This window comes from Chiloscyllium punctatum, chromosome 2 (genome assembly GCF_047496795.1).
Source record: "Chiloscyllium punctatum isolate Juve2018m chromosome 2, sChiPun1.3, whole genome shotgun sequence".
NCBI classification, from domain to species: Eukaryota; Metazoa; Chordata; class Chondrichthyes; order Orectolobiformes; family Hemiscylliidae; genus Chiloscyllium; species Chiloscyllium punctatum.
In genome coordinates, this window is record NC_092740.1 from 107,528,691 (window position 1) to 107,600,779 (window position 72,089).

A 72,089-nucleotide genomic window follows, 5' to 3' on the forward strand; every position below is an offset into this window, starting at 1 on the left:
AAGTACATAAAAATGGAGGAAAGGACTGAAACGACAAATTAGGATGGCTAAAATGGGCCATGAAATGTATTTGGTAAACAGGATCAAGCACGTTAAAAATCACACACCAAGTATAGTCCAACTGGTTTAATTGAAAGCACTAGCTTTTGGAGTGCTCCTCCTTTATCAGGGACAACCACCTGATGAAGGAGCAGCGCCTCTGAAAGCTAGTGCTTCCAATTAAACCTTTTGGACTAGAACGTGTTTTTATGTGATTTTAAACTTGGTACACCCCAGTCCAACACCTGCACCTCCAAATCAGGATTAAGGAAATTCCCAATTGTTATTTACATGCATGGAGCAAGCGGGGACCGAGGGAAAGAATAGGTCCACTCAAGGACAAAGGAGGGGATTTATTCATGGAGAAGTTAAGAACAAGGAGGCATGTGACTTCTATAGGCAGCTGGGATCAAGTGAATTCCTTGAGGAGTACAAAGGGTGTCAGAGTACACTTAAGAGGCAAATCAGGAGGGCTAAAAAAGGACATGGGATTTCTTTGGATTGTCCTTTACCTTATCTGTCAAAGAAATTCTGTAAATACGTGAATGGCAAAAGAGTAGCTCAGCAGACAGTAGGGCTTCTTAAAAGTTAACAAGGACGTCTGCGTGGAGCCACAAGAGATAGATGAGAGTCTAAATGAATATTTCTCATCAGTATTTACTGTTGAGAAAGGTATGAATGCTTGTGAACTTGGGGAAATAAATGGTGATGTCTTGAAGAGAGTCCAGATTACAGAAGAGGAGATGCTGAAAGTCATTAGGTAGATGAAGTTTTGCCACCTGAAGCATATCCCAGGACTTTTTGGGAGATTAGGGAGGAAATTGCAAGGGTTCCTAATTGAGATATTTTTATCATTGACAGTCATGGGTGAAGTGCTGGAAGATTGGAGGTAGCTAATGTTGTGCCATTATTTAAGAATGGCTGAATGGAAATGCCTGGGAACTGCAGATTTGTGAACCTAACATCTATGTTGGTAAGTTGTGAGAGGAGATTCTGAGAGACAGGATGTGCAGGCATTTGGAGAGGCAAGGACTCATTTAGGATAGTCAGCATGGTTTTGTGCATGGGAAATCAAGTGTCATTAATTTGACTGAGTTTTTTGAAGAGGTGACCAAGAAAGTAGATAAGATAGACATTGTCCACATGGACTTCAGCAAAGCCTTTGACAAGGCATTGCTTGGTAGGTTGTTGAATAAGATTAAATCTCATGGTATCCAGGGAGAGCTAGCCAATTGGATACAATATTGGCTTGACGGAAGAAGACACAGGTTGCTGGTTCGAGGGTTGTTTGTCATACTGGAGGCCTGTGACCAGCACTGTGCCACAGAGATCAGTGCTGGATCCATTGTTACTCATCACTTATATAAATAATTTGAATGAGAATGTAGTAGGTATGGTTAGTATATTTGTGGATGACACCAAGATTGGTGATATAGTAGACAGTGAAGAAGGTTAGCTGGGAATATAGCAAGATTTTGATCAACTGGGCCAATGGACTGAGGAAAGGCAGATGGAATTTATTTTTTTTAAATGTGAGGTATTGCATTTTGATAGGTCAAATCAGGGCAGGACTTACAGAGTCAATGGTCGGTTCCCTGAGGAATGTTATAAAACAAAGAGATCTAGGGGCACAGGTTCATTACTCCTTGAAAGTGAAGTTATAGGTAGACAGGGTGGTGAAGAAGGCTTTTGTCATGCTTGCTTTCATCAGTCTGGCATTGAGTGTAGGAGTTGGGACGTCTTCTTGCAGCTGTAGAAGACATTGGTCAGGCCAGGCCACATCTGGAGTACTGCATGCAGCTCTGCTTGCCCTACAATACAAAAGGATATTCTTAAAGCAGAAAGAGTGCAGAAGAAAAATACTAGGATGCTATCTAGACTAGAAGATTTGAGCTATAAGGAGAGATCAGTTAGGCTGGAACTTTTCTCCCTAGACCATAGGAGACTGAGGGGTGATGTTATAGAGATCTATAAATCATTAGAGGCACAGATAAGGTAGATAGTGAACAGCTTTTCCCCATGGTAGGGGAGTCTAAAACTAGAGGGCACAGATCTAAGATGAGAGGTAATAGACACAAAAGGGTACAGAAAGCCAGTTTTGTCAGAGAGTGGTGAGTTTCTGTAATGGGCTGCCTGGGGTAATGCTGGAAGACAGTACAATTTTATCATTTAAGAAACATTTAGACAAAGTACATGCATGAGATAGGTATGGAGGGATATGGACCAAATTAAGCTCATTTAATTGTGAAAACTGGATGACATGGACAAGTTAGGCCAAAAGGTCTGTTTCCATGCTGTAGATCTCTATGACTGTATCACTCTAAATGTGTGTGATCCTAAATGAATGCTTTGCAATGGTATTCACAAAGGAGAAGGACATTGTGAGTTTCAGGAGGGGTATGTCGATATTCTAGGGACGTCAATATAAAAAAGGTGTTGCGTATTTTGAAAGGCATTCAGGTATATATATATTGTGGTATGGTGGCTCAGTAGTTAGCATCGTTGCCTCTCAGCACCAGGGACCCAAATTCGATTCCACCCTTTGGGTAGAGTTCAGGGTTCCATTTCACCCACTATGTGTGGAGTTTGGATACTGTCCCCGTGTCTGCATGGGTTTCCTCTGGATTCTCCTGCTGCAAGATACGCAGGTTAGGTGGATTGACTATGCTCAGTTGTGCATAGTGTCCAAGGATGTGGAGGCTAGGTAAATTAGCCATGGGAAATTCAGGTAACAGGGATAGGGTGTAGTGAGTCTGGGTAGGATGCTCTCCGGAGGGTTGGTGTGGATTTGGTGGGCTGAATGGCCTGCTTCTACGCTGTATGGATTCAATGATTTTATGACCCCTGGACCTAATGGGATCTATCCCAGAACACTGAGAGAGGCAGGTGAGGAAATTGCTGGGACCTTGCATGAAATCGTTGTACCAGCTTTAGTCGCAGAACAGGTCCCAGGGGACTGAAAAATAGCTATTGTTGTTCCTTTATATAAGAAGGGCAACAAGACTAATCCAGAAAATTATAGGCTGGTGAGCCTTTACATCATTGGGAGGGCAATTATTGGAGAAGATTCTTACGGATAAGATTTGCTAATATTTGGAAAACATCCTAATATTTATTAGCAGTAGGCAGCATGGCTTTGTGTGAGGTCAGTTCTGTCTCATAACGTTGCTTGTATTTTTTGAGGAAGTGACAAAGATGATTGATGAGAGTATGGTGGTAGATGTTGTCTATATGGAGGCCTTTGACAAGACCCCTTATTGCAATTTGATACAAAAAGTGAAGTCACAAAGGATCTGCGATGAGCTGGTATGATGGATATAGAACTGGCTTAGTCATATATGACAGCGTAGTGGTGTAAAGGTATTTTTCAGATTGGAGATCTGTGACTAATGACATTCCAGTGAGTAGTTGAGAAGGTGGCAGAAGTAGGTCCTCTCACAACTTTTAAGAAGCCTATGGGTGAGCTTAAAATGCTAGAGTATGCTAGACAATGGGCCAATTAGAGGTAAGTAAGATTAGTGTAATTTGGTGTTTGTTGGTGAGCATAGTTGTGTTGAGCTGAAAGGCTTTCTATCCTGTACAGCTTGATAAATCTATAAACATTCCAAATCAGAAGTGTTTTCTAAAAACCCTGAAGGGGCTATTTGAAGCTGAAAAAGTGTGAAGGCTTTATGAATAGGATATCAGATTCTCAAGGTGGGGCATTAAAACCACAGCTAAATTCAGCCTACTGATGTGAAGTAGAAGAGAATTCTCTCTCGTCTGAGTACTATAAAGAAAATTTTGGGAGATTAATGGAATTGTATTTTATCATGTGTCTTGAAATTAAAAATTTGTTACCTGTAAATAGTTTTTTTAATCTTCATTTATTTTGCATATTGAACTACTGTTTTAAACCTTAATTTCCCCATTTTTGTTTTAAACAAAACATTGCAAAACATAAAATATGATCTTACCAAGTCAGATTTCAGTTTGGGATCTGACTTGTCCATTTACAACATCAGCTGGCAACATAATAGCTGGAAGTGTCAACTTTCAGAAAAGGTGCTAAATCTGTCCTCACAGGCAAAAGAGCCTTCAGCAATACTTTTAAGAAACTTATTGTTAACCTTCTGAGTTATTCTTTTCTCATGGCTAATATTTATAATATATTGTAAAAACATATTTTCATATTATCCTATTGTGGTTTAAGAGATTTTGCTGTGTGTAAGTTGGTTGCCATTTTTCGTACATTCTAAGAGATAACATTAAATTGGTAGCAAAACATATTGTGATAGTCCTGATACCATGAGAGATACTTATGTGTATGTGCTAGTCTTTCTTGTTTTCCTGCTCTGATCAGGTTTGTGCAGAACCAGTTCTGCTCCGATTGTATGTCCATTTTGGCAATGTTGTCTGTTATAACTACATTGCATTCAGCAATTTAACAGTTGCAACACTTCAGGATTTATCTCCTGACCTCATCGACTCCTAGTTCAAATTAATCTGAAATATGCAGCCCAATTTAAACCAATTACTTGAAATGATACAGCACCCTCAATTATAATAAACTGTCTCAAGGTTTTTCACAGGAACTCTGCCAAAAGAGAAAGGTTTAAAGAGCATCTTAAATGTGAGGAGAGATCAAGAAGTAAAAACGTTTAGGAAGGGAGATCCAGCATACTGAGGGCCAAGGCACGTGAAGCCACAACCCTCTTAAGTCTAGTTTACCATAAATTTTAAGCAAATATATAAAACCTAACAAGATAAAATTCCTTCCATTCATCAGACTGAATTCGATATTTTAATCAGAAGAAATTCTGATTAATACTGTTTAAAATCTATAATCTACTTGGCTCATTGTTGAGCCATGAAATTTTGCTATGACACTTTGGAAGTAAAATAAACAACTGAATGTTTTATGCTCCTTGAGTTGACTTTTTCTCACCTTGCAGCACTAAACCTTTTACGTTGCAAATTATGGAAGTGTGGATTAATAATGAGGCAAGCAATTTTAAAGAGTAGTTGGCGCTGAATAAGTCATACAGGACTCAACTGGTTCCTTTAGGTCGCATCATCGTGGACTCCATCAAACCCTTAAGAAAGCAGGACTGATAGAAGAGGTGGTTAAGAAGGCATTTGGGATATTTGTCCTTTCTAAGACAAGGCATAGACTTTGAAAGCAGGGACTTTATGCTCGAATAGTATAAACACATTGATTAGGTTATGGCTCGAGTTTTGTGTGCAGTTGTGCAATCCACATTACAGGAGGAATGTGATAACGCTGGAGAGGGTGTGCAGGAGATTTACCAAGATGCTGTCTGGGCTGGAGAGTTTCTGTATGAGGCGAGTTTGAAAACACTAGGGTTGCTTTCCTTGACACAGAAGAGACTGCGAGGAGACATGATTAAGATGTGGAAAGTTATGACGAATACAGGTAGGGTAAGACAGGAAGGAACTTTTCCCCGTGGTGGAGGAATCAATGGCCGGGGGCAGAGTTTTAGACGAGATGAGAGGAAATGTTTTTCATCCAGAGGATGGTGGGAATTTGGAACTCACTACCCTCATAACATTTAAGAATTTTTTAGATGTGCACTTGTGATGCCAAGCTATACAAGGTTATGGGTCAAGTGCCAGGAAACAGGATTAAAATAGTTAGGAGTTTGTTTTTGACTGGTACAGACTTAGTGGGCCAAAAGAGTTTTTTTCTCTGCTGTAGACCTCGATGACACTATCATTTTCCTGACTTCAAACATCAGTTCTTTTCCCTTGCTGCAGATGCTGCCAGATCAGTTGGTTTTCTCGAGCATTCTCTGTGTATGGTTCAGTTTTCCAGCAGTATTCTGCTTTTGATAATGCGGTCTCTTGAACAATTAGAGCAACCATCCATCTCCTTAAGCAGCAAAGTTTAATAGAAAAATAAACAGATCTGGAAATAGAGAATATGAAACCAAATAAACAAAAAATAGAGAGCAACTGGAAGGTTGGATAAAAAATGAATAAAAGAGCCAGAAAGGAAAAATAAGTAAAAGCATTTCAGTTTGAACCAGACTCCCATTTATGTGAATAGTGGCTGGTTACCTGGCTGTAAATAAATTTGGAAGAGTTGAGTTTTTTTTTACTTTCTATTCAGGGATCACTCAACCTCCAGGTATATCTGAGGTGGGAAGGCATTATATATGGCTGTGCACATAAACTCGTGACTTATATTAGAGCATGTTGGATCTTTAATAAGCACAACTTCTAAGTGATCACTCTTTCCCAGAAAAATATGCTGTAGCTGCTCTGTAACAACATTTACCTCATCACCAGGGAAGCAACATACTGGCCTGGAGTCGCATTGAAAGCTGCAGAAATGCCTGTCTGATCCCCTGATTATGGATTCCTCTAAGACTACTTCTTCTTCTTCCCCTTCTGTGCAGCTGAGCCATCTGTGGTGCTACCAGCTTGACTCTGACTGCAAGTTCCACCTTCACCTGTGTAATAACAGTTCCAAAGAGGTTGACGAGAAAATATCTAGAATGCAAGACTGATTAGCAAGCACAATATTTCAGCAAACTGCTGCAATGTTTGCTTATATTTCAAATACTGCCTGGTGGTGACACATTCCCTCTCTACCTGTGTGCTTCTGAGTCATGATGTGACCACCTCTCAACATGTGCTAAAACACAGTTGACTATTTCACAACCAAAACAACCAGCCCTTTCAAAGTTTAATTTCTTGACAGACCTCAGACTGTTATCTATAACTTTTCAGTTGAGCCTCTCTTTGTGTTTAACAGCTCAGTCCTGGCCTCCTCAAGTTTCTTGGCATCAGCTGGTGTGGCAACCACACTAGGACAGACTGGGTGGATTGGACAGTTAGCAGTAGACAGCAAGGAGGCCTTTCAAGGTCAGATATGAGTGAGACTTCTCCTGAGCTAGGTGGACTGGGCAGTGCATCCTTTACACCGTAACTATGCAAGCAAAGAAACACCTTAGTTAAACATGCTGGATGTGGTTTACTCAAGAGGTATTCATTCACCAGAGCTCCCAGAAGCAATCTACCCAGCCATGTGCATGTATCATAAAACAGAATAGACAAGGTGAGGTTTTCGAAAACGCAGCTTTCTTGATTTTTTTAATAGGATTGTGATCGTGAATGTAATTCAGCAGGTTGAGGTGTTAAAGAATATCCATTGAATGCTAATGAGTGTAAAAGATGTTTCCAATCATCACTATCAAGGAAGGTTGATTGTCCTGAAGATTTGAATTTTGGGGCCATGCTTCCAATTAACTTCTATCTTACATCTTTTCAATTGTTCTGGGCAAGCCTGGAAGTCTCCACTTAATTTTGTTTTGTGTTTTTACAGTCAGAATGGAATCCATTTCCATTTATGGGACTCATTTCACAATAAGAATGAATGTATAGAAAATGTGGTATCTTTCTTTACACCTTTGGTACTTATCAAAGTTTGATTAGTTTATTGTTATGAAGTTGTGTAGAGTACTCCTGAGTGCCCTTTGATATTCAGTGGTGTTACCATCACCGAACCCCGCACTATCAACATCTTAGGAGTTACCATTGACCAGAAACTCAAATGGCCTTTCCACATAGACACAGTAGTTACAAGAGCAGGTCAGATCCATGAATACTGTGACTAGTAACTCACCTCACGACTCCCCAAAGCCTGTCTATCATCTACAAGACATGATCAGCTACAAGACGAATCCACTCTTCTGATCTTAGGATAGAGCAAAAGTCATTGAAGCAGCTGAGGACAATTGAAGATGGACTCCACACTGAGAAACTCCTGCAGATATATCCTGATGTTGAGATGACTGATGTCCCACAACCACAATCATCTTCATATGTGCCTGGTCTGACTCCAAACCACAACAGAGTTTGTCCCCTGATACTCATTGATTCCAGTTTTGCAAGGGCTACTTGATGCCACACTCAATCGAATACAGACTTGATGTTAAGGGCTGTCGCTCTCATCTCACCTCTAGAACTCAGCTCTTTTGTCCTTGTTTGAACCAAGGCTGTAATGAGGTCAGGAGCTGAGTGACCCTAGTAGAACATAAATTGAGAATTAGTGAGCAAATTATTGCTGAATGTATCGAATTGATAGCATTTTAAAGACACCTTCCATCAGTTTACTGATAATTGCAAGTAGACTGATGGGACAGTAATTAGCTGGGTTGGACTTGTCCTCCTTTATATGTACAGGACATATAGGGGCAATTTTCTACATTGTCAGGTCAATGCCAGTATTGTAACTGTATTGGAACAGCTTAACGAGGGAACCAGCCAGTTCTGGAGTACAAGTCTTCAGTACTATTGGTAGAATATCATCAGGGCTCAAACATTTGTAGTCTCCATTGTCTCCAATTATTTCTTGATATTACATAGAGTCAATCAAATTGGCTGATGACTAGTATCTGTAATGCGAGGGACCATGGATGGAGGCCAAGATGGATCATCCACTTAGCATTTCAGTGGTGATGGGGATATTTGTGGAGTGATGTCATAGAGCTTACATTTGAAACATTAGTTGTGGGAGTGTTTAGCTCTGTCTATAAATTGTTGCTTATGCTGGTTGAAATGCAAGTAGTCCTGTTTAGTATCTTCACCAGATTGACACCTCTTTTTTTCAGTATGCCTCGTGCCTGCTCTTGGCACGCCCTCCTGCATAGAACATAGAACAATACAGCACAGAACAGGCCCTTTGGCCCACAATGTTGTGCTGAACATTTGTCCTAGCTTAAGCACCTATCCATGTACCTATACAATTGCCGCTTAAAGATCACCAATGATTCTGACTCTGCCACTCCCACAGGCAGCGCATTCCATGCCCCCACCACTCTCTAGGTAAAGAACTTACCCCTGGCATCCCCCCATACCTTCCACCATTCACTTTAAATTTATGTCCCCTTCTAACATTCTGTTGTACCCGGGGAAAAAGTCTCTGACTGTCTACTCTATCTATTCCCCTGATCATCTTATAAACCTCTATCAAGTCACCCCTCGTCCTTCACCGTTCCATTGAGAAAAGGACTAGCACTCTCAACCTATCCTAGTATGACCTATTCTCCATTCCAGGCAACATCTCCTCTGCACCCTCTCCAAAGCTTCCACATCTTTCCTAAAATGAGGCGACCAGAACTGCACACAGTACTCCAAATGTGGTCTTACCAAGGTCCTGTACAGCTGCAACATCACCTCACAACTCTTGAATTCAATCCCTCTGTTAATGAACGCTAATACACCATCGGCTTTCTTACAAGCTCTATCCACCTGAGTGGCAACTTTCAAAGAGCTATGGACATAAACCCCAAGATCCCTCTGCTCCTCCGCCTTACTAAGAACCCTACTATTAACCCTGTATTCCACATTCTTATTTGTCCTTCCAAAATGGACAACGTCACACTTGACAGGGTTGAACTCCATCTGCCACTCCTCAGCCCAGCTCTGCATCATATCTAAGTCCCTTTGCAGCCGACAACAGCCCTCCTCACTATCCACAACTCCACCAATCTTCGTATCGTCTGCAAATTTACTGACCCACCCTTCGACTTCCTCTTCCAAGTCATTAATAAACATTACAAACAGCAGAGGACCCAGAACTGATCCCTGCGGAACTCCACTTGTAACTGGGCTCCAGGCTGAATATTTACCATCTACCACCACACTGTGACTTCGACTGGTTAGCTAGTTCTCTATCCAACTGGCCAAATTTCCCACTATCCCATGCCTCCTGACTTTCCACATAAGCCTACCATGGGGAACCTTATCAAATGCCTTACTAAAATCCATGTACACTACATCCACTGCTCTACCCTCATCCACATGCTTGGTCACCTCCTCAATGAATTCAATAAGACTTGTAAGGCAAGACCAACCCCTCACAAATCCGTGCTGGCTGTCCCTAATCAAGCAGTAATGCAGATACTCATAAATCCTATCCCTCAGTACCCTTTCCATTACTTTGCCTATCACTGAAGTAAGACTAACTGGCCTGTACTTCCCGGGGTCATCCCTATTCCCTTTTTTGAACAGGGGCACAACATTCACCACTCTCCAGTCTCCTGTACCACCCCAGTTGACAGTGAAGACAAAAAGATCTTGCCAACGGCTCTGCAATTTCCTCTCTTGCTTCCCACATAATCCTAGGATATATCCCGTCAGGCCTGGGGGACTTGTCTATCCTCAAGTTTTTCAAATTGCCCAACACATCTTCCTTCCTAACAAGTATCTCCTCTAGCTTACCAGTCTGTTTCATACTCTCCTCTTCAACAATACGGTCCCTCTCATTTGTAAATACTGAAGAAAAGTACTCATTCAAGACCTCTCCTATCTCTTCCGACTCAATACACAGTCTCCCACTACAGTCGTTGATTGGACCTACCCTCATTCTCGTCATTCTCACATACGCATAAATATGTGCACACTCCATCAAGCCAAGGTTAATCTCCTGGCTTAATGGTAATGGTTTATTAGGAGATAAGCCTGGCCACAAATTATGCTGGAATACAATTCTGCTGTTGTTGACGGCCCACAGTGCCTCAGATTTGAGTTGCTAGATCTGTTCAACATCAGATCCATTTAACATGGTGGTAGTGCTGCATAGCACAATGGAAGCTATTGTCAATGTGAAGGCAGAACTTTGTCTCCACAAGGACTGTGCAGTAGTCACTCTTACTGATACTGTCATGAACAGATGCATATGCAGCCAACAGACTGGTAAGGATGAAGTCAAGTGTGTTTTTCCCTCTCATTAGCTCCCTCACCACCTGCTGCAATTCCAGTCTAGCAGCTATGCCTTTAGGACCCGACCAGCTCGATCAACTTGCTGCCAAGCCACTCTCGATGGTGGACATTAAAATCCCCCAACCAGTGTGCGTTTTGTGCCCTTGCCATCCTCAGTGCTTCCTCTAAGTGTTGTTCAACAGGGAGATGTACTGATTCATCAGCTGAGAGGTTGGTATGTGCTAATCAGCAGGAGGTTTCCTTGCCCATGAGACATCACTGAGTCTGGAGTCAATGTTGAGGACTCCATGGCAACCCACTCCTGACTGTATACTGCTGTACTGCCACCTCTTCTGGGTCTGCCTGCTGTTGAGACAGTACATATCCAGGGATGATAATGGTGGTGACTGCATATTGACTGTCAGGTATGATTCGGTGAGTATGATGATGTCTAGCTGTTGTTTCATTAGTCTGTGAGACAGCCCTCCCAGGTTTGGCACTAGCTTCCAGATGTTAGTAAGAAGGACTTTACAGGTCTGACAGGGTTGTTTCTGCCTTTGTCTTTTCTAGTATCTGGGCCGATGCCAGGTGATCCACCTGGTTTCATTTTTATGAGACTTCTTAACAATTGATGCAACTTGGTAGGACACATAGTAGTCAACCACATTATTGTGAGTCTGGAGTCATGTATAGGCCCCAGGTGGGGGTGACAGATTTCCTTCCCTGAAAGGACATTTGTGAATCAGATGTTGTTTTTCTGACAATCAACAATGGTGTCATGGTCATCAGTAGATTCTTAATTCCTCCTGTGCAAATTACAGAGGAGGAAGTGCTAGATGTCTTGAAATGGTTAAAGGTGGATAAATCCCCAGGACCTGGTCAGGTGTACCCGAGAACTCTGTGGGAAGCTAGAGAAATGATTGCTGGACCTCTTGCTGAGATATCTGTATCATCGATAGTCACAGGTGAGGTGCCGGAAGACTGGAGGTTGACAAACGTGGTGCCACTGTTTAAGAAGGGTGGTAAAGACAAGCCAGGGAACTATAGACTGGTGAGCCTGACCTGAGTGGTGGGCAAATTGTTGGAGGGAATCCTGAGGGACAGGATGTACATGTATATGGAAAGGCAAGGACTGATTAGGGATAGTCAACATGACTTTGTGCGTGAGAAATCATGTCTCACAAACTTGACTGAGTTTTTTGAAGAAGTAACAAAGAAGATTGATGAGGGCAGAGCAGTAGATGTAATCTATATGGACTTCAGTAAGGCGTTTGACAAGGGTCCACATAGGACACTGATTAGCAAGGTTAGATCTCATGGAATACAGGGAGAATTAACCATTTGGATACACAACTGGCTCAAAGGTAGAAGACAGAGGGTGGTGGTGGAGGGTTGTTTTTCAGACTGGAGGCCTGTGACCACTGGAGTGCCACAAGGATCGGTGCTGGGTCCTCTACCTTTTGTCATTTACATAAATGATTTGGATGCGAGCATATGAGGTACAGTTAGTAAGTTTGCAGATGACACCAAAATTGGAGGTGTGTGGACAGCGAAGAGGATTACCTCAGATTACAACAGGATCTGGATCAGATAGGCCAATGGGCTGAGAAGTGGCAGATGGAGTTCAATTCAGATAAATGCGAGGTGCTGTATTTTGGGAAAGCAAATCTTAGCAGGACTTATACACTTAATGGTAAGGTCCTAGGGAGTGTTGTTGAACAAAGAGACCTTGGAGTGCAGGTTCATAGTTCCTTGAAAGTGGAGTCGCAGATAGATAGGATAGTGAAGAAGGTGTTTGGTATGCTTTCCTTTATTGAACAGAGTATTGAGTACAGGAGTTGGGAGGTCATGTTACAGCTGTACAGGACATTGGTTAGGCCACTGTTGGAATATTGCATGCAATTCTGGTCTCCTTGCTATCAGAAAGATGTTGTGAAAGTTGAAAGGGTTCAGAAAAGATTTACAAGGATGTTGTCAGGGTTGGAGCATTTGAGCTATAGGGAGAGGCTGAACAGACTGGGGTTGTTTTCCCTCGAGCGTCGGCAGCTGAGGGGTGACCTTATAGAGGTTTACAAAATTATGAGGGGCATGGATGGGATAAATAGACAAAGTCTTTTCCTTGGGATCAGGGAGTCCAGAACTAGAGGGCATAGGTTTAGGGTGAGAGGGGAAAGATATAAAAGAGACCTAAGGGGAAACCTTTTCATACAGAGGGTGGTACGTGTATGGAATGAGCTGCAGGAGAATGTGGTGGAGTCTGGTACAATTGCAACATTTAAGAGGCATTTGGATGGGTATATAAATAGGAAGGGTTTGGAGGGATATGAGCCGGGTGATGGCAAGTGGGACTAAATTGGTTTGGGATATCTGGTAGGCATGGACAGGTTGGACCGAAGGGTCTGTTTCCATGCTGTACATCTCTATGTCTCTATGACTCTAAATCTGGATCCCCACGAACATTAGCAAAGCTTTTGAATTAATCTTCGAGCAACAATACCGCAAGACCATCATCTACCCTTTGATTAATAATGCCTGATAGATGCTGAATGCCAAGAATTTCTTATGTGAAAGTCATACAGATACCTGGTGATTCCAGTTCATTGCTTACTCCTCTGGACCTCCATCTTGGAACTCCAGCACTAATAAATCAGGGCACCATACAAAGGCATTGGATGCATGCACCCTACATCCACTGTCATCAAACATATGCCTGCCTCTGTTTATCATAATGGTACATTACTAATTTATTAACAGTACACTTCCGCACTTCAATGCCACACTTTGGAGCACACCGACATCTCTCATTATAAGTGGACGTAAGGACACTTTGTGCAGGGACCAGCACCCAGCTGATGGATTGCACCAGCTGCATCTTATGGCTGCTCATTTGCTTTCTTATTGCCCACTTGATTTAACACCTATCTGGATGCTCACAGTATTCTTGCCTTGTCTTGCCCTTTATCACTTTGTCCCATCAAAGGGGATGTGATGGATGCTGAGGTAGAGTGGCAGCAATTTTCTAAGTAGGAGGAGGAGAAGGACGACATTAATCAGAAAGAACATCACCTTCTGAGTGTTTGAGTGGCATAGCATTGGACTCAACAAACAAGATGCAGCTTAATTGATGTCCTGTTCCAGTTGAGGAGAGCTGGGTGCAGTGGTCATTAATTCACTTAAAATTATTGGTTGTTAACAGACAAGTAGTTTATTTGTGTTCCAAGAGCAAATGTAGGATCTATTTGGTTGATTTGTGTTCATTGCTGGTGATTGTTAGACTGTGGCTATTTTCCTTGGAGCAGAGGCCACTGAAGAGGGAAATGTTTGAGATGTATAAAATTATGAGTGGCATAGATAGGGTAGACAGGAAGAAACTTATCCCTTTGGTGGAGGGATCAATGCAGTAAGGGGCAGGAAGTTCAGAGAGGATGTGAGGAAAATCTTTTTCTAGAGAGTGATGAGAATGTGAAATCCTGTAAGGGTGATGTTTGGAAGTAGGTAACTAGCTTGTACTAGCTTGAAAGCTTGTACTTCTAAATAAACCTGTTGGTCTATAACCTGGTCTATAACTTTGTTCACCCCAATCCAACATTGCCACCTCCACATCATGTAAGGGTGATAGAAGAAGAAATCCTCAATTACATTTAAGTATTTAGGCATACAAGACTTTGGACCAAGATACTAGAAAGTGGGATTAGAATAGCTTGGTGTTTTTTTTTTGTCAGCGTAGACTCAATGAGCTAATGGGTCATTTTCTGTGCTGTAAAATTCTGTGACTTTATATGATGTGATATTCCAGCACTGGAGAGTATTTCAGGCTATGGAGAGTGGGAGAATTCCATGAGCATTGGATGACAGGGACACCATGGAGAGTGCAAGTAGCTATTGAGTCAGGTTTGGATCAACAGTGCAAGAAAACCCACAAAATGTCATGGAGAGAATCTCTCCAGGAAACAGAATGAAAATAACATTTAGTCAAAATGTGTTAAGATTTATCGAATTATACTAATATCTTCCAGCTTGTCCTGGCAGGACTGCAATAGATTCTGGTCCATTATGCATTCTGCTCGGATGAATTCGAGGACTGCACTATATCCACTGTAGCAGCAGCAAGTGCCCATGTTTGTGCTTTATTACAGGAACTGTTGATTTATTCTAACCCACAACATTGCTTTAAAATACACAACTTAATAAACAAATTAGTTTATATTGCAAAAGTAAACTTAAATTGAGTCTAGTTTTCTTCTAGCGCAGGAATATTCAAGCATGCTTCTGGTCTGGTAGGGAACTAACTGAGTCAAAGAGAATTTTTTGGTTGATCTGTTATTAACAAATGTGTTTTAATATAAAAGAAATCAAATTTGTGGAATGTAATAAGCTGTGTCAAGATTAGCATCCAAGTGATTTTATAAGGTATGAATACTATCTGTAGCTTTACTGTTCTCTCGATTACAGGTGCAACTGAGAATAGTCCAGTCTCCAGTTGATTCTGGTTATGTTATTTTGAAAAAGAAGGCACAACTCAATATCCAATTTATTAATGATGGTTGTCTTTTCAAATTTTTAATTCTGGCCATTGCTGATCATTATTGTTTTCTCAGTATTGTTATCTTTCAAGATTGATCTTTGCTTCCCCAGTGCTCTCTGAATCTTATCTCCATTTTGCTTGTTGGTGACATCATCAGTATGTCCAATATAAATCTCTACATGTATGCTGGAAAAATTCTTCTCAACGTCACAACAATCTCTCTCAATTTTTCCACTGCCTCTAAATAGCCAGCTTGCCTAACATTCAGGCTTGGATGGGAAGACCTTTGCACCAACTAAATATTGGGAAGACAATTGCTTTTGGTCGTGCCACAGCCTCCATTTGCTATAGCCACTAGCTCATTCTTTCTGCTTTGTTACCAGCAGCTGTCTGTCACTGAAATGGTGGCCCAGAATTCGCATTTCAGGAAGTGAACCTCAACTTTTCACTTGGCACTTACAATCTTCTGGACCCAATATTGAGTTCAACAATTATTGGTCATGAACATGTTTGCATCTTCTTCAGTATATTGTTACTTTAATTTTGTAGTTCATTTCTTTTTTTTATCCCTGAGAATTGTATTCAGATGAGTGTTATATAATTGTCTCGACAAAATCTTTGTCTTGTTATTGTGCCCAATACATTGGCATTTTACATCATGGATTCTGTTATTTAATGTCTTCTGTCTTCAATTTTATCAGAGCTTCACTTTTTCCTCTCCCTGACCCCTCCCCACTTCAACCAACTTAGAAACTTACTACCCACCCTTCCCTGTCTCAGAAAACCCCAAATATACCAAGTAAACACTTAGAAAAAGTACTGTGAAAGTTACCTTCCCAGTTGCAGCGAAGAAACCATGTGTCACTGAGTATCCATTACAGCATCAGGTTTGAGCTTTAGTTAACCAACTCATTCTTGTCATACTTTCAATAGCGTCAAGTTTCAATTAACCCACAGAAGCAATGTTAAATTTTAAACTGTGTTGAAATGTTGTTCCATGTTACCAAATGATAAGGCAGCTCACCTCTCCTCTCCTAAGAGATTTATCCACAATCAACTCAATAGATTAAAATTAAATGTGAAAGGCAAGGTAGAACAGACTTCCTACCCTGCTGACATTCTTGCCCTCCTCACCCACACACAAAATCATACACCTTTCCAGACTAAAATCAACCCCACGGGCACTCGTTAAAACCATGACATACTACTGTACAAGTAAAGCTTCAGCTGAGGCACCCAATGAACATTATGTGTCCTTTTGTGTTCTTAAAGGTTGGTAAAATAGATGGATCTTAAAGTTCTGAAAGGAAAATTTTATTGCATTAATGTAAAATCCTGTGCTTAGCAACAAACACCAGATTGTTATAGTTTAAAACTAGTTCATGTTTGTCGTAGAGTATAATGCAATTGAGAACAGAAAATTAAATTCTACAAAGCTGAAATTTAGGCTGTGAAAATTTAGCCTTCAAAGTTTGTGTCCAGATCAGATAGATCTTGGGAATCCTCATCAATTGCTTTCTTTGCCACTTCAGAAAAGCTTTCAGTCTCGGATATCTCCAAGGGACCTTTTGCTCTGAAATGTTAATAAAAACTAATTGAATTGCACAGTAATTGATGTAATGCATATGCAGAGTGTTTATTAAAATAAACACAAATAACAATAAAGTTGAGTTTAACTCACAAGAAATGATGCTTATAATCATTGTAACATTAATATAAAGACCAGTATTTAATATTGAACTAGCTCCTTTGCAGGTAAATTAAAAAAAGTAAACTGCACTTGTGTCTACTATGTGGGAGAGAGTAATTACAGTTAGATATTTAGATAAGCTGTTAATATAATTGTGGACATGTATAATGTATAAAGGAAATATAAGTCCAAGGATAGATTTTAAGTACTGAATCTGGGCTTCATCTGTACGTACTGGTCCAATGAGTATTTGTCCTTTAACCTGCCTCTCCTGCAAGTTAAAAATTACTTGAACGTCTGACAGGAGTGAACGGGTATACTCCGTCTAAGGAACTTTACTATTGTTATCAAATTTTTAGCTCACACATTTTCAATTTTTATGTTCATTTCTGCAAATACAATGAAGTTAACCTGTCAGTATTATAGCTCTTAATCTGACACTGTAAATAACTCAGTTTTTCTGATCCAATCCTCATCAATTCTTATGATCTAAACAATTCTAATTCACTGTAAACTATCGATATTATCACATATTAACATGCAATTCAATATATCACACTAAATTATTTATTTCCTAATCCTGTTATTCTAACTGCAGCAGCCCCCCATTCACCCATTTCCCCCTCTTAACTTTAACTCTGCCATAGTTGCTGAGTCTTTACTTCCTATTAACAATGCCAAAAAATGATTAATTGGTCTATTTTTTTCTTTCATGGGTGTTGCTAGCAAGGCAAGCATTTTTGAACCAAATGGCTTGCTGGACTATTTCAGAGGGCAGTTCAGAATCAGCCATATTGCTGTGGGCCTGGAGTTAACCAGGTGAAGAAGGCAAATTTCCTTTACTAAAGGAATCAGTCAGTCAAATGGGTCATCATTACTGATGATGAGGTTTATAATCCAGTTTTATTCACTGAATTTCAGTTCCACCAACTGATATTGTGAGATTTGAATCCAAATCTCAAACCTTGACCTATGGATTACTAATCCAGTGACAATGCTGTCATGCCACCATCTCCCTCTTGGTATTACATTATTGGGATTGCATTATGCAGTTCATCAATTCACTCGAATCCCATTTTGGCAACTCTGCTACTCGGAACTTGCAGTGCATAGACCAGACCAGCTCAGAACATCTCTATTCTCAATGTCTTTCTTTCAGATAGCCAAATTGTCCTTTGGAGAGCTTGGCTTTCCTTTTGCCTATGGTCTTTGAAAAATATGGTGATGTTTGAGTCTAATATCCATTTTTGGAGAGGGAGGGAGGCCAAATTTGTAAGCCTCATACCACTAACTTCCCTGATGTTGTTGGAAATGTTCATAGTAGAGAAGATTGTGCATAAACTATCAAACCTGTGTTTATAGCTGGAGGCTGAACTACAGCTTCTGTGACAATCAGGGAGGGGTGGTCACCTGGATTCTTTGTATCAGGAGGCAGTCATACCTCCCAGATTAGGGTCTTCCGACATGGTTTGTGGTCAGGGACAGGAGGGTGTGACTTTGAATGAAGCAGGAAAGAAGGGGCAGAGGCAAGAATTCAAAAGTGTCAGCCTCCACAATTATTCAAAAGGTTTGAGATTGTATCATCCTGTTCAGATAAGAGCAATGGCTGAAGGGTGAATATGCAAACTGGCACTGGTACAATGGTACAGGAAGCAAAGTGATTTCAGGGAATTAAGTTGGAAACTAAAAAGCAGGAAGAGCAGAATAGTAATCTCAAAATTATTATCAGTGCTATGTGCTAGTGAGGTAAGGAAGAGGGAGTGAATGCAGCTGAAACATGGCTACAGGGCTGGTGCAGGAGTGAGGGCTTCAGATAGATAGATCAGTGGGGTACCTTCTGGCAAAGGTGAGACTTGTACATGAAGGACAAGTTGCACTGAAACTGGAGGAGCACCAATATCCTGGGTAGGAGATTTGCTACAGCACTTCAAGAGGGTTTAAACTAGTTTGGCAAGGGGACAGGAACCAGAGCTACAGATGAGAGGAGAGGGTAGTTGTTGAACGAGCAGAAATCGAATGAAGAGAGTCTGTCAGGAAGGATACACAGTCGATAGGGCAAAGAGATGGGTTAAAGTGTATCTGTTTCAATGCAAGGAGGAACAAGAGTAATGAACTTAGAGCATGGATCAGTACTTGGAACTACAATGTTGTGGCCATAATAGAGACATGGATTTCACAGGGGAAGGATTGGTTGCTGGATGTTCCAAATTTGTAAGCCCCCTACCACTAACTTCCCTGATATTGTTGGAAATGTTCATAGTAGAGAAGAAAGAGTTTAGATCTTTTAAAAAGAATGGGGGGGGGGGGGTATAAAACAGGAGGGGGAGTAACATTCTTAATTAGAGAGTGCATCACAGCAGCAGAAAAGGAGGTTGTTGTGGTGTGTTTGTCTACTGAGTCAGTAACAGGAAAAGAACAGTCACTTTTGGGTGTTTTCTTTCAACCCCCCAATAGCAGCAGAGAGATGGAAGAACAGATTGGACAGTAGATCTTGGAAACGTGCAGTTGTTGTTATGGGTGACTTCAACTTACCCAATATTGATTGGAAACTCCTTGGTGCAGATGGTCTGGATGGAACCGATTATTCCTGGCTCAAAATGTAGATAGGCTGACTGGGGCGAATGGCCATATTGAATTTGGTGCTAGGCAATGAGCCAGGCCAGGCATCAGATCTCTTGGTGAGAGAGCATTTTGGTGACAGTGACCATAACTGAGAGCTATTGAGATGTACAGCATGGAAACAGACCCTTCGGTCCAACCCATCCATGCTGACCAGATATCCCTACCCGATAGTGTCAAGGGCTGTTGCAGGCCACAACAAGACATTGACAGGATGCAGAGCTGGGCTGAGAAGTGGCAGATGGAATTTAACCTGGATAAATGAGAAGTGATTCATTTTAGAAGGTAAAATTTGAATGCTGAATACAAGGGTTAAAGACAGGATTCTTGGCAGTGTGGAGGAACAGTGGGATCTTGGAGTCCACGTACATAAATCCTTCAAAGTTGCCACTCAAATTGTTAGGGTTGTTAAGAAGATGTTTGGTTTTTTAGCTTTCATTAACAGGGGGATTGAGTTTAAGAGCTGTGAGGATTTGCTGCAGCTCTATAAAACCCTGGTTAGATCACACTTGGAATATTGTGTTCAGTTCTGGTCACCTCATTATAGGAAGGATGTAGATGTTTTAGGTGCAGACACGATTTACCAGGATGCTGCTTGGATTGGAGGGCTTGTCTTATGAAGAGAGGTTGAGTGAGCCAGGGCTTTTCACACTGGAGAGAAGAAGGAAGAGAGTTGACTTGATAGAGGTGTACAAGATAATAACAGGCATAGATAGAGTAGATATCCAAAACTTTTCCCTAGGGCAGAAATGGCTGCCACAAGGGGTCATAATTTTAAGGTGATTAGAGGAAGGTATAGGGAAGATGTCAGAGGTAGGTTCTTCATGCAGAGAGTGGTGGGTGCATGGAATGCACTGTCAGCAGTGATAGTAGAGTCAGAGACATTAGGGATGTTTAAGCAACTGCTAAACAAGCACATGGATGGCAGTAAATCAAGCGGTGTGTAGGTTTGGTTGATGTTAGATTAAGATAAATGCCCGGCCCAACAACGTGGGCCAAAGGACCTGTACTGTGCTATATGTTCTACGTTCTATGTTCTAATTCAAATGAGGTAAGCAACAAGGAATGTAATAGGAGTACAGGATAAGCTACTGAGAGTAGTTGACACTTTTCTCTCAAAAGAGTTTGAGTCCAAAAAGCTGTGTTGCTAGCCCAGTGCCAGGCTTCAGGACATCTGCACAGGGCAAAACAGGAACTTGCAGTGGGAGGCGAAGGATCCAGTTGTCCACAGGTAGATACAGGTAGTTCTGGGATAACATGTGTTTTGGCATCGCATTTTGGCTATAATGTCATTGAAGAATTAGGGAACGGTACTTTCAAGAATGTGTACCTCCGTTTGCAATAGCACGATTCCACAGGGGATCGATTCGCACACTTTTTTCTCCGTGTGTGCCGATGTCAGCACTGAAGTCTCCATGCCATTCTGCACATGTGCAATGTCAGCTGCCGACTAAGCAGCTTTCTATGAGAGGTACTGTACAGAGGGAAGCTTTCTTATTTTTTTTAATGTGTTAAATTTATTTTTGTTTTGTTAATGAAGATGATTTATACCTTCATTCAGGCTGTGCTATACTTTGTGTTCCGCTTTTGGGTGATTGGAGTGATTGTGAGTGATATGTTTTGCTGGTCTGCCCCTCACCCCACTTCTCCCATAGGCCCATTCTCTATATTAAGCTTTTCTCTATTCAGCAAGGTTTCGGTGGAATGCAACTATAGTGTTATAGGAAAACTATCTGTATAAGAAAGAGGTTCTGCATTGAGAGTTTAAAAAGCTAGGCACTAAATTAAAATGCAGAACTTCAAAAGTTCTGATCATCCCTGGATTATTATGTGAGCCATGTACAAATTGACATTCATACTTAAAAATTAGAGAGATGAATACCTGGCTCAAAGATTGTATAGGCGCAGTGAGGTGCAGTTGTGTGCCTCTGGCACTGGAGAAAGAATGGGCTGCACTTTTGGGATAGTCTGCATTTGAACTATGCTGTGGCCAGTGTTCTTGCAAATGGCATAACTGAGGAATTAGAGAATGGTTTGATGTAAATAGTGGAGGCAAGTGATCAAATCTGGAAAGATGTGGTCTATCAAAGAGTAGAGACAGTGTAAGAGAAGAAAATCAGGATGTGGAAAATGATGTTCAGAGAATGGCAGGAAGGAACAGACATAAAAATAATTGGAATACACCAACAATTAAGACTAGATGTTACAAGGATAACAAAACTACAAAATGAAAGGTTCCAAATCCGAATGCAGCTATAACAGAGTAAATTAATTTGGAACACACTCTAAAGTACATTCATGTGATCTGATAGCCATTATGGAGACAAGGCCCCAGCATGACAAGTTTTGGGTCCTGAATTTTGAATAATATCTGAAATTAAAGAAAAACACAGGAAGCTAAGTAAAGGTGCAGGGGTAGCAATGTTGATCAAGGATGGTATTGATGCAGTAGTTAGAGATAACTTTGCTTTCAAATGTCAGGATGTAGAATAAATTAGGATGGAGCTTCGTAAATATGACATTAATGGGAAGTGCAGGCTGCTAAAAGCAACAGTAATGTGAGATAAAATATACAAGAAAAAAATTGCTTGTGATGAAGGGATAGCAAAATCATAAATTACATTATTTTACATGTAAACTAGAAAAATCAGGTTAGCAGTAGTAGAGGAGTGTATAGAATGCTTTTGTGATATTTTCTTTGGATAGAACATTCTAGAATCAAACAAGAGAGCAACTTACTTAAGTCTTGGTATTGTGCAATGTAACAAAATTATTTCAGTACCTCAGAATAAAAGCATTCCTAAGTAGCAGTGATCACAATATGATTGAATGTTTCATCCAGATTGAAAGGAATGAAACTGAGTCTGAGATTAGTTTTGTGCTTTAATAGCAATGTCAATGGACATTAAAGCTGATCTTGCCGAAGTGAACTAGGATACTAGACTAGGAGATACATAGGAGAGACACCAGACAGTTAAAGGCATATTACAAAATACTTGGAGAAAGTTTATAGAACATAGAGCAAAAAACATTACAATGCAGTACAGGCCCTTCAGCCCTTGATGTTGCACTGACCTGTGAAAACGATCTGAAGCCCATCTAACTTACTTTATTCCATTTTCATCCATATGTCTATCTAATGACCATTTAAATGCCCTTAAAGTTGGCGAGTCTACTACTGTTGCAGGCAGTGTGTTCTACACCCTGACTGCTCTCTGAGTAAAGAAACCACCTCTGACATCTGTCACCCCTCAGTTTAAAGCTATGTCCCCTCATGCTAGCCACCACCATCTGAGGAAAAGGGCTCTCACTGTCCACTCTATCTAACCCTCTGATTTTATTCCTATTTTAAAGAAAAAAATTCAAAAATGGGGTCACAGTCTGTGGCTAACCAAAGAACTTAAAGAAAGCATAAAACTGATGGAAAGCTATGTAACAACACAAAGATGAGTGGCAGGTTGGAAGATTAGTCAAAACATAAAGAACAGTAGAAAATGACTCAAAGGTTAATCAGGACAAATACAAATAGAGTATGAAGGGAACGTAGCTACAAATGTTAACATGGATAGCAAGGGATTGTCTAAGTGTTTAAAATGAATAAATAAAGTGAATGTTGGTCCTCTTGAGAATGAGAAAATGAAGTTAGGAGTAGATAATATGGAAATGGCAGATGAATTCTTATGTCTCTTCCACATTTTGTCAGTCTAACATAGACAATATTACTATTACTAGTCACGAAATGAGTAAAAACTGTTAAGATTCATATTTCTGACCATAGTCGAGCTTGTATGTGTATGTATTGGAGTGTCTCAATTATGATTTCTATTCCTCGGTGATTAGCAAGTCTGCCAACAGTCACTGTCCAATACATCTTTGTTGTGGTTCTGTTCGCCGAGCTGGTTCACAGAACCACAACAACGAGCACCTGAGCTATAAATCTTCTCACAAACTTTGAATACATCCTTGTGCCTATGGAACTATACACTACACAAGTGTCTGCCTCCAGGAGAGAAGAGATAGGGGAGAAAATTTTGGAAAATATTTGATTTTTTCTTGTTTATTATTGAATTTCGTGTTAATAATTTGTTTATAAGTTCTTTGGTTAGCCACAGACTGTGACCCCATTTTTGAATTTGTTTTCTTTAAAATAGGAATAAAATCAAAGGGTTAGATAGAGTGGACAGTGAGAGCCCTTTTCCTCAGATGGTGAAGTCTGACGCAAAGTACTTGTTCAGTTCCTCAGCCATTTCTTTGTTCCCAACTATTACTTCTCCAGCATCACTTTCCAATGGCCCAATGCCCATCTTTGCCTCTATTTTGACCTTTATATATCTAAAGAAACTCTTGAAATCTTTTTTAATATTACTGGCTAGCTTGCCCTCATAATTGAGACACTCCAATACATACACATACAAGCTAGACTATGGTCAGAAATATGAATCTTAACAGTTTTTACTCATTTCGTGACTAGTAATAGTAATATTGTCTATGTTAGACTGACAAAATGTGGAAGAGACATAAGAATTCATCTGCCATATTTAATCTTCTCCCTTCTTATTTATTTCTTCGTAGTCCTCTTTTTTTATTCATTCATGGAATTAGAGCTTCTCTGGCTAGGTCAGCATTTAATGCCCATCCCTAATTGATGAGAGAGCAGTTAAGATTCAATCACATTGCTCTGGATCTGGAGAGTCAGATACCTGATGTAGGCCAGACCAGGTAAGGATAGCAATTTCCTTCCCTGAAGGACATTAGTGAACCAGATGGTCTTTTCAACAATCGACAATGGATTCATGGTCATCCTTACAGTCTTAAATCCAGATATTTATTGAATTCAAATTCCACCATCTCCCATGGCAGGATTCGAACCCGAGTACCCAGAACATTATCTGGGTTATCAGTTCCACTGCAGGCATGCTGCAGGAATATGTAACGTCCTATCCTTTTGTGTTAAATTTTGTACTCAATCTTGAAACCTTAAGGACCTTAAAGCAAGCTTTCCACAAAGTCCATTTCAGAACCCATCAGTCTCCTCAGTTCTTCCCATGTCCCTTCCCTGTCTTACAGTCCAGCCCACATTCTTCCCTCAAACCTTCTGACTGAATGCAGAGTGTAGGTCACATATTTTGCAATGTTGAGATTGCAAGCCAGAGGTTGTCCCTCCTCTGCCTAACTACCATCCTAAGAAATAAAATTAAAGCCCTTCTCTTCTTCAATGTTCTTGGTCTCCAAGTGGGTTGCAACATGTAACAAATATTTTAGACTTAGAAAAACAGAGGATAATGGCCCGAATAACTGCATAACCAATTAAAACTAAATAGATTTTATTGTGCTGAACAATTCAAGTTATTCTTTTTCCCTTTTTGGCTCATTATGCCATTTACTGCTGGTCAACTTACTGTGCAAGTGTTGTGTTGTTCATTGTCACTGTATTCTCATTGGATTCAGCATTAATTGTTTCAGCAGCTTCACTGTCATCATAGCTTTTCACTGGCATTGCTTTCCTGTTGGGTTAGAGAAATAGGTGAACACTATAGCTCTTTACCATTTATATTAAATATTAAGGAGTTATCTAAAACTTTACGCACAAATATACATGTCATAATTGTATGGTTATGATCTGGTCATTCTTTAGGGGAAAAGTTACTAAATGTTACAGCATTTTGTTAAAAAAAAGTGAACCTAATTGTAACTGGCCAAAAGAAATTAAAACATAGTTGCTACACATCACCTGACTCTACAACTGCACATTCTACAAAACATCAGAGAGACATGGCAGTCATGTAATGACTCCCAGCCAAGAGATAATAAAGTTCCTTGATGACTCATTACAAAATTGTAAATTGGGCATTGACCAGAAAAGAAAACTAAAGACCACAAATGGAAGAAGTGCTGTCTCTAGAAGGCCAATGTTCCACATAGAACATGATGCACTTTTGCCACAGTCACCTGGTAACAGCATAGAATCATAGAGCATGGAAACAGATCCTTCAGTGCAGCCACCTTAGCTTTGAAGCTGAGGATGATTCAAAAAGATAAAAAGAAATTCAATCTTGAACTAGCTGGGGAAAAAGATCCTTCAGGCGTGGAAAGCAAGTGGAAAGAGAGAGAGGCATGTTGAAACAGCAAGTGATTGGCTATAAAGTAAGGTAATTGGGAAATCATAAGTGCTATCTTGATAGAACTAGAAAGGGAGAATCCTCTCTTGCTTCTCAAAATCCGCTGTCCTGTGGAGTTTGCTTGGACAAAAAAATATTGACTACTCAACTACATAAGTCATTGTACCAGCCAACTCTAAATTCTCCTCTTCAGCAACAAGAAACCCAACCAATGGTCCCAATGGGAGTTGTTAGAACTTTCCTCATACAGGTACTTTATTGTCTTCTCTGCACAAGTTTCAATATCGATTTCAATAATTTCATCTTAAATCTTTTTTTTTGTCTCCTAAGGAACTGCCAGAAATAAGAACTGCAGCAATTCAAGAGTTCACCTTCTCCAGGGAATTAGGAACAGACAATAAATGCCGGCCTGGTCAGCATAGCCCAGATCCCAGGAATGAATTAAATGAAACTAACTTGTAATGAACTAACATTTAACCTATTTAAACCAGAAGCTTGATTATAAGTCTACTTCAACTTTAATTGGAGCAATGAGAAAGAGGCTAAATGAGTTTTATTAATTCAGATCGCTAACTACTAGGAACACACATGGAAGTCATAGTCATAGATGTCTATAGAGCAAAAAAAAGGCCCTTCAGCCCATCAAGTCTATGCTGGTCAAAACCAAACACCAACCTATTCTCATCCTATTTTTGATCATTTGGTCCATAGTCTTGACAACATGGAAGACCTTTTTCTGTATATCCATCTTTTTGAGAAAATGTCCCCACTAATATCAAATAAGTAAGTTATCTATTTAAGATGAATCACAATATTAAAAATAAAAGTTTAAGAAAAAATGCACATATCTTGTGGTTTAGTGAAAGAACATCTTAAATTGACTCCCTGATCTCTGTGTTAGTTGACATCTGTCAGGGAGAGAGATTTGTGTTAGTGTTCTTGAAAATGTTCGACATTTCCACCAGCCTTGATCATTACCTAGTGCTGAAATATGCCTAAATTGGTATTAGATAATATGACTTTAGGTCTAACACCACCCTTCTTCATGCACTTGACAGCTAAAAAGGCTCCTGATAATCATTATCAAATTAAATGCACCTAAATGGGTTAGTCGCCAAAGAGCCAGAGAGCTTGTGTGCATGGAATTATAATATGTTCTGAGTACCATGGTTCCCTGACAAAAAGAGAAGCAAGAATTTGTAAGAAATACAAGTTATGAAAATATTTTTCTATTAAAATCATTTTGACTTGTTTGCTGTTCTTTATTAATCTCAAAATATTAATAAGAGCATTACATCAAGCTGCAATGTTATGCACCTCTGCTGTTCACCATTATAATTGTTCACTCTCTGTAATTCATTTTGTATCCTGCTTTTCAAAACTATTTGGTACAGCCAAAAATGTGAACATTCTGCTTACAATTTATGCCTGGAAATGAGAAAGATGTTCAAGAGTGGATTGAGCCAATGTTGTGCACTGTACATTGTTATCTAAAGTTAGAACGTTATATGACAAAGTTGAAAATGTAATATTTTACATGTTTATTTTGTATCTTTTAATAAAAGTTTAGGAATAAATTGTATTAAAATATTTTAATAAATATCAGTTATAAGATTGATTTTTATTTATTTTGTTAAAAAGTGGAAAAGCGTCTTGCATTGGCACAGATTTGTTTGATTAAGCAATTAGTCAAGAAGAGAAGTTTCTCAGTTAAGAACAGTGTATTTGAAGTTCCAGTGAAAGTGTTCATAAGATCTCTGTAATTCATGGAAACTTTAGTTGCTTTTTTGCAAGCTGTACTTAAATACAATGTAAAAGTATTTTCAACTGTTTTGACCTTAATTATAATGCTATTGCATTTATTTCTCAACAAAACACAGAAGGTCTGAACTATTGTTATGTGATGACAGTTTTGACAATCATAAGCTAAAATTGCCTATATCCTTGACATATCCTGCATGTTATGAAACTTCTGGTTTTACTTTACATGAATTGTACCCAGTTCAGAGCAATCCACTGTATAAATGTCAAGCCTAGTAACTATTCTTCAGCAAGGTCAAAACGCCATTGTTTCTGTGAATAACTGCTCATATATGAAACAGCACATATTGTATCAGAAGTTTAACCAAATTTGCTTGGAGAATAAGAGACTGTTATAAATTCATTCCGGATGTGTTTGTGTGAAATAACTACTCATGCTTTGTTCTACCTGTCTACCTCCTTGGTTTTTAGTTAAGCATTTCTAAATGAACTTGATCAGCAGTTTTAATCTACATATTGTTTGGATGAAATTTGGCAAAAACCAACAAAACACAGTTATTTTGTCCACTGATTTGCAGTTGCTGTTTACAGCTTTGTTAAAGATCATTCTCATCTCCTGAGAGTCTCGAACTGGTATTTACTGTCCTCTGAGTTAATACAGATGATTGTATGAATCCCTTACAAGTTTGAATGAGGTTTTCATGCTAATTATGATAGTCTTAGGTTTTGGGTGAGTCTAGTCGTGGCTAAGGAGAATGAAAAACCTAGGTTTCAGATCTATAGCTATTTCTAGCTTGCTCTTTGCATGGAAAAAATTATGCTGAAAGTGGGAGAAAGGAAAATTTCATTGTCAAAATTTATTTCAACTAAAAAGCCAAAAATAAATTTGTTCTGACCTATTCCTTCACAGACTTAAAATGATTTGCAAAAGAAACAAATGTGAGCTGAGAAGAAAACTATTTCACCCAGTGAGAAAGGTCTGGTACCTAAGTGTGGTGGAGGCAGGCTCAATTGAAACATTCAAGACAGCTTTGGATGATTATGGATGGGAATAATGTACAAGAGTAAGGGGAAAAGGCATGAGATTGGCATGAGATAATTAGGTTCATTTGAAGACCTTGTGGAGATAAGATGGCCTCTTTTTCTGTAGTTACACTTCTGTGATTCTGTGAAATCATATTGCCTTGGATTTTGTCATGGCATTTCAGCATTTCAGAGAGATGATCGTGACTGCACCCCTTTCCTCTCACCTCTTCTCCTGGCCTGATGCATGATAGGGGTTCTGTTTTCTTCTGTGGCCACCACTCAAAACCCAGGGTTATAATTAACCAGTCTCTTTACTGTTTTGAAGAATAGTTATACAGGACTTGAAATTTCTTGCTTGTATCTTTGTCATTTTGGGTGTATTGATGAGTCATTAGTGCTTCTTTCTTTTAAAATAAAAAATGTGAAAGCAGGAGTAAATCATTCAGCCTTTAGGTCTGATCTGGCATTCAATATGATAACGACTGATCATCTAGCTTCTTACCCTGTTTCCATGTCTTCCCATTCCTTTTGATCATTTTAGTCCTAAGAACTACTTTTAGCTCCTTCTTGAAAATATTGAATGTTTCGTCTCCAGCTGTTTTCTATGACAATGAAGTCCACAGCCTCACCATTGAGGATGATTTAACTGTTTGGATCAGAAGATGACTAGCTGAAAGAAGACAAAGGGAATGTTTATCCTGGAATTCAGTTACTAGTGGTGTACCGCAAGGATCTGTTTTGGGGCCACTGCTGTTTGTTATTTTTATAAATGACTTGGATGTGGGTGAAGAAGGATGGGTTAGTAAATTTGCGGATGACACTAAAGTTGGTGGAGTTGTGGATAGTGCTGAAGGATGTTGCAGGTCACAGGGGTACATAGATAAGCTGCAGAGCTGGGCTGAGAGGTGGAAAAGTGTGAGGTGATTAATGTGGAAGGGGTGACGGGAATAAAGAGTACTGGGTTAATGGTAAGATTCTTGGTAGTGTAGATGAGCAGAGAGATCTCAGTGTCCATGTACATAGATCCTTGAAAGTTGCCATCCAGATTGATAGGGTTGTGAAGAAGGTATATGATGTGTTAGCTTTTATTGGTAGAGGGATTGAGTTTTGAAGCCAGGAGGTTTTGCTGCAGCTGTACAAAACTCTGGTGTGGCTGCACTTGGAGTATTGCGTACAGTTCTGGTCACTGCATTATAGGAAGAATGTGGAAGCTTTGGAGAAGGTTAAGAGATTTACTAGGATGTTGCCTGGTATAACGGAAGGTCTTATGAGGAAAGGCTGAGGGACTTGAGGCAGTTTTCATTAGAGAGAAAAAGGTGACTTAATTGAGACATACAAATTATCAGAGGCTTAGATAGGGTGGATAGTGAGAGCCTTTTCCTTGGATGTTGATGGCTAGCATGAGGGGACATAGCTTTAAATTGAGTGATGATAGATATAGGACAGATGTCAGAGGTAGTTTCTTTACTCAGAGAATAGTAGGAGCATGGAATGCACTGCCTGCAACAGTAGTAGACTCGCCAACTTTACAGAGTCGAGCGTGTGTTCCTGGAAAAACACAGCAGATCAGGCAGCATCCGGGGAGCAGGAGAAACGACATTTTGGGCTGGAGCCCTTCAACAGAATTCTCCTGCTCCTCGGATGCTGCCTGACCTGCTATGTTTTTCCAGCAACACACTCTTGACTCTGATCTCCAGCATTTGCAGACGTCACTTTCTCCTCGCCAACTTTACAGGCATTTAAATGGTCATTGGACAGATATATGGATGAAAATAGAATAGTGTAAGTTAGATGGGCTTCAGATTGGTTTCACAGGTTGGTGCAACATTAAGGACTGAATGTTCTATGTTCTCTGGGTTAAAACTTTTGCTTCATCTTAGTCCTAAATGGTCTAGCCCATATCCTGAGACTGTAATCCCTGGTTCTGGACACTCCTGCAATTGAGACATTGTTTCAGCATTATCCTGTTTAGTCTTGTGAGTAATGTATAGATTCCTATGCAATCACGCTCCCCTCCCCTCATTCTTCTAAACTACAATGGATATAGTTTCAAACAATCCAGTCTTTCTTTATTAGTCAGTCCTGTCATTCCCAGGAATCAGTCTGGTAAACTTTTGGTGCATTCCCTCCATCGGCAGAATATCTTTCCTCAGATAAGGAGACTAAAATTGCACACATTACTCCAGGCATGATCTCACCAAGACCCTGTAAAATTGCAGCAATATATCCCTATTCCTGTATCTGAATCATCTAATTATGAAGGCCAACATACTATTTGCCTTCTTCATACCTGCTGCAACTACATGCTTATTTTCAGTGATTGAAGACATCCATATTGCATTGCACCTATCCCTTTCTCAATCTATTACTATTCAGATAATTATCTGCCTTCCTGATTTTTCTATTAAAGTGGAGAACCTCCCAATTTTTGACATACTTCTCCAGCCGTGTATTTGCGCACTCACTCAATGCATCAAAATTACATTGAAGCATCTGTGCATCCAACTCACAGTTCACTCTACCACCTGACTGTGTGTCATGGCAAACCTGAAGATATTTCATTTAGTTACATCATCTAAGTCATTAATATATGTTATGAATAGCGAGGGTCTAAGCACTGATCTCTGCAATAGTCCACAGAAAAGAACCTACTTATTTCTGCTCTTTGATTTCTGTCTGCCAAAGTTCTCAATTCATGACAGTACATTGCTCCCAATCCCATGCACTTTAATTTTACATGCTAGTCCCTTATGTGGGACCTTATCAAAAGCCTTTGAAAGTCCCTTGTCTATTCTAGTTATATCCTCGAAAAACTCATGTCAATTTATCAAGCATGATTTTTCTGTTATAAATCCATGCAGTGTCTGTTTGATCCTCTCACTGTTTTTCAAGTTTCTGCTCTTAAATCTTTTATAAAGGTCTCTTTCTGTTTTCCTCAATACTGACATCAGGCTAACTAGTCTACAGTTCTCTATTTTCTCTTTATTTTCTTTTTGTCAATGGTGGGGTTACATTAGGTGCCTTCTAATCCATTGGAACTGTTTTAGAGTCTGTAGATATTTGAAAAATGACGACCAATATATTCACTATTTCTAGTGTTAGTTAGTGAGATGTAAACTGTTGGCCTTTAATATCAACATTTTCACTCATACTATTTCCCTTCTAATGCTGATTTCTTCAGTTTCTCCATCTCATTAGAACCTGCATTCCCCAACATTTTTATAACATTATTTGTGTCTGCCTTTGTGAAGATAGAGCTGAAAATGCATTGCTGGAAAAGCGCAGCAGGCCAGGCAGCATCCAAGGGACAGGAGAATCAACGTTTCGGGCATGAGCCCTTCTTCAGCCCTTCTTCAGGCTCATGCCCGAAACGTCGATTCTCCTGCTTCTTGGATGCTGCCTGGCCTGCTGCGCTTTTCCAGCAACACATTGTCAGCTCTGATCTCCAGCATCTGCAGTCCTCACTTTCTCCTCTGTGAAGCTAGAACCAAAATATGTATTTAATCAGTCTGCCATCTGTTTGTCCCCATTATAACTCTCCCTACTTCTGTCTGTAAGAGCCCTACATTAGTTTTAACTAACCTTTTATCTCTTGACAACTGCGTAGAAGCTTTTACAATCAGTGTGTATGTTCCCTGAAATCTTCTTCTGGTACTCTATTTTCCCTTCTTAGTCAATCCTCTGTCCTCCTTTACTGAAATCTAAATTGTTCCCAATCCTGGAGTCTGCTGCTTTTTTTATCCAACGTGTATGTCCTTCCTTGGATCTAATTATCACAAATTTCACTTGTCAGCTATGGTTGAGCCACCTTTCCCATTTTAATTTTGTGCTAAACATGAAAAAAAAAATTGTTACAGTTCATCCATTCACTCTTTGCCTTTCCTAATTACTGTCCTCACCTTAAGTAACATATCCCATTTACCATATCCATTCTGGATGGTGAAAGGAGAGTGGCATAAGCCTCAAGCTTTTGATATTTTCCTGGGTCCAACCAGTTCTGATGAAAGGGCATGACTAAAAAACCTTGAGCCCAAGTGTTCCAACTGGCATCAGAACTATGATGGGTCAAAAAGTGTGGCACTGGAAAAGCACAGCACTTAGGAATGTTTTCATGAAAGGCTTATGCCCGAAATATCGATTCGTCTGCGCCTTGGATGCTGCCTGACCTGTTGTACATTTCCAGTGCCAAACTTTTCAACACTGATCTCCAGCATCTGCAGTCATCACTTTCTCCTCCATCAGAATTATGATATCCAACACTATGAATCCGAAAACTTAGTTTCCTTGGTTATGTTTAAAAGGGTCTTATTCTGATGCAGCAACTTGAAGAGCTGCCTTAGCTCAGAAAACCAAGCCGAGACCTGCAAAGAGGATCAGTGTGTAAGACACAAGCCTTCTAACAGCACTAGCTACAGTATGGTAAGCTTAAGTGCTCAGTGTAGGGGTGAGTGAGTGATGTGGGAATGTGGGTAGATACGTGAAAGAGTAGGCGGATGAATAGGTATTTGAGTGAGTGTCACAAGACTCCTGAAAGTGAGAAGGTGGCATGGAGTTCATGATAGATTGAGAAATGTCAGATGCCAACATCTATGAATAAGGAATAATTGCCCCTGAATCATGCCCTGAGATGCTGCTAGGTGCTGAATAACATGGAAGCCATTAGTTTGCCACACTCTGACTTCAAAATTGAGATTTCTCAACAGCTAACTTGTTTGACACATTTGGTAATATAGATATTAATAGCTGGATATCAATGAAGCAAGTTTTGATGCTACTAAGACGTTTAACAAGCTATAATCATCCGTAATTGTCAACTCACCAATGCCTAGTGAGAAACTGACTTCCTTACTCAGCAGATGCACAAAAGATGCAGTGGTGCTCCTGACTTTGAAATACATCTCAATGGACCTTTCTTGCTATTCTTCTATAATTTTGGGCGGCACGGTGGCACAGTGGTTAGCACTGCTGCCTCACAGCGCCAGAGACCCGGGTTCAATTCCCACCTCGGGCAACTGACTGTGTGGAGTTTGCACGTTCTCCCCGTGTCTGCGTGGGTTTCCTCCGGGTGCTCCGGTTTCCTCCCACAATCCAAAGATGTGCAGGGTCAGGTGAATTGGCCATGCTAAATTGCCCGTAGTGTTAGGTAAGGGGTAAATGTAGGGGAAGGGGTGGGCTGCGCTTCGGCGGGTCGGTGTGGACTTGTTGGGCCGAAGGGCCTGTTTCCACACTGTAAATTTAATCTAATCTAATTCACACCATTGCACATTTTGATCAGACCCCTATAAGATTCCACTCATCTGTTTGCATTGTACCAGTCTTTGGGGATGGTCAGGAGGCAGACGACATAGTTACTTACTTGGCTTTAAGAATTATAGAACCCCAACAGTGTGGGAGCAGGCCATTTGGCTCATTGCATCCACACCGACCCTCAGAAGAGCATCCCGCCCAGACCCAACTTAATCCCATAATACTGCATTTCCCATAGTTAATCCATCTAGCCTCCACACTATGGGGCAATTTGGCATGACCAAGCCAACTAACCTGCACATCTTTGGACAGTGGGAAGAAACCAGAACACCCAGAGGAAACCTGTGCAGACACTGGGAGAAAATAGAACCGCAGATGCTGGAGATCAGAGTAGTGCTAGAAAAGCACAGCAGGTCAGACAGCGTCCGAGAAGCAGGAAAATTGATGTTTCAGGCAATTCCTAATGAAGGGCTTTTACCTGAAATGTCGATTTTTCTGCTCCTCGATGCTGACCTGTGCTTTTCCACCACCACTCTAATCTAGACTGGGAAAAAATGCAATCTCCACATAGTCACTCATGATGGAATCAAACCTGGGTGCCTGCCGGTGTGAGACAGCAATGCTAACCACTGAGCCACTATGCTGCCCTTAGTATCCATTAGTGCACTCTGATCCTACTTAGTCAGTCCAAACAGTGGCCACCATTAGTGGTGACTATGTTGAACTCCTAGCTCTGTAATTGGACTGGCATCCTTAATAGAGACGGTCTGCCTCATACCAACAAGATGAAGCTCTTGGTCTTGCCACCTGGCAAAATGGGGTTGCCTAGTACCTACATAAAACTCAGCCCTGAAAAATGCTGCTATACATTAACATTCCCTGTTATCCTCACTCTTCATCCTTACTCCACTTACTCAACTGCTTAATTGCTTGCCTGCATAAAACCCATCTCTGCATTCACTTTTAAACATGTTATTTGATGTTTGCCTAATTTGCCCTTTTTCCAAACATCCTAATTTTCACAATTTCTTTCTGTTGAGAACCAAGTCAATTGGTAACAAAATCTAATATGACAAAGTTTTTCATAGAAGTGTATTTAATCAAATATGAGGTGGACTATATGTTCATTTATCTTTTCAACAGAAGCACGATACATCCCAAAAAAGAACTTGCCATGTGACTGTTATACTATATACACAGAGAGTTGGGAAGTATATTCTTATATATATGTATACATGTATATCCAGAATGCAATCTCACTGAACTCTGTACTACTTTGAAAATACTAAAATCAAGAATGCAACATTTCACAGGATATTGAACATCATCTTACATATTTGTGTAATACTGTGTGATTATTTCCAACTTATGGGAGTCATGCAACACAACAGGCACCTTTGAAATGACTTGTTCAATGAACTGATCATGAGAGACCAGCAGTGAATGAACTAAGGCCTTACCTGCGTCTCTTTTTGCACTTGGTGCAGTAAATGGCAAGAGCCAGACCCTCTACAACCAAAAATATTGGGATAACAGCTGAAATCAAACCAAATTTCCATGCCTTTACACCGAAAATAGAGACATCTGGTGGATTAGTACCTGAAGAGACAAATAATAAGGTAATTGAAGCTTTGAGTTGATGTTTGTGTGTTTTTATTGACATGAAATTCGAATTGCTGTCTTCAAATTTTTGGTTTTCTACCAATCTTGAATGGAGTTTGGAGAGGGAACAATTTGTTGAATAGATCTCTAAGATATCAATGTTTCACCATTTCTGATCACTTGTGCATCCCCAATTTTCTTTACCCCATTAATGGAAACCAGGCCTACAGTTATTTAGGGCATAAAGACTGTAGTTTTCTCTCTGAACCTCTCTGTGTCTCTATTTGCTCACCCTGGGGTTGTTTCCTAAAACCTGTTGCATTAATAAATCTTTTGATCACCAATATTAAGTTTATTTTGTGTGATGTGCTGTCAGTATTGGGAGGATGATGCCCCCAAAAAGTGCCTTAGTGTTTTTACCAGGACTGAGATATGAATTGTCATTCTGAAGTTAGCTTTGTATTAGATATTTCAAAGTTAAATTTATGGTCTCTCTATGTAGAAGTGACTCAATGCTTCTCTTTATAAGAAGTAAGAATTAACTTTGAAAAAATGCACATGCACATCTTTCATGTTATCTGGGCATCCAAGGCCTCTCATAACTAATTAATACTTTTCCCCTTCCATTTTCTGAACAGACCATGGGATTTTTTTACATTAAAAAGGAGAAAGTGAGGACTGCAGATGCTGGAGGTCAGAGTTGAAGAATGTGGTGTTGGAAAAGCACAGCTGGTCAGGCAGCATCTGAGGAGCAGGAGAATCTACATTTCGGGCATTAGCCCTTCATTTCATTCATCAAAGATGGCAGATAGGGCCAGAAGATGCAGCTCTGACAGCAGTGCTCCATTACTTTACTTCAATTAGTAGATAATTCCTTATAGTGGGCTGTGTAATCTGTACAATGCATTGAAAGTGACTAGTTTCAAAGGACCATAGGCTGCTCAGTCCTTTTAAGAGATGACTGGTGCGGGTTAAATCTGAGGATCAGGAATTGTGCATAAAACTGGTATTAGAAATGTTGTAAGTCAAATTATTTTCTGGTTTTTAATCCTCAAAAGGAAAAGTCATCTCATGCATTAAATGATCATTTGGCCTTATGTTAAGTTATTAGTGCACCATAATGAAACAAGCTCTTGGTTTAATGCCAGAATTTCACATTTATTTAGGTCAAGCTAATTCAAAGTGAATGTGTTCCCTGCAGGGGTTTGTGGAACATCTGACTTGATTATACAGCTGTCTTTGTGGTACATCAGGTTTTTCCTTCCTGGAGTTGAGTTAATCAGAATTCTGTACTTGTATGGTATGATTCATTCTTGGTCATGCCAGTTGAACAGTTATCTGAAAGATAGGGGACTTCAAGAGTTTATTTAAATTTAAATTTGAAATAGGAGTTTTATTATTTCTAATTGTAATTCTATTAAATATTGTGGGAGAGCTCATTCAAAATGTTATTTCGTTTTCACTGAAAGGAGAATATAACCCTTGAATTCTGCAACAAATAGCTTGTTACATTCAGAAATAGTAAATATTAACATAAAGAATTTACAATCACATTGACCTGGCAGGAAGGAAGTGAAGGTGAGACTTTGGAATCCTATGATGCCTGTGTACTACCAGCAAAATACAAAAAAAGCCCCATAAAATTGCTGTCATATGGTCAGTTAATTACCTCATAGAGATTACAGCAAAGAAAGTCATTTCCCATTGAATTAATGCAGCTCCCTATAAAGCAATTCATTCAGACCCATTCCCAATCCGTAGTCTCAGTTGAGTTATGATACACCCTGGAGTAGAACAAAGAACAATACAGCACAGGATCGGGCCCTCCAAGCCTGTGCTGACTCATTTTGCTCTTCCGTACTAAACCTGTCTTCACTTACATGATCCGTATCCCTCTGTTTCCCTTCCTATTCATGCATTTCTATGTGCTTCTTGAATGTTGCTGTTGTGTCTGCTTCCACCACTACATCTGGCAGGTGCTTATCAGATGCTCACCCACTTTGTGTGAAAAACTTGCCTTGCACACCTCTTTTAAACTTGCCCCCACCCCATACCTTGAATCTGTGTACACTATTAATTGATCCCTCTACCCTGGGCAAAAGCTTCATACATTCCACTTTATCCATGTCATTCACTATCTTATAAACTTCTATCAGGTCACCTCTCAAACTTCTGCATTCCATTGAAAACAAACTCAGTCTATCCAACTTTTCTTCATAACTAAAATCTCCTGTACCAGGCCATATCCTGGTAAACCTTTTTTTGTACCCTTTCCAAAGAATTCACATCTTTCTGGTGGCGGGGTGACCAGAACTGTGAGCAATATTCCAAGTTTGGTCTAACTAAAGTTTTATAAAGCTGCAACATAATTTGTCTATTCTTATACTCAAAGCCCCTTCTAAAGGGAAGCATGCCATACGTCTTTTTAACTTTCTTACCTACTTGTGCTGCGACATTCAGTGAGCTATGGACCTGCACACCCGGCTCCCTCTGCATATCAATACTCTTAAGGGATCTTCCATTCACTGTAAAATTTTCACCTATACCTGACATTCCAAAATACATTAGTTCACATTTGTCCAGATTAAACTTCATCTGCCATTTTTCTACCCATGCTTCCAACTGATCTATATCCTGCTGTATCCTCTGACATAGGGAACATCTCTGGGACACCCGCACCAATCAACCACATCGCCCTGTGGCCCAATATTTCAACTTCCCCTCCCACTCAGCTGAGGACATGGAGGTCCTGGGCCTCCTTCACCGCCACTCCCTCACCACCAGACGCCTGGAGGAAGAACACCTCATCTTCTGCCTTGGAACACTTCAACCCCAGGGCATCAATGTGGACTTCACCAGTTTCCTCATTTCCCCTTCCCCCACCTCACCCCAGTTCCAAACTTCCAGCTCAGCACTGTCCCCATGACTTGTCCTCCCTGCCTATCTTCCTTTTCACCTATTCGCTCCACCCTCCTCTCTGACCTATCACCTTCATCCCCACCCCAATTCACCCATTGTACTCTTTGCTACCCTCCCCCACCCTCCTCTCTGACCTATCACCTCCATCCTGACCCCCATCCATCTATTGTACACTATACTACTTTCTCCCCACCCCCACCCTCCTCTCATTTATCTCTCCACCCTGCAGGCACTCTGCCTCTATTCCTGATGAAGGGTTTTTCCCGAAACATCAATTTTCTTGCTTCTCAGATATTGCCTGAACTACTGTGCTTTTCCAGCACCACTCTAATCCAGAATCTGGTTTCCAGCATCTGCAGTCATTGTTTTTACCCTGTATCCTCTGACAGTCTTCCTCACTATTTCCAACTCCACCAATCTTTGTATCACCTGCAAACTAACTAATTAAGTCAGTCACTTTTTTCACTTGAATCATTTCTGTAAACCATGAACAGCAGAGATCCTAGCATTGATCCCTGTGAGACACCACTAGTCCGAAACCTCCATTCCAAGCATCTTTCCACTGCAACCAACTGCCTCCTATGATTAAGCCAGTTCTGTATCTCTTTTGCCAGTTCAATCCTGATACTTTGTGACTTCACCTTTTGGACCAGTCTGTTATAAGGGAACTTGTCAAAGGCTTGACTGAAAGCCATGTAACACATCAACCACTTTTCCCTCATCAATCAGGTCACCCCCTCAAACACCTTGATCAAGTTAGTCACCCCTCCACACAGAAAACCATGTTGTCTATTGCTAATAAGTCCATTTGCTTCTAAATACTGAGAATCTTTTCCAATGGTGGGACTTGAACTCTGGCCTCCTGGTCAAAAGGTAAGGATACAAGTGCTATGTGACAAAAGCCCTTCTTCAATCTCAGCAGAATTGTAAGTCTAAGTCTCTCAGATGCACAAGCAATTTCCATTTGAAATTATTGATCGACCTGCACCATCCTTCTTACTCTTCAAAACCCTAGTGGAATCCAAGCTTAGCCGGTCCAACCTTGCCTCTTAAGACAATCTGCCTTTACCAGATATTAGTCTAGTAAATGTTCTCTGAAGTGCTTCTAATACACTTACATCCTTCTTTAAATATGGAGACCAATACCATGCACGGTACTCCAGATATGATCTCACCAGTGTCCTGTATAACTGAAGCATAACATTCTCTCAATTTCCTTTGCTCCAAAGGGAACAACCATTTTCTCTATGTCCTTTCAAGTGCACTCACATTCTTCCTAAAATGTGATAAAACCAGAAAAAAAAAGATATAGTTGTGGACTAACCAGAACTTTATCCATTTAATTCTGCATTCCCTATGTTAGGGGAACAGAGATTAAGACTATTCTAGGGGGATTTCTATAGTGAGAGATGAATAGTTTTACTGAGGATGAGGACAGCGAAGATTGAGATGAGGCTATGAGTAAGTAGATCAGCAACTGCAGATGCATCATGTATGATTTTGAATGAGCAGGTGCCGATGAATTAAAATCATTTTCAAGTGTGAAAATAATGATTGTAACAGAAAATGCCACAGCCATTTCTTGTTACTTCTCTCAAAAATGCACATCAGTAATGTAGGAAAGAATTTTGGATTATTTTTCATTTTAATTCATTATTTCATCCTTTCTTAAACAACATCTCCAAGATTAAATGCTGGAGAAACTCAACTGGTTTTGCAGCTTCAGTGGAGAGCCAAACAAAGTTAAAATTTAACATTTTGAGTTTTGTACAACTCAGTTCTGAAGAAGAGTCATATTGGACTCAAAATATTGACTCAAAATAGTGTTTCTTTCTCCACAGATGCTCCCAGAACTGTTGACATTTTCTAGCATTCTCTGTGTTGGTTTCAGATTTCCAGTATTGCAGCATGTTTACATTCAGCAAATTAATTTTAGTGGAGAATAAGTGTATAACTGTCAGTGAAGTTTAAAATTTCAAATAAACTGTGTTTAGTAACTTCCCTTCTACACTAGCATCTATATTATACAGATTATCTGAATACTTTACATCTGTTAGTCATAGGTAATAACTACGTACATGTGTTATCCAAACTGGTACCATAAAAAGCAGATGTTGGTGTTGGCAATATTCCATCTGTATCTTCCACAAATTTGGCAAGTGTTGGAGCAGTGGTCACCAGTTGGTAAGCCAAGAGTTCAGCTGATGCAAGAATTTCACTCGGATTGCTCACCTCCTTGTTAACTTCGCCCATTACTGTGCCAATGCCTTCAGATAAATTCAGAGTTCCAGAAATGTTTGACTGTGATAGCAGGTACGTGTGAAGTGGACCCTGGGTAATAGCTGACAGAACAGAGGGAAACTTAGCAATTGTATGACAATTGAAGCTACCTTCTGAAAATTTCAACAGCTTTCTAAAAGCATTCACATATCATGTATATGAAGTGCAAGAAACTCTTGCAGAAATGATGCTTCACAGAATCACAGCCCACCATGTCTCCACTGGCTCTCTGAGTAAGCATCTTACTTAGTAGCATCTCACTGAAACCCCGCATATTCTTTCCTTTTCAAATAACCATCTAATATCCTGCCTGAAATCTTCAATTGAATCTGCCTCCACCGCTCACAGGAGATGCATTCCAGACCTTAATTATTCATTTTGTATAAATGCTTTCTTTTCATGTTTCTTTTAGTTTATTTGCCAATTACTTCAGATCGGTGTCATGTGATCCTCGATCCTTTCCTGAGCAGGAACCATTTTTCCTTCTCTGCTCTGTCCAGACCCCTCTTGATTTTGAATGCCTCTCTCAAATCTCCTCCCAGCCTTCACTTTTCCAAGAAAACATACTTCCTGCTTCTCCAATCTATCTTCATAACTGAAGTGTCATCCTTGTAAACATTTTCTGCACTCTCTCTTACATTTTCACTTCATTCCTAAAGTGTGGTGCCCAAAGCTCCAGGTGAGGGTGTTATATTCCAGCTGAGGCCAAACTAACATTATATTAAAATTTAGCTTAATCTTCTTGTTTTTCTAATCTATTCTCCTGTTGATAATGCCCAAGATACTATATTATTTATTTATTCACTGCTTTCTCCACTATCCCACCACCTTTAATGACTTATACACAGATACACCCACGTGTACTTGCACCCACTTTAGAATACCCTTTATTTGGTTCTGCAGTGTTAATTTAATGAAAACATATTATCTCAAATGTCTCAGTGCTGAAGGTAATCTGTCAGCTATCTGCCCTCCACCAACCTGTCAATATCGTTTTGAAGCTCCACACTATCCTTGCACATTTCATAATGCTTCTATGTTTTGTCATCATGCAGAAATTTTGAAATTGTCTTTTGAACATCAGTGTCTACATTATTAACATATGTCCAGAAAGGGTCCCAAGACTGACCATTGAGGAGGATCAATTGGAAAAAAAATCTTGGAATGCTTTTCTTTCAGAATACAAGAGAAAGTAACAGGACTATCTGCATTTTAGTTTAGAATGTAAACATTGGAGCTCAGAGTTACAGTTTTAGAGTTTTACCATTGATGTTATTAACAAATTTCTAAAGGTATGCTCACAGTATGCCTGAGATCATGCTAAATTATTGCCATTGGATGCTAACAGCAGGAATTTAATACAGGAGGTAATGAAGTACTACATTTTGCAAGAAGACATGGGGAGAGGCTATACAGATCTAATACCATAGTTCAAAAGACTGCAGGGCCAAAGAAGCCTGGAGATCATGTGACTTGGAATTTTGAAGGTAGTAGACATTTATTAAACTGAGTACAAAAGGAAGGAAATAATGTTGAGCCTTTACAAACCTCTGGTACAGAATCATGAGAGTATTACATCCAGTCTTGTTCTCCACACTGTTGGATGATTATAGAGTCTACAGATTTGCATTTTTTAAAATATGTATTCTTTTACAGGATATAGGTATCGCCAACTGGACCTGTATCTCACAGAGTCATACAGTACAGAAACAAGCCCTTTAGCTCACCATGTCTATGCTAACTAGCAAAAACCAAACTACACTAATCCCATTTACCTGCAATTAATCCATAGTCAACTGTGCCCTGGCATTTTAACTGCTCATCTGGATGCTTCTCAAATTTTGCGAGCATATGACCTGCCTCCACCAACCTCTCAGACAATGTTAAAAGTGGTGGTTGGGGACCAATCAAGCAGGCTGTTTGTCCTGGATGCTTTCAAGCTTGTGTATTGTTGGAGTTGCATCCTTCTAGGTAAATGGAGAATATTCCATCACACTCGTCACTTGTGCTTTGAAGATGGTGGACAAGCTTTAGGCAGACAGGAGGCGAGCTACTCATCAAAGGATTCCAAACCTCTACCTGCTCATGCAGCCACAGTATTTAAATGGCTAGTCAACGGTAGCCCCCCAGAAATGAATAGTGGGGGATTCATCATAATGTAATTGAATGTCAAGATGTAATTATTAGATTTCACTTGTTGGAGATGGTCAGAGACTGGCACTTCTGTGTTATGGAAGACACTTGCCACTTGTCGGTCCAAATCTTGATATTGTCCAAGTCTTGCTGCAGTTAGTCATGGACTGCTTCAGTCACTGAGGAGTTACAAATGGTGCTGAATATTGTAAAATTATGAGCAAAACATCCCCACTGTGGATCATATGACAGAGGAAGGGCATTGAAGAAACAGCTGAAGATGGTTGGGACGCAGACTCTACCCTAAAGTACTCCTGAAGTGATTTCCTGGAGTTGAGATGATTGCCGTCCAAAAATTACCACCATCTTCCATTGTACCGAATAGCCTCCAAACAGTAGACAGATTTCCTGCTAATTCCCATTGACTCAATTTTTGCTAGGGCTTCTTGATGCCATATTCAGCCAAACACTGCCTTCGCGTCAAGTGCAGACATTGTTAACTCACCTGTGGAGTTCAGCTCTTTTTTCCATGTTTGAAACAAGGCTGTAATGGAATCAGGATTGTACTGGATTTAATGGAACCCACAATTGGATATCAGTGAGCAGTTTATTGTTGATCAAGTACCACTTGTTACCACTGTTGATCACTTTACTGTTGACCTCAAGTACACTGATTGTATAGTAGATGGCCAACTCAGACCTTGTCCTTCTTTCTTGTGAACTCAACATATCTGGGCAATTGTCATGTAGATGCTAGTGTTGTGGCTGGATTGGAACAGCTTGGCTAGTTCTGAAGCATGAGCCTTAACTTTTTGCCGGTAAGTTGCCTTTGCTTTATTTAATGCCTCAGCATTAGAATAGCTTGAGAAAATGACAGTTTATGTTTTAGACTAGATGGCAGTGAAAGTTAGGATTGGAACTTACTTTTTGCATTTTTGTTTATTCTGCAAAGACGTCCATTATAAATCCTCCAGGTGTACAAATGAATCCCAGTTATCACCCCCATCTGAACACATCTATATACTTAATGACTATACAATGAAGAGATGCGAAACACAGACAAGATGAGGTTGAGAAGATGTATGGAGACATAAGAAAGAAACAGGCGGAAGTTATAAATTCTAGACAATGCTTTTCTGAAGAGTAAAAAAAATTGTTCAGTTGTTTTTATCTCATAGCAGTATGTACCTTGAAAAGTTTTATTGAAAAATCTTGTTGCTGTCTGAATGGCTGAAACTGACATTGCGCACGATGGTATGAGATGTTCTGGATTTGGTGTTTGTGAATAAAGACTGCATCGTTGAGAGAACATTGGTTTCTTCCAATGTGGCTATTTGAGATGTGGTATTGTCTACAAAAGAGAGGCATTTGTGACCAGGAATCTCATTAAGCATCAAATGATACGTCAGATTTTCTGTATCTCAGCACAGGTACAGATTAAATAAAGAAGGTAAACTAGGAGGGATTTCCTTTTTAATAAAGTTACAGCAGAATGCATTTCAACAACAGGGTGATTTCTTGTTCACAATCTCACAGCTCCAGGCTATATTCATATATTTTTTTGGCTGAAGAATATAGGTTAAATGTTATCGTCCAATCTTCAATCTGCATTCTCATTGAAATTAGTCTGTCCAATGGGAGATTTTTGTAATATTTCTTGTAAATAACTGCCATAAGGTAGCAATGTTTTCATAAAAGAGAAAGAAAGTGCTAGCCTACAATTGTCTAGTGTTTATCCAGTTTTTAGAAACATCTCAAAACACAAAAGGGAACAAGGCTGAGGGGTGATATATTGAATTAACAGACAGCACAGATGAGGTCCATTGTTATGGCAAGTGTCTCATTTTGATCTATTGGGTTTCCTCAAAATGTTATGCAGATTTGAGGCAGTAAAATACAATGTTGTATAATGAAACAGTTTTGGATTGGTGAGACAGTTAAAACTTTGGTCAGAAGATTACAAAAGATTAAACCAATCAAACTTGCAAATGCAGCTACTTGTTCAACTTGTCTTGCAAACCCAAAAATGGAGCTTCATTATGACAGGCAGATTCAATTCCAAGTTCTTCTGTTTTCCTTTTATTGGGATATCATTGTGCATCAAATTGAAGCTGATTTTCTGGGAATGTCATTACAGTGAGTGAACAGAAACAAGTTACTAAATGTTAATAGTAAGACTTTTAGAGAAGTGCCACACAAATCCTATCATACCTGATTGACACTGTTACTGAATAAGGATCTTTTACAGACCAAGAAAATGACTCTCATGATACAACAACTTTGAATTTTCTATAATGCCACAGCACAAATTATCACAATTCATTTCCGACCATATATTCATTCATATTAATATACTGAGCATTGAATTTTCTGATTAAGTAATTGGCACTTTCTCTTCAATTAAATGGCTTTACTCTAAACAAAGTAATACATTACAAATAAACTCACTCTGCGATTCACAGAATGCCAGCACAAAAGCCATGAGCAATCCTTTTGTCACAGTCAATGCTACCATGGTGATTGAATTTGATCTTCACTGAATGAAGGTTTGATATTTCTGAGGCTACTCTGAAGCTGTCTTTGTAGTTATGTGGCCGTTGCACTCTCAAACTATTTGCTTGTGTAATTCCCTAGAAGGAAAGGATATTCCTCCAAACTCGTACCTTCTCGCGACTTGTGACCTGAGGTGCTGACTCCCCTCCAAATATGAACTTCAATTTCACATCAAAGATTTCACACGTTGTTTCAAAATACCTTAGAATTTTATCATTCTACAGTTGGGATGGATTTAATCTGCAGTGAAGAGGCTGATATGTAACATGAATGTTCAAAACCCTCATTTAGTTCCAATAAATTTCAATCATACTAAAAACCACATCCCTAAAATACTTGGATTTGTGTCTCTTAGACTGCAATGTCTATAATGCCTTATGCAAAGTACAATGCAAATTGATGGGAACGTTTGTCTATAAAATATTGATTTATTTGAATATTTGCAGCAAAGAATTTTTGCAAGTTCTACAGGTTAGTTCTGAAGAATCATAATGAATAAAGCAGCCTTAACGTCTTCATTCTGAAATCCACCAGGAATTGACAATTCTGCAATGACTTTGTGAAACTGAATGTGGTATCAAAATCAATGTTTGCCAAGAATGTCATAAGTGACTGAATTGCCCGAGAGATTGGAAAATGTAAATTTTTTTACCACCTTTGATTTGACCAAGAATTAATGATGGATCTGTTTAATAGTGAATGCAAAATAGTAAATGGCTTTAGTGCCACTCAAAGAGCTCAACCAGTTAGCTGCATGGAGTTGGTTTTGAATCATCATACCTGATTTGTAGCAGTACATTTGAATGACATTGATAACTATACTGTGGTTGACACTTAAATAAAGCAGAGGCTGACAGAGCATTAGACAGACTAGAATATTTCAGTTCTCAGCAAACCCAGATTGTGCAATATTTAGTTGCCGAAGACCACAGAATTGGGGTTTGTGTAGAATGGTGAACAAAGAGATAGCTGTGAAAGCCTGGGCTGTGCAATAAAAGAAAGTCAGAGCTTGTCAGGCTCCAATTTGTCACTGATGACAGATTTGTTGCCCAAACCATCAGTCCTCACTCCACCCACCCCACCTAAACACCATGACAAAAGCAAAGAATCCACACCCAGTCCAATGGAACCCTAAAGCTAATGCTGCTTTTAGGAACTTGAGCCAAACACGATCAGATAGATCCCAGCTGTAAGTCAAAAATGTGTTTTACAAACCAATGCCTCCCGAGAAAAGCAAAACAGGATTATGTGGAAATGAGTATGCTGGTCACGATGGAACTCACTTTTAAAGTATAAAAGATAAATCGAATGAATATGTCTCACTCGTCAGTTTTAATATATTTGATTTCTTTAGAGAAGGTGGGTTTAGAAATTGCGTTCTTCAAAATAGATGAAGGGGAAGAACATCTCATGTTTTATCCAGACTGAAAACCTGTTTGACATTGAGCAAGAGACTACAATGATAGAGGGAGAGTGTCCAGTATTAAATAGTATCACACACTCCGAACAAAGACTGAAATGCTCATTTTGCTCACAGATTATTTTCACCCCAACCCTATGGTTTTGAGGTATAATAATTCACTTAAGCTTATTATAGGACTTGTACAATTTTAATGAAATGTTTGCAATTCAGATTTTTGGATTCCTACAGGAATACCTGAATGAATGATGATGAATGATGATTTATTGTCACGTACTCTACCATGAACAATACAGTAAAATACGGTGAAAAGCTTCAACTGTTCCCACAATCGGGCACCATTTTGAATAGTTTAAGAATAAAAAGAAATAGCTGAGTGTCCATCTTTGTTCTGCTGCCTCTGCCATGTGTCCTGAGCTTGAGCTGGCTGACCAATGACACTTGCACTGCCACTTGGACCAGATCCACCAATATTTCAGTCACCACTAGATAAAAGCAAATTACTGCGGATGCTGGAATCTGAAACCAAAAGAGAAAATGCTGGAAAATCTCAGCAAGTCTGGCAGCATGTGTAAGGAGAGAAAAGAGCTGATGTTTCGAGTCTAACTGACCCTTTGTCAACCACTGTGCCACCATGCCGTGCATAATTTAAGAGGTAGATGGATGGTATGTGAGTAGGAAGGGTTTGGAGGGATATGGGCTGGGTGCTGGCAGGTGGGACTAGATTGGGTTGGGATATCTGGTCGGCATGGACAAGTTGGACTGAAGGGTCTGTTTCTGTGCTGTACATCTCTATGACTCTATGACTCTCAATAAAAATGCCTAGCAAAATAGCTTCTCTATTTCAAACCAAAGATATCATTCTTCTCCAGTACTCTAATTTGTTTAATACTGTAATTGCTGACATTTTTTCTCTCTGTCTTTTGTGAATTAATTATAGTTAAGAATATTACATTCCCAATCCTTCCAATTTTTCTGAGAATAGTCTCTATATTCTTACTATATTGTAACACATTGGGTAAGTTGTATCTATAGATCTTCAATCTTATAATTATGCTTTAATGTGTTTTTGCACATGCATGTCAAACATAATTTGTCTGCCTCACATCTGCCCTCAGTTTAATGCCTCCTATCTTCTACTGTGATCTTTCTCTGTGACCTCTCTCTGTATTTTGCTTCTCCACTTTAACATTTTAAACCAGTGTTTTTCCCCAGCCAAATTAGTTTAGAACCTTCAGCATATCAGTGGTTAACCTACCTACCTACAAGGAGATATATCCCACGTATATTGAGCCTCCACCTGACCAGCTAGAAAATATCCTTTCCATCCCAAAATTGATCCCAATGCCCCAAGAATCCTTTCACTCTATAATATGACTGGTGACCAGCATTTGACAACAACTTTGACTAGGGGTTTATCACAAGGTTCAGTACTTGGTACCCCAGCTGTGAGGAAGGATAGACAGTTGATAGGGCAAAGTTGCAGTATGTGTGATGGATTGAAGTGTGTCTATTTTAATGCATGATTTGGAGGTGCCAGTGTTGGACTGGTGTGGACAAAGTTAAAAATCACACAACACCAGGTTGCAGTCCAATAAGTTTATTTGGAGGCACTAGCTTTCAAAGTGCTGCTTCTTCATCAAGTGGTTGTGGAGCAGAACCGTACAACACAGAATTTATAGCAACAGGATTGCAGTGTCATTTGAATATAATATTAAACAAAGTTAGCTTGAGTCTTTCATCTTTTAGAGTGATCATGCTAGTTTTGGTTCCTTCAAAGTAAATCCCAGAACCTTTTTAATATTACATTCTCAAGATAGCTTTTTACAATAGATGCCATCTCTGCTCAGATAATGCATTGAAGGTATGAAGTTTAAGTCTGTCTGTGTCCCAACGTTAGTTGAGATTAATTCTATTTCGAAAGTGGGATTTACAGAATCTTACATGGATTTATGCAGTTTTTGAGTGAAATACAATGTAATTCTGCAAGTACAAATTCACCCCACAAACGTATATGTGTGTGTGTGCAGAGGAGATAGAGTGAGTGAATGCATGTGAATGTGTGTGAGGGGGGTGAGTGTCTATGAGAGAGTGTGTGTACGTATATGAGAGTAATGGGGTATAGGTCTGTGAGAGAGTGTGTCTGTTGATGTGAGCGTGGGGATGTATGCGTGAACATAGGAGAGAGACCTTGTGTATGAGATAGGGTCTGCCTGACTATGTGGGTCTGTAGGAGTGTGTGTGTGTATAGTGCAGTAGGGCCACCTGTAGTGTGACATGAACCCAAGGTCCCAGTTGAGGCCATCCCCATAGGTACCAAATTTGGCTATCAGCCTCTGCTCAGCCACTTTGCATTGTTGCCTGTCCCGACGTCCGCCTTGGAGGATGGTCACCCGAAGGTCCGAGGCCCAATGTCCCAGACTGCAGAAATGTTCCCTGATTGGGAGGGAACACTCCTGGCTGGTAATTGTTGTGCAATGTCCATTCATCCATTGCTACAGCACCTGCTCGGTCTCACCAATGTACCATGCCACAGGGTATCCTTGCCTGCAGCGAATGAGATGGACAACTTTGGCCAAGTCACATGAGTGCTTGCTGCATTCATGGTGGGTTGTGACCTGATGTGTAATGCGACCTTACCAGGGCCATGGGTTCATGTTGCACACAGGTGACTCCACTGTACTACACACACACACACACACACACAATCTCATACGCTTACACATACACCCCCACACTCACACCTACACACACACCCTGTGACAGACTATACCATTACACTCACACACATACACACACTCTCACAGACACTCACACCCCCACACCCACATGCACACATTCTTGTGGTCTCCCCTGCACACACATACACATATAAGTTTGTGGGGTGAATTTGGACTTGCAAAATAACATTTTATTTTTCTCAAAACCTGCATAACTTCATGTAAGATTCTGTAAATCCCACTTTAGAAGTAGAATCAGTCTTACCGAACAGTGGGACACAGATAAACTTTAACTTTACACCTTCAATGCATTATCTGAGCTGAGATGGAATCTATTGTTAAAAGCTATCTTGAGAATGTAACTTCAAAAAGGTCTGGGATTTACATATGAAGGAACCAAAACTAACATGATCACTCTAACAGATGAAAGACTCAAGCTAAATTTGTTTAATATTACATTCCAATGACGTTGCAATCCTGTTGCTATAAATTCTGTATCGTATGATTCTGTTTCACAATCACCTGATGAAGAAGCAGCACTTTTAAAACTAGTGCCTCCAAATAAACATGTGAGTATGGGGATGTATGTGTGAACATAGGAGAGAGACCTTGTGTATGAGATAGGGTCTGCCTGACTATATGGGTCTGTAGGAGTGTGTGTGTGTATAGTGCAGTAGGGTCACCTGTAGTGTGACATGAACCCAAGGTCCCAGTTGAGGCCATCCCCATGGGTACCAAATTTGGTATTTTAATGCAAGAAGTGTCAGGAATAAGGGTAATGAACTTAGAGCTTAAATCAATACTTGGAACTATGATGTTGTGGCCATTACAGAGACTTGGATATCACAGGGGCAGGAATGGTTGTTGTATTTTCCTTTTCGAAAGGAAAAAAGGAGGGAGGTAAAAGGTGAGGAGAAGTAGCATTGCTGATCAGAGATAGAATCACAACTACAGAAAGGGAGGTCATCAAGGATGGTTTGGCTACTGAGTCATTATGGGTGGAAGTCAGAAACAAAAAAAGGCGCAGACACTTTATTGGAAGTTTTCTACTGAACCCCCAATAGCAACAGAGACATGGAGGAGCAGATTTGGAGGCAGATTTTGAAAAGATGCAGAAGAAATAGGATTATAGTCATGGGTGACTTCAATTTCCCAAATAGCTTGGATTGACCTGATTTTGTCAGGTGTGTCCAGGAAGGATTCCTGACTCAATGTGTAGATAGCCAATGAGAGTGGAGGCCATATTCGATTTGGTGTTTGGCAACAAACTAGTTCAGGCGTCAGATATCTCAGTGCGAGAGCATTTTGATGATAGTAATCTTTATTATAGTCAGACAGAGGGGTAGGAGCAATGGTATGGGAAAGTATTTAATTGCGGAGGGGGAATTACAATGCTATTAGGCAGGAACTGTGAAACATAAATTGGAACGGATATTCTCAGGGAAATACATGATGGAAATGTGGAGGTTGTTTAGGGAGCACTAGCTGCAAGTACTGGATAGGTTTGTCCCACTGAGAAAAGGAAGGAATAGTAGAGTGAAGGAACTTTGGGTGACAAGAGATGTGGAATATGTAGACAAGTGAAAAAGGAAGATTACTTAAGGTTGAGGAAGCAAGGATTAGACAGGGCTCTAGAGGGTTACAAGTAGCCAGGAAGGAACTGAAGAATAGACTTAGGAGAGCTAGAAGGGGAATGAAAAAGCCTTGGCAGGTAGGATTAAGGAAAATCCCAAGGTATTCTACACTTATGTGAGGAACAAGAGAATGGCTAGAATGAGTGTAAGGCTGATCAGGAATAATGGAGAGAACTTGTGCCTGGAGTCAGAGGAGGTAAGGGAAGTCCTTAAAGAATGCTTCACTTCAGTATTCAATAGTGAGAGGGACCTTGTTGTGAAACAGGCTGATGCACTCCAAGAGGTTGATGTTCTGAAGATGGATGTGCTGGAATTTTGAAAAACACGAGGATAGATAAGTTGCCCAGGCCAGACATGATATATCCAAGGTTATGACAGGAAGTGAGGATTGAGATTGTTGTGCCTTCGGTGATGATCTTTCATTCTCACTGTCCACCGGAGTAATGCCAGATGATTGGAGGGTAGCAAATGTTATTCCCTTATTCAAGGAAGTGAATAGGGATAATCTTGGAAATTATAGACCAGTCAGTCTTACGTCAATGGTGGGCAAATTATTGGAGAGGATTCTGATAAACAGGATTTTGATTATTTGGAAAAGCTTAGCTTGATTAGAGATAGTCAGCATGGCTTTGTGAGGGGCAGGTCATGCCTCACAAGGCTTACTGAATTCTTTGAGGATGTGACAAAGCATTTTGATGAAAGTAGAGCAGTGGATGTGCTGTATATAGATTTTAGCAAGGCGTTTGATAAGGGTCCCCATGGTACACTTATTCAGAAAGTAAGGAGGCATGGGATACAGAGAAACCTATCTCTCTGGATACAGAATTGGCTGGCCCATAGAAGGCAGAGGGTGGTACTACATGGAAAACATTCAGCCTGGAGCTCGGTGACAAGTGGTACTCTGCAAGGACCTGTTCTGGGACTTCTGCTCTTTGTGATTTTTATAAATGACTTGAATGACGAAGTGTAGGGTGGGTTAGTAAGTTTGCCAATGACACAATTGTTTGGACATTGTGGATAGTGTGGAGGGTTGTTCTAGGTTCCAGTGGGACATTGACAGGATGCAGAACTGGGCTGAGAAGTAGCAGATGGAGTTCAACCTGGAAAAGTGTGAAGTGATTCATTTTGGAAGGTGGAATTTGACCACAGATTACAGGATTAAAGGCAGGATTTTATGGCAGTGTAAAGGAACAGAGGTTCTTGGGGTCCACATCCATCGGTCCCTCAAAGTTGCCACCCAAGTTAAGAAGGTGCATGATATATTAGCTTTCATTAGCTGGGGGATTGAATTTAAAAGACACGAGGTTATGCTGCAGCTCAAGAAAACCCTGGTTAGACCACACTTGGAATATTTTGTTTGGTTCTGGTTGCCTTATTATAGGAAGAATATGGAAGCTTTAGAGAGGATGCAGAGGAGATTTACCAGAATGCTGCCTGGACTGGAGGGTCTGACCTATGAAGAAAGGTTAAGGGAGCTAGGACTTTCCTCATTGGAGCAACAAAGGATTAGAGGTGACTTGATAGAGGTAGACAAGATGATGTGAGACATATATATAGAATGGATAGCCAGAGACTTTTTCTCTGGGTGGAAATGGTATCATGAGGAGGCATAATTTTAGGGTGATTGGAGGAAGGTTTAGGGGAGATGTCAGAGGTAGGTTTTTTACACAGAGAGTGATGGTTGCATGTAATGAACTGCCAGCAATGGTAGTAGAGTCAGATACGTTAGGGACATTTAAGTGACTCTTGGGTAGGCACATGGATGACAATAAAATGTAGGGTATGTAGGTTAGTTTGGTCTTAGTGTAGGATAAAAGTTCGGCACAGCACCAAGGGCCAAAGGGCCTGTACTGTACTGTACTGTTCTATGTTCTGTGTTTTATGATTTGATTGGGTAAACATAGGAAGGATATTCCCGATAACTGGGGAGTCCAGAACTAACAGCCACAGTTTAAGGATACAGGGTAGACCTTTTTGCGCTGAGGTGAGGAAAAATTTCTTTTCCCAGACAGCGGTGAGCTGATGGAATTTTCTGCCACAGAAAGCAGTTGAAGCCAAAACATTGAATGTTTTCAAGAAGAAATTAGATACAATTCTGAGGGCTAATGAGGTCAAAGGGTATGGGGAGAAAGTGGAAATTTAGATGGTACTAATTTAGATGGTGTGGAGGAGCCTGTGTTGGACTGTGGGAACAAAGTTAAAAATCACACAATACCAGGTTACAGTCCAACAGGTTTACTTGGAAGCACTAGCCTTTGGAGCATTGCTCCTTCACCAGGTAGTTATGGAGCAGAACCTATAACCTGGTGTTGAGTGATTTTTAACTAATTTAGATGATCACCCATTATCATATTTAATGATGGAGCCAAGTGGTTTATTCCTGCTTCTCTTTTCCATGTTTCTATTTCTCTGGCATGCATTAACCTGCTTTACCTTACAATTCTTTTAATAATAACAAATGACACATAAACAGTATTCCTGAGAATACTGTTTATGAGTACTTAAGCTTTAACTTTCCTCTAAATCCTGATGGAACAGTCCTGCAGTTGCGTTTTTTCAGCTATGTTTGTTATCTGCTCATCAAGATCCTTTCTGTGTTTCTTGCAGATATGCATTTTTATAATAATTTCAATTCACATAGAACTGCTGCTGGTAGGATAACCTACCATTATAAAATAATGATATTTCATGAAGATTGATTTGAAGTACCTTGGAATGAAAGTTTTATCTTATGAAGAAATGTTTGTCAGGTTGAGGTTATTCCCATTAGAGTTTAGAGGGGCTGAGGTTGGGTTAAGTTGAGAGGCTGTTTGACCTTGTGGGAGACGTGAGAACTATGGATATACTTTAATAAGAGCTCTCTGTTTTACTCCGAATTGAGTAGAGTTTATGTATTTCTCTCCGAGGGCTTTTAACCAGGGGAGGTTTGTTCCCCAGAGGTAGTGAAGGCTAGATCATTGAATGTATTCAAGGCTGAATTCGAAAACTTTTTGATCCACAGGGGAGTTGATGGTGATGTGGTTACAGAAAGGAAGGTGGAGATGAGACCAGTTGAGTCATGATGTTATCAAATGGCGGAGCTGGCACTGGGCCAAATAGCCTACTTCTGCTTTGGAGCCCCATTTTTCATCTATTGAATTGAGGTCATTCATAAGAAATTATGTGCATATGGCTTGGAGAACTGAGATCTCTATTCATAACCCAGAAGTTAGCACATGGTCAGAAGCACACTGGACTGCAAATAAAAAGTTTGTTTAAACAGATTCATACAATCTACTAAAAGGTTTGGTCTGTATCAGATGTTGTCCTTACATTTAGCAGCAAGCAATACATCTATAATCACCAAAGTATAATTTATATACACAATACCAAGTAGCAGTGTTACCACAATGGTTATAGTGGGGTTCCAAAGAGTTTGGCACAGGTTGGAAATCCTTTATTCAAAAACCTCAGGACTAACAGATTTTTGGATAAATGTTATTTTCAGTTTTTAGGTCACTATAGTACATTCTGGCATTTTTGGGAAAGAAAATAACTTTGCTTAACTTAAACGGACTAACCACACCAATCCCCAAAGGCGTAAACACGCTGAGCTTGGGCCTTCACAAAGTACAATTGTGCTCTAAGATTCGGTCAGGCCAAGTGAACTTTTCTTCTCAGAAGGGCTAGAACTCTGCTTGTCCATAGGCCTATTTAGGTTGACTTTCAAACGACCTTCAAACTTTTTAAGATCCTGTCAGTTTTTGGATGTACAGATAATAGATAGCTAACATGTATTAGGATTAATACTTTCCATGATCCCAGTTAAAGTTCACAATTTCAAAATGTGGAGAATGCATGAAGGTTGAATGTATTGTGAATTGTGAGGATGGTCATAAACTTCAAAAGGGCAGGCTGGTGGAGTGGCTAGATACTTAACGGATGGAATTTAATGCAGATGGGAGTACTGATGCATTTTAGTGGGAGGAAGGAGGACATGCGATTTCAAAGAACGGATACAATTCTAAAGGAGTTGGCAGAAACGTAGGGACCTGGACATATGTGTACAGTGCAAACTTGATTATCCGAATGAGATGGGTGGGCACTATTTCGTTCGGATAATCGATAATTTGGAAAATCGATTAAATGACTTTCCTCTGGGACTCAGAGTTTTAAAGTTTGCTACCTATTCAGGAGACTGCAGCAGCACAAAGCGCATGAGACCCCGCCCCCAACACCGCACCCCGCTCGTCACCACCCCATCCAGCTCCACCCCCCCAACTCCCTCCAACACAGCCCCCAACCCAGTCCAATCTCACACCCCCCAACCCTGTCAAATATCACCCCCAACCCTGTCTAACCCCAACCCCGTCCAATCCTGCTCCTAATCCAGTCCAAACCCACCCCCCAACCCCGTCCAACCTTGCTCCCAACCCCGTTCAACCCCGCTCCCAACCTGGACCAAAACCTGCCCCAAACTCCGTCAAATTCTGCCCCCCGTCCGCCAGCACAAAGCGCACGAGCCCATGGCCACACCCCCCCTTCCTGTCCACCCCTGGCACCTCTCCAGGGTAGCCAGACTGCAAACCAACAACAAGATTTCTGCAGCTGCCTCTGTGGGGTAAATCTCCAAATAGAGCACAGGCGTGCACACACACACACACACACACTCTCTTTCTTACTGCAAACCTTTGACAGATTCCATGCTTGCTCTGTACATGACAATGTTGGAGAGATTATTCCTGGGAAGCGGAGGTCAGGGGGGAGGTTAGGGTACACTCCTGTGTAGATCTTCAAAGAAAGTGTTGGGGAGAGAGAGAGGACGGGAGGTCAGTCATTTGGAGACGGTGCCTGTTTAATCTCTGTAAACAAAAAACATGATCACTGCTGCTGGAAACACGTCTTTGATGCAATGTTTCTATTGGGACCTCGAGATCTCCTTCAGATAATCTGATTTTCGGAAAGTTGGTATTTGTCTAATCGCGTTTCCTCCGTATAGTCATCGAAAGTGGAAGGGTAAATTGAGAGCATGGTTAGTGAGGCATAAGGAATACTAGGCTTTACAGATCGTAGCAGATAGTCCAAAAGAAAGGAAGTTATATTTGAAACACAAAAGGCTAACCTGAGATTCTTTTATGTTAATGATGCAGTTTACTTCATAGTAGGGAGTGATGCAATGCAACATAGTCATTCTGTCTTGTGTAACCTCATGGCAAAATGACACAACGTAAGATGTTTCTTAATTAAAGTTTTGATTACCTCAGCAGGTGTGGTAAATATTCTTCAGCAACACAAAGCCAAGAACCTTATATGACCTTGCAGCATTATCACTGGATTGTTAATCTACAGAGGGAGAAAGTGAGGACTGCAGATGCTGGAGATCAGAGTTAAAAAGTGTGGTGCTGGAAAAGCACAGCCAGTCAAGCAGCATCTGAGGAGCAGGAGAGTTGACATTTCAAGCATAAGCTCTTCATCAGGAATTCCTGACGAAAAGCTTATACTCGAAACATCGACTCTCCTGCTCTTTCGATGCTGCCTGACTGGCTATACTTTTCTAGCACCACACTTTTTGATACTGTTAATCTACAGACCCAGGTGATGTTCTGGGTACCTGGCTTCCAATCCTCTTACAGCAGATGGTTGAATTTGAATTCAATTTTAAAAATCTAGAATTAAGAGTTTAATGATGATCATGAATGCATTGTGATTGTCAGGAAAAACCCAGCATGGTATCTTGTGGTTAGCACCATGGCCCCACAACATCAGCATTTGATTCCATAGTAACTGCGTGGTTAGGGGGCTGGGTATGGGTGGATGCTCTTCAGAGGATCAGTGCAGACTTGATGGACTAAATGGTTTCCTTCTGCACAGTAGGGATTCTATGATGTGGAACAATAATGCCACAGGGGAAGGAAACCATTTGGTCCATCAGGTTCCTTAGAGAAGAAAACTGCAATCTTTAACTGGTCTGGCCTCCATGTGACTTCAGATGCACAACAATAAGTTTGACCCTCAACTGCCCTCTAGGCATTACAAACCTAGACAGCAATGTCCTCATCCTGTGAATGAATAAAAAAAAAGGTGGCAGCAAGTGAAAGTAGCATCTGAAAAAGCCTCTGCTCCTACCAGAAAGCTTTGAGCAGCATGACTGAATTGGCTGAAGCTTTTACAAGGAAAGACATTGCATCCACCCTCATTGCAAGGGTGAACAATAGGTCGATCTGTACATTATTGTATGCAATGCTGGTATGCACTTAATACCCTAGCCAGACATAGAATCTAAAAAGAGCACTTGATGTAGGAATTAATAAAAACACTCAATGCCAATTTCAACCTGTAAGAAAAAAATGCATGTCCAGCAACAGGGGGTAAGAATGAATACTTTTATCATTGATCTGTACAGACATGCAGAGGACAAGATTACAAAAATCTAATCAGAGACAGAATTATTGTCAGAATTTTGGATGAAATGTTTGGCACATTGCAATTGAGGGCTGACTTTAGTATCAACAAAGGTAATTCAATTGAGTGGACCAATTAAAGTGGGGAAGCAAAATCCGTTGAATGATTCAGGTTGACCTGGAGAACTGAATTCTGAAAGTAACTGACTCAATGGAGAATGTTACGCCTAAAAGCAAAAAGGTCACTGGATAAAAATAGAGAATGTAGGAAAGTGTGTAACCACGTAGTTAACATATGGATGTCGCAGAAAAGAAATACAGATTGTTCCACAGCTCTTTGTGAATGTAAATTTGCTATAACATGGTTTATGAACTGGGGACACTTTCTATAGTGCAAACTTTTAAAACGTGTCTTGGTTACAAGGCGATTCCGGCCTCATTATTTTAAATGGCGCTGCTATTACAATGGGATTGCATGAGAATGGAACTATCCCATTATAGTAGAATTGACTGCATGGATAAGAAGTGTCCTGCCAAGGAAGGTGAATACTGTTTTTGCAGGGAGGATGCTTCTGTGTCACAATAAGAAGCTAGTACAGAATAAATAAAATGAGAAGTGTTCAAAGTATGTCAAAATCCATGTAATAGAAAATAGAAACATAGGGGCAGGAATAGGCCATTCAGCCCTTCAGCTAGATCCACCATTCACTATGATCATGGCTGATCATCCAACTCAATAGCATGTTCCTGTTTCTCCTGCATATCCTTTGATCCTTTCAGCCCCAAGTGTTAAATCTAACTGTTTTGAAATAATTCAAATTTGTGGCTTTGACTGCTTTTTATGGTAGCCAATTTCACAGGCTTAAGGTATCAATGGTGTGGAAGTGCCTTTCCTTTGTGATCCTCGGACTAATTGGAAGCTGTTGAAGGTTTGTTATCCTAATAGAGGAAAACAGATGTGCTTTAAATTACACACAGATTAAGCAGCTTCAGTTCTTTCTGCTAGATAACAATGATTGGAGAAAACGTTGCTTCAGCCATCATGTGTAAAACTGTACAGACCTCAAACCATGTAGAAAGAAAGTAGGTGTTAACATTTTCAGTCCAGGGACTCTTCATGAGGAAAGATGAAGAGTCAGTGGACTCAAAAGGTTAACTCTGCTTTCTTCCCACAAATGCTGCTAGATCTGCTAACCTTTGACAACAATTTCAGTTTTTGTTTTACTTAGCCAGCATCCACAGCTCTTTGTTTCAATTCTATGTTTGTATAATCCCCTCTCTTAATGGTTATACTATAGCAGGAGGTATGGTGAGTCATGTTGGTTATGTTTAGTGCAACTCTACAGTTGCTGACATCCCACAGCACATCATGGATGGTCAGTTGTTAGTTGCTGGATCTGTTCATAGTTTCTCTCATGTGCACAATGACAATGCCACATAACATGATGGAAGACACCTTCAATATAGATTGGCAGCTCACTACCACTTTCTCAAGGGCTGTCGGAAGGGTAATAAATGCTGGCCAGCCTTCGATGCTTGCATCGTGCAAGTAAATAGAAAAAAGTGTGAAGATGATACTTTATGCAGTGCACACATTTGCCAACATTGTCATGTTGGTACAGGTAGGTCGAGGAGTCCTCACTTTCGCTTCCATGAGGATACGGTCAAATAAGGTTTTCTTCCATATTAGTTCCCTCACTGCCAGCCACAAGCACCCAGTCAAGCAACTATGTCCTTAGCAAATGGATGAACTCAATTTGTTTTACTGAGCCACTCCTGGTGATGGACATTAATGACCCCATTCAGAATACGTTCTATATACACAGACCCTGAATGCACCCTCCAAATCATGTTCAAAATGGAGGAGCACAGATTCATCAGCTTTAAGGGGTGGTGGTACCATCACTATTGATACTGAATATCGGTGGTGGAGGGAATGGATGGTTGTGGATGAGATGCTGCTTTGTCCTGGATGGTTGTAAGCTTCTTGAATGTTGCGGGGGCAAGTGGAGAGTACTTTATCACACTCCTGTCTTGTGCCTTATAGATGGTAGACAGGCTTTTGGGAGTGAAGAGGTGAGTTACTTACCACTGTATTCCTAGCCTCTGACCTGCTTTTGTAGCTACTGTATTTATGTGGTGAGTTCAGCGAAGTTTTGAATCAATGATAACTTCCAGGATGTTGATAGTGTGGCATTCAATGATGGTAACACCATTGAATGTCAAGGGGCAGTGGTTAGATTATCTCTTGTTGGTGATGGTCATAGTCTGATATTTGTGTGGCACAAATGTTACTTGCCACTTGTCAGCCCAAGCCTGGATATTGTCCAGATCTTGTTGCATTTGGACATGTACTGCTTCAGTATCTGATGAGTCACGAATGGTGCTGAGCATTGTACAATCATTGGCGAACATCCCCACTTCTGACCTGATGATGGAGGGAAGGTTATTGATGATGGTTGGGCCATCTCTGCAGAGATGACTGACCTCCAATAATCACAACCATCTTTCTATGTGTCAGGTATGACTCTAGCCAATTGAGAGTTTGTCCCTGATACCTATTGATTTCAGTTTTGCTAGGGATTCTTGATGCCACACTCGGTCGAATGCAGCCATGATGTCAAGGGCTGTCACTCTCACCTTACCTCTGTAATTCAGCTCTTTTTTCCAAGTTTGAACCAAGGCTGTAATGAGGTTAGGAACTGAGTAGCCCTGGCAGAACCTAAACAAAGGATTTGTGCGTAATTGCTGTTCGATCGCACTGTTGATGATACCTTCCATCACTTCATTGACTGATGGGGCGGCAATTGGCCGGGTAAGATTTATCTTGCTTTTTATGTACAGGACATACTTTTCCACATTGTCGGGTAGATGTCAGAGTTGTAACTGTACTGGAACAACTTCCTAGGGAAGCAGCAAGTTCTGGAGCACAAATCTTCAGTACTGTTACTGGAATGTGGTCAGGGCCCATAGTCTTTGCTCGAACATAGAACATAGAACATAGAACAATACAGCACAGCACAGAACAGGCCCTTCGGCCCACGATGTTGTGCCGAACATTTGTCCTAGCTTAAACACCTATCCATGTACCTATCCAATTGCTGCTTAAAGGTCACCAATGATTCTGACTCTGCCACTCCCACAGGCAGCACATTCCATGCCCCCACCACTCTCTGGGTAAAGAACCCACCCCTGACATCCCCCCTATACCTTCCACCCTTCACCTTAAATTTATGTCCCCTTGTTACACTCTGTTGTATCCAGGGAAAAAGTCTCTGACTGTCTACTCTATCTGTTCCCCTGATCATCTTATAAACCTCTATCAAGTCACCCCTCATCCTTCGCCGTTCCAGTGAGAAAAGGCCTAGCACACTCAACCTATCCTCGTACGACTTATTCTACATTCCAGGCAACATCCTGGTAAATCTCCTCTGCACCCTTTCCAAAGCTTCCACATCTTTCCTAAAGTGAGGCGACCAGAACTGCACACAGTACTCCAAATGTGGCCTTACGAAGGTCCTGTACAGCTGCAACATCACCTCACGACTCTTGAATTCAATCCCTCTGCTAATGAACTCTAGTACACCATAGGCCTTCTAACAAGCTTTATCCACCTGAGTGAAAACTTTCAAAGAGCTATGAACATAGAAGCCAAGATCCCTCTGCTCCTCCACCTTACTAAGAATCCTACCGTTAACCCTGTATTCCACATTCTTATTTGTCCTTCCAAAATGGACAACCTCACACTTGACAGGGTTGAACTCCATCTGCCACTCCTCAGCCCAGCTCTGCATCATATCTAAGTCCCTTTGCAGCCGACAAACTACTTGCTGTATCTAATTTCTTCATATCACTGAGAGTGAATTGAATTGGTTGAAGACTGGTAGCTGTAATGCTGGGGACCACGCAAGGAGGCTGAGATGGATCATCCATTCAGCATTTCTGGCTGAAGATTGCTGCGAAAACTTCAGCCTTAACTTTTGCATGATGTGTTGAGCTCTTCCATCATGGAGGATGGAGATATTTGCGGAGCCTCTTCCTCTAATGAGTTGTTTCATCATCCACCACCATTCACAACTGGATGTGGTAGGATTGCAGAGCTTAGTTCTGGTCTGTTGGTTGTGGATTGCTTAGTTATGTCAATCACTTGCTGCTTATGCTATTTGGCATGCAAGTAGTCGAGTTGGTGGCTTCACCAGGTTGACACTTCATTTTTATGTATGTCTGGTGCTAGTCCTAGCATGCCCTCCTGCACTCTCCATTGAAACAGGGTTGATCCCCTAGCTTGATGGTGATGGTTGAGTGAGAAATATGCTAAGCTATGAGGTTATAGATTGTGCTGGAGTACAACAGTGCTGCTGTTGATTGCCCATAGCACCTCATGGATGCCCAGTCTTGAGAAGCTAGATTTGGAAGTCAACAAAACCTGGGACAGGGGTGAGACTTCCTCAAGGGAGCTGGGTGAGATAGACAGTCCCAGTGCAATATACATTGGGATATCTGAATGGGTTAGTCTGAATTTTGAGTTGTCTCAACTCACAGCGCTGCAGGAGAGTGAGACTGGTGGAGAATTTTAAGGTTCAGGTGAAGATTGTGAGATATTCACTTAGTAGTACTGTTTTTCTTTAAACATTTTTCTAATAACCATATATTTCTACCTTTTCCTCATATACCCCTTTAGTTGTGAACCACTCTGGAATGTCTGGTTTTCTTTGACAGTAGTACAGCCTGGTTTCTGGACAGGACTCTGTCCTGGATTATGGTGATCCCCATTAGCAATCTGTTGGGTTCTTCATTGTTGCATATGTAAGTTACAGGTTGGTGTTGGTCTTCTTTATCATCCTGGAGGCCATTGCTTCTTCAGCTCCAGCATTTCAGTGGTCAGGTCTTGAGAACAATGCCAAGGAGCTAAGAACTGTTAATTGGGGAGTTCTAAGACTTTGACCCAGAAACAGGAGTGATGATATAGTTACAAGTTAAAATGGTGTGGGGTTTGGAGAGTAGTGTTTCCCTGTACCTGCTTTTGTTCGTCCAGGTGTTGGGAGTTGTATGTTTGTAAAATGGCATCAGATGAACCTAGTAAATTGGTAAGTTGATGGTTCTCATTTTTCATTAAATGCTTTTAAATTTAATTCAACTGCAGTCTTAATTCTCTCATGTTCCCATATTTACATAGAATAGTACAGGCCCTTCAGTTCTTGATGTCGTGCCGACCTTTTATCCTACCCTAAGAATAAACTAACCTTGTCGTGGAAATTAAATCAACTCGACTCAACCATCAGCAAAAGCAAAGAAAGGAGCTTTATTCAAATTCTGCAGAATTGACTTATTACATTCAGCCAGAGGCCTCATGTAAGGAGTACTTGAGCATAATTCAGATACTCTTCTTATACCATTCTTATTACGCTCTCAAGGGCAAAGACTGGGTTTACTTTCTCATCCCCTGATCGTGGACTGTCGCAAGGACAAGTTGAATTCAAACAAAGCCAAGCTGTCTCCTGGCTGCAGAGCTCAGCAAAGTATTGTTTACAAAACTCAGCACAGCATTAAATTTAGAAAAGCATTGTCTTTCAGATTTCACAGTAAATTTGGTAATTTTCCATTACAACCTACATACCTTACATTTTACGATCATTCATGAACCTAACCCAGAGTTGTTTAAATGTCGCCAATGTATCTGAGGAGAAAGTGAGAACTGCAGATGCTGGAGACCAGAGTTGAAAATGTGTTGCTGGAAAAGGGCAGCAGGCCAGGCAGCATCCAAGGAACAGGAGAATCGACGCTTCGGGCATCAGCCCTTCTTCAGGAATCCTGAAGAAGGGCTGATGCCCGAAGCGTTGATTCTCCTGCTCCTTGGATGCTGCCTGGCCTGCTGCGCTTTTCCAGCAACACATTTTCAACCCAATGTATCTGACTCTACTACCACTGCTGGCAGTGTGTTCCACACACCCACCGCTCTCTGTGTGAAGAACCTACCTCTGACATCGCCCTAAACCTTCCTCTAATCACCTTAACATTATGCCCCCATATGATAGCCATTTCCGCCCTGGGAAAAAGTCTCTAGCAAACCACTCTATCTATGCCTCACATCATCTTGTACATTTCTATCAAGTCACCTCTCAACCCTTTTGTGCCAATGAGAAAAACCCTAACTCCCTCAACCTTTCTTCATGAGACATGCCCCCCAGTCCAGGCAGCATCCTGGTGAATTTTCTAAAGCCTCTAAAGCTTTCACATTTTTCATTGTTCACTATTTATTATTTCCCTACTCCTACTCCTACTCCTCTGGCAGAGCGTTCCTGGCATTTTGAACAGAGATCACCCTGGCGAGTAGGCACACAGACACTTAGGAATGATTCGAATGAAGGATAGCATGCCAGTTGAAATGGAAGGAGTGAGGGGAGTTGGGAAGAAAAGTAATGAAATATGCAGAAAGATTTGTTTTTTTTTGTATCACAACCTGTAGGAAGATGCTTATGCCTACTTGTCAAATTTAACAAGCTCTGATCAATTTTGAAAGCTTGAATGCTCCAGCATGATCATCTGCAATCAGGACTCATTCCAAATTAAACTATTTTATGCCCATTGATGCCTGCTTTGTTCTGAGCATTTTAGAGCAAGTATGAACGCTCAAATCTTTCTGGTCACCAAGTTCAGTGATCATATCTGTACGTCACTATTATATTCACAATGATTGTTTTTAAAGATTGTACAGAAAGCAATACCATGTCAAACAAAAGCATGCAGTTCACATTTGTGCATTTTATATCCTTTTTCATTTTGCACTCATCTTCAACATGGATGAATTTCTAATAATATGTTACTGAGAAAGGAAGGAAATTAGACACTGAGAGGATAAGCTTACCTGTATAAATCATTGAAATGGAAATGAAGGGAGCAGGAAATTAATGAGATTCTGGTCTCAATAAAAACCTGGTTCCAAAACAATCACTTCTGGGTTTAATGGAACTGGGTTTGGATATTGATGAGAAATCTAAGTGTCAAAATCAGAGTTTGAATGACTGCAAGTAGGCATGATACACTGTCATCTTTGGATTAGATTTAATGGAAAAGCACAGCAGTTCAGGTAGCATCCGAGGAGCAGTAAAATTGATGTTTCGGGCAAAAACCCTTCATCAGGAATACCTGATGAAGGGTTTCCAGCATCTGCAGTCATTGTTTTTACTACACTGTCATCTTTCAGAGGTGTTAACAAGCTATTTGTAAATTATATTTTATTTTGCTTCAAATTAATGACCCCACTATGTTTATGGGATTCATAACACTGACCAGTGAAATGGAGTATGTTAAGATGCACACTTCATTTCAGTCATTAATGTTGTTAATAACTAGGGCAAATAAAAATTCACTGATTACAGCTAGTGTTTCATGGGCTTTTAACAAATGTTTGTAAATAGATGTCTTCTTGTGCAAATACAGCTTTCCATTAGCTTTGGATGCTTTTAAAGTGGCAATATAAAGATTATGCCAATATTCATAGCATGAATTGGAGGAATACAGCCATCGGCATCAGTGCAATTCCACAGACTGGCACACAGAAGAGGGGGTTAAAGTTGCAGCTAACACTACCTATATTGAATTATACTAATTAGGTAGTTGTTTTTGACCAGTGCAGACTCAACTGACCAAAGGAACTTTTTCTGTGCCACAGATTTCTATGATTATGACTCTATTGCAGTGTTAATTGTATAAAGTTAAAAATCACACAACACCAGGTTATTATCCAAGAGGTTTAATTGGAAGCACTAGCTTTCAGAGCGCTGCTCCGTCATCAAGTGGTTGTCAATTAAGATGAAGTGTACTTGATAGGATGGGGGCCCTCGAGGATTAATTACACGTGTACATATTGTGACAAACAGCTTTATGTGGCCAATGGGTATCATAGGGCTGGAGAGCATCATCAGTCACAGCAATTTTATTTTAACGGTTGCAAATCCTATAAATAACATATACATGCAAATAACATATACATGCAAATGCACGGTGGCTCAGTGGTTAGCACTGCTGCCTTATAGCACCAGCATCCCAGGTGCGATTCCAGCCTCGGGCGACTATCTGTGTGGAGTTTGCACATTCTCCCTGGGTCTGTGTGGGCTTCCTCCCACAGTCCAAAGATGTGCAGGTCAGGTGAATTGGCCATGCTAAAATGCCCATAGTGCTAGTTGCATCAGTCAGAGGGAAATGGGTCTGAGTGGGTTACTCTTCGGAGGGTCGGTGTGGACTGGTGTGAGCCAAAGGGCCTGTTTCCACACTGTAGGGAATCTAATCTAATCAAAAAGAAAGCAGAAGACTGCAGTGGCATTGGCTGAAGGTAAATTCATGAGCAAGATGCTACAACAAATGTCCCACTCATCAAAAGCTCTGATTTTGTTGTTTATATTTTTCTGTATCAGTAGACCAGCCTTATGTTTGTCATCTCATCAGTAAGATGCCATTCTAGCAGTTCAGCAGTCCTCTAGTGAATCAGTGAATTACTCAAATTCCTAGCTGTTCTTTAACAACCAATATTATGGCTCAGAGGTGAACATGCCATCAAGTGAAGTAACTAGATGAAGGGGAAGAATTACATGTATTCTTTTCCACACACATAAATCTTTGGTTGCCACATCTTTGTGGAATTGACTTACTGCAGTGAGTGATAAAACAATGGGTCATTCTTGTAATTTTCACCTTTGTGTGTGGTGAAAGACATAGGTGAACAATCACAAAAGTTGCAACATGTTGGATTTGAATTTTTGGAAGACATAGCCATCTGACATCTCTGGCCTTGCCTGTACAGGTAAGGCAGGAGTCAATGGCCAAGTTAATACTCTGCATTCAGGTCAATTACTGCATATTTTAATTTAATTTAAACATATTCCTGTTAAGATTTTTGCTTTAGTTATTTGATTTTTCAAGAGTCCAGTGAATCATGAAGTGCAGGTTTAATGCTTGTCAGTAAAACCAACTGGACTTTTGTTTAACAACTTTTGGAGTCTAAAAGAAAAGATTCATTACTATAGAGAGGGGAGATATAATAGACAAACATCTTCCATTTTAATCTAACCTCTAATTGAAGGAAGGATGTTTTAAAGCATCCTTTAATCATCAGGAACATGGAAGTAACACGTTTTTGTAAGTTTTAATGGAAAGTTAATGTTTATTGTTTAACACCCGATTGTATGTAACTATACTCATACTCACGCAGACAAACATTGAGTAAAATATTATGGTCATAAAAGTAGCATGAATTGTGTTTACAATGTCAAGAATTCTTTGTTAAACTTGATTTTTCAAGGTCAAGGCAAGTGATGCAGGCCTGTTCTCATTTTTCACCATTGATCATAAACACTGATGGTTTAGAGGGAGATTTGCTGTTGTTCTATGTTTGTAGATTTCTCTTAATATACTCCAGTCTATGTGCAATAGTGAAGACCTGGTACTGGTCTGCATGTAGAGAATACAAGGCCAGCTGAAATCTTTATCCTTGTATGACTTAGAAGCAGGTGTTTTTGTACAAGGTCTTTTCCCTTTTTTTATAGATATTTTTATTAAGCTTTTCTTTCTTTACAAAACCATTAAAACAAAGAAGGGCCAAGGTTAAGATGGATCCTATCTCTCTCCTCCTCGGCCTACCCAATATACCCTCTTTGGATGCTTTTTAATATCCTCACTTTCTGCGCCAGGAAGTATATTTTAATGTGTGGGTTTCTGAAACCCTGCTGGGTCTGCTGGGTTGGTATAGGCTTATTATGAAATAAATCCCTCTGGACATTTTCATGAATATGGTGCACCCAAAAAAGAAAATTTTTATAGGATATGGTAGCCCTTTCTGGAACCCTTGGGTGCAGGTTTACCTGCCATTTTAACTAGGGCTTTCGTGTAGCTATGGCATTCTGATTTAGTGTACTTGATGTCCTTGAAGGAAGAATTCCAAAACTTTTATGTGCAATACTTAGTGCTCTCGGAGGTCATAGTCATAGAGATGTACAGCATGGAAACAGACCCTTCGGTCCAACCCATCCATGCCGACCAGATATCCCAACCCAATCTAGTCCCACCTGCCAGTACCCACCCCATATCCCTCCAAACCCTTCCTATTCATATACCCATCCAAATGTCTCTTAAATGTTGCAATTGTACCAGCCTCCACCACATTCTCTGGCAGCTCATTCCATACACATACCACCCTCTGCGTGAAACAGTTGCCCCTTAGGTCTCTTTTATATCTTTCCCCTCTCACCCTAAACCTATGCCCTCGAGTTCTGGACTCCCCAACCCCAGGGAAAAGACTTTGCCTATTTATCCTATCCATGCCCCTCAAAATTTTGTAAACCTCTATAAGGTAACCCCTCAGCCTCCGACGCTCCAGGGAAAACAGACCCAGCCTGTTCAGCCTCTCCCTGTAGCTCAGATCCTCCAACCCTGGCAACATCCTTGTAAATCTTTTCTGAACCCTTTCAAGTTTCACAACATCTTTCCGATAGGTTGAGAGCTAATGTTTTGTTGTGCTCTTCCCTTTATTTTCTGCCTGACTGGCATATGCTAATAAGCCTTATCAGAAACTTAATCTCTGTTCCATGATGAGAGCATCTCTTCCCATTGTCCTCAAAAGTAATTTCTAATGTCGAGGCCATTGCCAGACAGTGGAGTCCGGCTATCACCCCCAACCACGTCCTTGACAGAACAAAACCTTACACGTGGATTACTTCTGGATTTTAAGTCTGGAGTTGCAGAAACTACATCAGGTACTTTAATTAGAGAAATACAAACATTTTCAGTGTCATTAGAATTTAACTGATTTTGTCAGGAGTTGCTTAGACATGAACATTTGCAATCACTACTATTCCCCTTGTTAACATGAAGAACGATACCTCAACTTCCAATTCCATCTTGTGTGACAGGAATGGGTCTACTTTGAGTTTATCCTTCATAAGATCATACCTACAGCGCTTAAGTTTGTTTTGTGTGAGCATGACAATAGAAAGAAGCAGTTCTTGACAATGGTGGTAACTTGTAGATTTAGGAGCATATGCTTAGAATGTCGCTCTTTGGGAATAAATCTAGAGCTGAGTAAGGATTGACTTCTGAACGAAGGCCCTGGTTATAAATTATTTAAGATGGTTGCAAAGAATGTCATTACAAAAGGTGGAAGTAGTACAACATGTGATTTGAAAATATGGATGGTGCAAAAATCATGAAGTAGCGATTTTTTATTTTACTCTCAAGAAATATGGTTTACATTGGTTTGAGGAACCTATCGTTTGCCAGCTCCTTCCCATGAGCTCTCCTTTCCATAGATACACCTTATCTTCCAGAGAAGATTCATTTAATTGCTCAAGCTGCCCTCTCACCATCGTCAATTGTTATTGGAGTTCCCAACACAATTGCTTAAGCTCACCTGCTTAGCATCCTCCTTCACCATCACCACCATGAGGCTGAAGGCCTCATGAAAGATATAGAGTCATACGGTCATACAGCACAGAACCGAAACTGAACTAGTTTCATTTCTAACCTTTGGTCCACATCCCTCTAAATCTGTCCAATCCATGTAACTATCCAAGAGTCTTTCAAATGGTGTAATTGTATTCACCTCTACCACTTTCTTTGATGAATATGTTGCCTCTTGGGTCCTTTTTAAATCTTTCACCCCTCACCTTAAACCTATCCCCCCTTGTTTTGGACTCCTCTACCCTGGAGAAAAGACCTTGACTATTCACCTCATTTATGCCCCTCATTATTTTATAGATCTCTATAAGGTCAGGCCTTAACTTCCAAAGCTCCAGGGAAGAAAGTCAATCCTAGATCTGAGAATGATAGAATCCCTACAGTATGGAAACAGGCCCTTCAGCCAAAGTTCACACCAACCCTCTGAAGAGTAACCCACCAAGACCAATTCCCCATGTACTTACACTTACCATAGACTAATGCACCCAATCTATACATCCCTAAACAATATGGACAATTTAGCATGGCCAATTCACCTAGCCTGCACATTTTTGGATTGTAGGATGAAACCTGAGCATCCAGAGGAAACCCACGCAGACATGGGGAGAATGTACAAACTCCACACAGACAGATGCCCGAGGTGAGAATCAAACCCAGGGCCCTGATGCTATGAGGCAGCAGTGCTAACCACTGAGCCACCATGCTACCCCTGAGCCACCAACCCCAGTCTATCCAGCCTCAATTTATACCTCAAAGTTTCTTTTTAGTGTAGAATATTACATTCTGACTACCTTTTGTGAAGTGTAGTTGGAAGCAAATCTAAATATTAAGGTATGTTTAAATTCAAATGTTCTCAGAATCTGAACATTATGCTGAAGGGAAAAATGAAGCAGCCATGTCATCATGGGTTACATCTCTCCCAAAGAGGAAATGGCTGACGTCACTTTGTAATGAAAGTATAATCAGAAGCATTGTGGTTATAGTCCAACAGGTTTAATTGAAAGCACTAGCTTTTGGAGCGCCGCTCCTTCACCAGGTGGTTGAAGGAGCGGCGCTCTGAAACCTAGTGCTTCCAATTAAACCTGTTGGACTATAACCTGGTCTTCGGTGATTCTTAACTGAAATTTTTCAGAAAGATTGCATATTGGATGCCTATGAGACATGACTAGACTTCAATAAATTTTGAAAGATGGACAGATATTGCATTGAGGAGTATATCATGAGCTTGATAAAAGATTGAGAAATTCAACCTGACATTTATTGTTCAACGTTCACATTCAAATTGCTGAATTCTGTTAAAAGTGTAAAATATGGACAAGTCCTGATTTTAATTGGGCTTCAATTATCAGAAAGAAAGAGCCTCCCTTTTGGAGCACATGTGAAAAAATAATTGCGCAGGACATGAAATGCTTTAGCTCAATCATGTGTTTATTAGACATAAATTCATTTAACTGTGTAGCGTCCGATAGTGGTTACATCTTGACACTGTATGAAATAGATTAGCTGGTTTAATTATCTGGATTCACTCAGTCAGTCAAGGCATATGAAAGTTTTAGATTGTGGAAGAAGATTTATGGGTTTTGACAAAAATGGCTTCCACACACAATTTTTGTATTGTTGATTATGTACTTATCTGTTTTTGTCTAATTAAACCTGCAGTATATGAAAACAGTCAGTCGTATAGACCTTGAGAAATGTAGACATGATTTGGAGATGCTGGTGTTGGACTGGGGTGTACAAAGTTAAAAATCACACAACACCTGGTTATAGTCCAACAGGTTTAATTGGAAGCACTAGCTTTTGGAGCGACGCTCCTTCACCAGGTGGTTGAAGAAGCGGCGCTCTGAAACCTAGTGCTTCCAATTAAACCTGTTGGACTATAACCTGGTGTTCGGTGATTTTTAACTTTGAGAAACGTAGGCCTTGCAATTTTTGTAGTAGCTGTACAAACTTACTGTTTACCTTACAGCGGCCCTTAGGTTATGGAATGAATGGTCAGTGGGCTTGTGATATACTATACAACTTGTAACACTCTGTACTACTTTAGACTACATCAGATTTCTATGAAGAAAGATGTGTTCCCCATAGCTATGAATAAATCTTGTTAAGTACTCAAGTTCTTGACTCCCGACCATTTTGTTATAAATGATCCAGCATAAGATTTATTCCCTCATATAGATCCAGAGATGACAACATATTGAGGTAACTTTAAAAAAATGATGATTCCATATAAAATGGCTGGAGTAAGTCACTTTATTAGATTATATAGTCTCTAAAGGGAAATCTTGTTGTAAAGTAAGTCTTCCATTAAAAAAAAGGACAACTTAAACTGGAATGGGAGATAAATTATTTTTGGGAAGTCAGTGGATTCTGCAAATGACATCATCAGGACTTTATTGGATGTATAAGACTTTGAGACATAGACACAGAAGTAGGTCCTTTGACCCAACAAACCTGCTCATAGCATTCAAAAGTATTTAGATATTCTCTTGCAATGTCAAGTGCACATACTCGAGCAGGAAAGTGGGACAATAGTTATGTGCTTGTTTTGACTGGCACAGGCTTGATGGGCTGAAGGACCCTGTTCTGTGCTGTTGACCTCCATGACAGAATGCCATAAGATTAATGGAGAGAATCTACAATAGCTCTTCAAAATTATAATGTCTCACTTTGAAAAAGTGAGAGAAAGTACAGTTTTTAGGTACTTTGTATAGGTGAGGAAAACAATCTAAAACAGATGAGGTCTGTGCTGTCTTCAATAAGCTCATGGTTGATCTGCTAATACTTTTTTGCCTTTTCCCCATAACTCCTTGATTCCCTGATTAAAAATCTGTGTAATCCAGCCTTGAATAAACTTAACAACCCAACCTCAACAATCCTGTTCATGAAAGAATTCTACAGATTCACTACCCTATGAGGGATATTCTCTTTAACTCTGCTGTAAATGGACAACCCTGATTCTAATAGTTTTGCCTCTGGACCAAAATTCTTCAACAAGGAGAAAAAATCGTTCTGCAACTACTATGTCAAACTCCCTAAAAATTATACATTTCAATATGGTTGTCTGTGATTCATCTAATCTCTAATGATGCCATGAACAAAACTTAACAATTCAACAGAATGTAGGAATGGAGCCAGGAGATAAGAATCAGAGTGGAAAAATAGAAAATGGTCTGAAATTTAACAGACAATTTGTTCATGATTTCAGCAGCAGCTGGTAATGCTGAGACGAAGGAATTTTCTGAGTTTTCATTCCTTCAATGT

At 40.3% G+C, this 72,089-nt stretch overlaps 1 protein-coding gene across 1 annotated transcript; it reads right to left on the reverse strand.

Annotated features, from left to right (window-relative positions):
• Positions 1-16,566: 16,566 nt before the first annotated feature.
• Positions 16,567-45,297, reverse strand: LOC140493438 (uncharacterized). The gene is made up of 5 exons (XM_072591879.1): positions 45,119-45,297; positions 40,336-40,599; positions 35,197-35,335; positions 24,983-25,087; positions 16,567-16,847 (listed from the first exon to the last, which is right to left on the reverse strand). Exons 1-5 carry the CDS (start codon positions 45,183-45,185, stop codon positions 16,733-16,735), a joined length of 690 nt encoding a protein of 229 aa, XP_072447980.1. The 5' UTR covers positions 45,186-45,297; the 3' UTR covers positions 16,567-16,732.
• Positions 45,298-72,089: the final 26,792 nt, after the last annotated feature.

What these genes read in the sequence shown, in the direction of transcription:
- LOC140493438 (XM_072591879.1), bottom strand. Translation starts at nt 45,185, where the DNA reads ATGGTAGCATTGACTGTGACAAAAGGATTGCTCATGGCTTTTGTGCTG. An exon ending in GGCATTCTGTGAATCGCAGA is followed by an intron (nt 40,600 to 45,118) that starts GTGAGTTTATTT and finishes CTGTTCTGTCAG; the next exon opens with CTATTACCCAGGGTCCACTT. An exon ending in TACCAGTTTGGATAACACAT is followed by an intron (nt 35,336 to 40,335) that starts GTACGTAGTTAT and finishes TTGTCTCTTCAG; the next exon opens with GTACTAATCCACCAGATGTC.